At 44.0% G+C, this 72,089-nt stretch overlaps 1 protein-coding gene across 1 annotated transcript; it reads left to right on the top strand.

Annotated features, from left to right (window-relative positions):
• Nucleotides 1–43,713: 43,713 nt before the first annotated feature.
• LOC139540309 (eukaryotic translation initiation factor 4 gamma 2-like) lies at nucleotides 43,714–66,232 on the top strand. Its single transcript, XM_071344048.1, has 21 exons — nucleotides 43,714–43,865; nucleotides 45,029–45,137; nucleotides 52,612–52,677; nucleotides 52,959–53,084; nucleotides 53,359–53,461; nucleotides 53,609–53,740; nucleotides 53,928–53,994; nucleotides 54,104–54,255; nucleotides 54,444–54,554; nucleotides 54,739–54,921; nucleotides 55,454–55,589; nucleotides 55,834–56,009; nucleotides 56,211–56,324; nucleotides 60,175–60,303; nucleotides 60,540–60,644; nucleotides 60,776–60,991; nucleotides 61,129–61,387; nucleotides 61,654–61,858; nucleotides 62,560–62,789; nucleotides 62,967–63,088; nucleotides 64,829–66,232. Exons 8-21 carry the CDS (start codon nucleotides 54,172–54,174, stop codon nucleotides 64,892–64,894), a joined length of 2,136 nt encoding a protein of 711 aa, XP_071200149.1. The 5' UTR covers nucleotides 43,714–43,865; nucleotides 45,029–45,137; nucleotides 52,612–52,677; nucleotides 52,959–53,084; nucleotides 53,359–53,461; nucleotides 53,609–53,740; nucleotides 53,928–53,994; nucleotides 54,104–54,171; the 3' UTR covers nucleotides 64,895–66,232.
• Nucleotides 66,233–72,089: the final 5,857 nt, after the last annotated feature.

Genomic DNA, 72,089 nt, shown 5'->3' with positions numbered 1-72,089 from the left:
GGAACTGTTGCTGTAAAATTACAATACATAATTTTCATTCTGAACTGATTGATCACATCACCCAGATGAATAACAGAACACACACAGGCTTTTTGATAGTGCAACCTGTAACGGCTGTCGTAGTCCGGGAGGAACAGGGCTCTGGAAACGCACTGGAAGCCTGGTGCGTGGTGTCGGCACTGATGGTACTGGGCTGGGGTGGGAAGGTGGCGCCGGATATACCGGACCGTGAAGGAGGACACGCGCTCTTGAGCACCGGGCCTCCCCAACCTTACCAGGTTGAATGGTCCCCGTAGCCCTGCCAGTGCGGCGAGGTGGAATAGCCCGCACTGGGCTATGCAGGCGAACCGGGGACACCACCTGTAAGGCTGGTGCCATGTACGCCGGCCCGAGGAGACGTACTGGAGGCCAGATATGTTGGGCCGGCTTCATGGCACCCGGCTCGATGCCCAACCTAGCCCTACCAGTGCGGCAAGGTGGAATAGCCCGCACTGGGCTAAGCACGCGTACTGGGGACACCGTGCGCTCCACCGCATAACACGGTGTCTGACCAGTACGACGCCCTCTCACTCCACGGTAAGCCCGGGGAGTTGGCTCAGGTATCCTACCCGGCTTCGCCACACTCCCCTTTAGCCTCCCCCCCCCCCCCCCCAATACATTTTTGGGTGAGCCTCTCCCAAAAATGTGCTAGCCGCGTGCTAGCCGCTTCCGTGCTAGCCGCGTACCTTCATACCTCCGGTTCCTCTCTCCGGTTGCCTCTGCTCTCCTCGCTGCCTCCAGCTCCGCTTTGGGGCGGCGACACTCCTCTGTATCTGCCCAGGGTCCTCTCCCGTCTAGGATCTCCTCCCATGTCCATTCCTCTTTTCCCCATTGCTGTTGTTCTTGCCTTCCTTCTCCACTCCGCTTGGTCCTCTTTTGGTGGGTGTTTCTGTAACGGCTGTCGTAGTCGTTCTCCTCCTCAGACGAGGAGGAGCATGGATCGGACCAAGATGCAGAGTAGTTAGTGTTCATTATTTAATGAAAAATCAACAAAACACTTCAAAATACAAAACCAACAAACGTGACAAACCCGAAACAGTCCTGTGTGGCCCAAACACAGTCACAGGAACAAACACCCACAAAAGACAAGTGAAACCCAGGCTGCCTAAGTATGATTCTCAATCAGGGACAACGATTGACAGCTGTCTCTGATTGAGAATCATACCAGGCCGAACACCAAATCCCAACATAGAAAATCAACCATAGACCAACCCATCCAACTCACGCCCTGACCAACTAAAATAAATACAAGACAAAGGAAAACAGGTCAGGAACGTGACAGAACCCCCCCCTTAAGGTGCGAACTCCGGGCGCACCAGTACAAAGTCTAGGGGAGGGTCTGGGTGGGCGTCTGTCCACGGTGGCGGCTCTGGCGCTGGTCGTGGTCCCCACCCCACCATAGTCAACCCCCGCTTCCGTGGCCTCCTCCCAATATCCACCCTCCATGTCAATTCCACTATTCCAAAGGGCAGTAACAGACTGAGGGGTAGCACCTGACCGAGGGGCGGATCCTGGCTGGCTGGCTCTGGCGGATCCTGGCTGGCTGGCTCTGGCGGATCCTGGCTGGCTGGCTCTGGCGGATCCTGGCTGGCTGGCTCTGGCGGATCCTGGCTGGCGGAAGGCTCTGGCGGATCCTGGCTGGCGGAAGGCTCTGGCGGATCCTGGCTGGCGGAAGGCTCTGGCGGATCCTGGCTGGCGGAAGGCTCTGGCGGATCCTGGCTGGCGGAAGGCTCTGGCGGATCCTGGCTGGCGGAAGGCTCTGGCGGATCCTGGTTGGCGGAAGGCTCTGGCGGATCCTGGCTGGCGGAAGGCTCTGGCGGATCCTGGCTGGCGGAAAGCTCTGGCGGATCCTGGCTGGCGGAAGGCTCTGGCGGATCCTGGCTGGCGGAAGGCTCTGGCGGATCCTGGCTGGCGGAAGGCTCTGGCGGATCCTGGCTGGCGGAAGGCTCTGGCGGATCCAGGCTGGCGGAAGGCTCTGTCGGATCCTGGCTGGCGGAAGGCTCTGGCGGATTCTGGTTGGCGGAAGGCTCTGGCGGATTCTGGTTGGCGGCCGGCTTCGGCGGCTCCTGGCTGGCCGGCTCCGGCTGGTCCTGGCTGGACGGCTCCGGCTGGTCCTGGCTGGACGGCTCCGGCTGGTCCTGGCTGGACGGCTCTGGCTGGACGGCTCTGGCTGGACGGCTCTGGCTGGACGGCTCTGGCTGGTCCTGGCTGGACGGCTCTGAAGGCTCGGGACAGACGGGCAGCTCAGGACAGACGGGCAGCTCTGACGGCTCGGGACAGACGGGCAGCGCTGGGCAGGCAGATAGTTCAGACAACGCTGGGCAGGCAGACAGTTCAGGCAGCGCTGAGCAGGCAAGCAGCGCAGGCGGCGTTGGGCAGACGGCCGACTCTGACCTGCACAGTAGGCCTGGTGCGTGGTGCCGGAACTGGAGGCACTGGGCTGGAGACACGCACTCTCCCTGTGGTGCGTGTCTCCAGCCCAGTGCCTCCAGTTCCGGCTCTGGCTGGTCCTGGCTGGACGGCTCTGAAGGCTCGGGACAGACGGGCAGCTCAGGACAGACGGGCAGCTCTGACGGCTCGGGACAGACGGGCAGCGCTGGGCAGGCAGATAGTTCAGACAACACTGGGCAGGTAGACAGTTCAGGCAGCGCTGAGCAGGCAAGCAGCGCAGGCGGCGTTGGGCAGACGGCCGACTCTGACCTGCTGAGGCGCACAGTAGGCCTGGTGCGTGGTGCCGGAACTGGAGGCACTGGGCTGGAGACACGCACCACAGGGAGAGTGCGTGGAGGAGGAACAGGGCTCTGGAAACGCACTGGAAGCCTGGTGCGTGGTGTCGGCACTGATGATACTGGGCTGGGGTGGGAAGGTGGCGCCGGATATACCGGACCGTGAAGGAGGACACGCGCTCTTGAGCACCGGGCCTCCCCAACCTTACCAGGTTGAATGGTCCCCGTAGCCCTGCCAGTGCGGCGAGGTGGAATAGCCCGCACTGGGCTATGCTGGCGAACCGGGGACACCCTCTGTAAGGCTGGTGCCATGTACGTCATGGCACCCGGCTCGATGCCCAACCTAGCCCTACCAGTGCGGCAAGGTGGAATAGCCCGCACTGGGTTAAGCACGCGTACTGGGGACACCGTGCGCTTTACCGCATAACAAGGTGTCTGACCAGTACGACGCCCTCTCACTCCACGGTAAGCCCGGGGAGTTGGCTCAGGTATCCTACCCGGCTTCGCCACACTCCCCTTTAGACCCCCCCAATAAATTTTTGGGTGAGCCTCTCGGGCTTCCAGCCGCTCTGCCTTGCTTTCGCCTCATAATACCTCCGCTCCGCTTTGGGGCGGCGACACTCCTCTGGCTCTGCCCAGGGTCCTTCTCCGTCTAGGATTTCCTCCCATGTCCATTCCTCTTTTCCCCATTGCTGTTGTTCTTGCCGTCCTTCTCCACTCCGCTTGGTCCTTTTATGGTGGGTGTTTCTGTAACGGCTGTCATAGTCGTTCTCCTCCTCAGACGAGGAGGAGCATGGATCGGACCAAGATGCAGAGTAGTTAGTGTTCATTATTTAATGAAAAATCAACAAAACACTTCAAAATACAAAACCAACAAACGTGACAAACCCGAAACAGTCCTGTGTGGCCCAAACACAGTCACAGGAACAAACACCCACAAAACACAAGTGAAACCCAGGCTGCCTAAGTATGATTCTCAATTAGGGACAACGATTGACAGCTGTCTCTGATTGAGAATCATACCAGGCCGAACACCAAATCCCAACATAGAAAATCAACCATAGACCAACCCACCCAACTCACGCCCTGACCAACTAAAATAAATACAAGACAAAGGAAAACAGGTCAGGAACGTGACACAACCCTAATTAACAGTACAGATGAATAATGATCAGGCCTACTGTACATCTTACTGTAGAAATGATTGTTGAAAGAAAGTCTAAGTTGGAACTGTTGCTGTTAAAATACAATACCAGAAAACACACACACAGTCCAGTCCTAATGAGAGCATGTGTATTCTGGCCTCTGTTTTTGACAATGCAACACTGAGGTCATGCTCAGCCTTGAAACTGTTTCTGTACTTGTTTTTTTAAGTATGTCAGAGTTGAGAACCCTGACTCGCATAGGTATGTGGTGCCAAACTGGATCAGAACATCTACTGCTTTCTCAGTCAGGCAGGAGACCGCTTCCTGCTGTAGATGAGCAACCCAGAACTGTGTGAGTGTGTTTGCCTCAAAAAGCATCTTGCTTCAATCAGTTTATTCCAGTTAAGAATAAAACATATTGTATTTTAACAGCAACAGTTCCAAGCTAGTTTTCAACAATAATTTCTACAGTAAGATGTACAGTAGGCCTGATCATTTATTTTTTGTAAATCTTTTTCTCCCCAATTTTGTGGTATCCAATTGGTATTTACAGTCTTGTCTCATCGCTGCAACTCCCAGACTCGGAAAGGCAAAGGTCGAGAGCTGTGCATCCTCTGAAACCCAACCCAACCAAGCCGCACTGCTTCTTGACACAATGCCCACTTAACCTGGAAGCCAGCCGCACCGATGTGTCAGAGGAAACACCGTACACCTGGCGACTGTGTCAGCGTGCGCTGCGCCCTGCCCGCCACAGGAGTCGCTAGTGCACGATGGAACAAGGACATCCCTGCTGGCTAAACCCTCCCCTAACCCGGACGGCAGTGGGCCAATTGTGCGCCGCCCCTTTGGACTCCCATTCGCAGCCGGCTGCGACAGCCTGGACTTGAACCCACTGCAGCACTGCAATGCAGTGCCTTGGCACTCGGGAGGCAGGCCTGATCATTTTTCCTCTTCATCTGTACAGTTACTAGTGTTGCACTATTGTTTGAAAGAGAAACTCACATCTACTACGATGAGAGATAGTACTCCCTTATTTCTGCTTATCATCACTTGTTATAAAATGACAATGCCTTGCTAGCTGACTTACTTTTCCACTGTCGAAGCACTGTTTCCTGAAGTATTTTGCCCTGTTCTGAAAGAACTCCCTGGGTGTACAATCATGCTGTGGATGTTTGGTCAGGACGTGTTGTTTTATTCATTTGTTTGTTATGAGAGACTAAGCACACTTCCCCGCACAAAACACATTGTGGGCTCTCCTCGTTATAAGTTTGTATGAAAGAGAGAGAAACTCTTCGCTGTATATGGGTTTCATGACGATTGAGCTCAGAACTTGTGATTAGCACGAGTCCACGTCACGACAGCGGTGAGTGATGGCGAGTGGGAATAACAAGTCAGCTGCTTGAACGACAGCGCTGAAAAAAGACGAGGTAAACCGCGAAGCACACAGACATCTCCCATTCACACTCGCGCCGCTGCAAAACTGAGCAGAGTGCGCTGCTAAGCAGAGAGCACACTGAACAGAGAGCACAGATGCACTTGGCCAAACCAATTCCAGTAATTAATGAAATAATTATACCTTTACTCTGCCACGTCGCGACCCACCATTAACAGGTCCGCGACAGAAACCCATCATTTAAGAAACGCTGTACTAGACTAAACCTATTGATGTTACATTGAGCTGGGTGAATGGAATATGAATAACAGTCATCCAATATGCTGTGATAGAAATAAGGCCATGCTCATTAAAAACAATATCTTCCCTCAACTTAAATGGCAACAACCGCCACTGACACTCTCTTATTTATAATCCCATCATTCCCTGGGATGATGTCCTGGGAGCACGCCGTCAGATGCTTGGAAGGGGAGGAGAGATTACTGAATAATGATGCAGTATTTGCTCCAAGAAAAGAAAGAAGAGAGGAAGTGTAGCGACAAAAGGGCTGATGTAACGGAGGTTAGAACTCCAAGAAAATGACAATAAGCCCAAAGTGCGCAGTGTTGTAATGTTCCCAAAAAAAGGGCAGATGAGAAAAGATGAGTATATAATTGGTGCAAGGGATAAAACTGCTCCATTACATATAACAGATACAGTATATGCAAAGCAGGTGAATCGGAAAAATTATATACACATTAGAGGTCGACCGATTATGATTTTTCACCGCCGATACCGATTATTAGAGGACCCCAAAAAAACAATACCGATTAATCAGTCGATTTTATTTATATATATATATATTTGTAATAATGACAATTACAACAATACTCAATGAACATTTATTTTAACTCAATATAATACATAAATAAATATTGAAACATGCTCAATTTGGTTTAAATAATGCAAAAACACAGTGTTGGAGAAGAAAGTCAAAGTGCAATGTAAAAAAAGCTAACGTTTAAGTTCCTTGCTCAGAACATGAGAACATATGAAAGCTGGTGGTTCAATATTCCCAGTTATTCAATATTCCAAGTTTAGAAGTTTAAGGTTGTAGTTATAGAAATGATGACGCGTTGACTATTTCTGTCTATACCATTTGTATTTCAAATACCTTGACTATTGGATGTTCTAATAGGCACTTTAGTATTGCCAGTCTAATCTCAGGAGTTGATAGGCTTGAAGTCATAAACAGCTCTGTGATCAAGCATTGCTAAGAGCTGCTGGCAAACTCAGGAAAGTGCTGTTTGAATTGTGACGACCCTCCCACTCTGTCTGCCAAATTCTCTCTCAATGCTCTTGTTTTCCTTAAAAGGATGTCGGTGGGCGGAGCCGGGAGGGTCGTCAGTGAAATGGGACACACCTGGGCTCGGGTGTGTCCCAGGATAAATGCACCTCTTCCCCATTCATTGAGGAGACTCTCTCCATGCAGACAGACAGATTGTGGTTGTGGCTATTTGGTTTGTTTGCATTGGCACCTTTCAACACCCCTCATCACATGTATACACATGACCACTCACTTACACTACTGACTAAACACACCATTGTTAATTGTATTTACTTTACTTCAGTTAATAAATATATTTTGTTATTCTTTATCTCCACGTTGTCTCCCTTTTTGTTACGGGCTTTGAGCCGGTTTGTGACAGAATGAATGCTTACGAGCGTGCTGCCCACCTACTACCGCTCAGTCAGACTGCTCTATCAAATCATAGACTTAATTATAATATAATAAACACAGAAATACGAGCCGTTGGTCATTAATATGATCACATACGGAAACTATCATTTCGAAAACAAAACGTTTATTCTTTCAGTGAAATACGGAACCGTTCAGTATTTTATCAAACGGGCGTTAACCCTAAGTCTAAATATTGCTGTTACATTGCACAACCTTCTATGTTATGTCATAATTATCTAGAATTCTGGCAAATTAGTTCTTAACGAGCCAGGCGGCCCAAACCCTGACTGCGTGCAATGAACACGAGAAGTGACACAATTTCCCTAGTTAATATTGCCTGCGAACATGAATTTCTTTTAACTAAATACGCAGGTTTTTAAAAAATAATAGACTTCTGTGTATTGATTTTAAGAAAGTTATTGATGTTTATGGTTAGGTACATTCGTGCAACGATTGTGCTTTTGTTAAATCATTCCCCGTTTGGCAAAGTAGGCTGTGATTAGATTAACAGGCACTGCATTGATTATATGCAACGCAGGACAAGCTAGTTAACCTAGTAATATCATCAACCATGTGTAGTTAACTAGTGATGTGAAGATAGATTGTTTTTCATAAGATAAGTTTAATGCTAGCTAGCAACTTACCTTGGCTCCTTGCTGCACTCGTGTAACAGGTAGTCAGCCTGCTACGCAGTCTCCTCTTGGAGTGCAATGTAATTGGCCATAATCGCCGTCCAAAAATGCTGATTACCGATTGTTATGACAACTTGAAATCGGCCCTAATTAATCGGTCGACCTCTAATACACATACACTCAAAAACGTTATGCTTAGCTTGCTGTGGCCAAATAATACCAACTGCATATGCCTAAGCTGACTTTCAAGAGAGAGTCTCACATCTCCTCTCCTTCCATTTCCCCCACACTGCTCCCTACTTTGTGGCATTAGCGCAGTGGGAAACCAAATCAGTTTGTGATTTCTTATGTGTTTGGAAGCAGGTCCCTGCTCAGATCGCTGGAGGGCTGCTGCGTTGTGTCGGGACACAGCAAGGCGCAGAACGAACCAACAGAGACGGGGGAGCAGAAAACGGTGACATGAAAATCAGGTGTTGACAAAGGATGTCAAGGGCAATCATCACCGTTCTAAATAAAAACATGGCCCCCACTTGCAGGTATAAGAACAAAAATCTCACAAAGCTGACTTATGGTCCCTGTTATATTTGGTTTATATCAAGTGGCATTTTGGACATGGAAAATCCATCACCACATTTTGTCAAGGATTTTGTTTTTCAGACGTGTTAGCTGAGCGAGAGGGAGAGCAAGAGAGAGAGTTCTGCCCTGTATGTCAACTACAAAAGGGAGCTACTGTAGCTGCTGTACAGAGATAGATGGAGAGAGAAAGAGCAAGAGAGAGAGCGAGAACACCGACCTGAATGTCAACAACAGAAATCGGAACTATCCTACCTTTTCCCCGCTGACACATACACTTCAAATCGAATGATTAATCACAGGAGGAAAGAAGAATACCATTCAGTGTGATGTCAACCGAGGAAAACCCCATCATAGTGGCTAATTACCAACAAGAGCCATTTCTCTGATCGTCTATCATGCAATATTACAATGTTGGCCTATCACAACATTTCCCTATGACTAATCTTGTGTTGTGTGCCATATCTTACAAATAAAAAATTTCTGGTTGCTCCCAGTCTATTCCATACGTTTGCTTATACTAGGTACTGTGGTGACATAACACAAGGAAATACATCATATGGATCTCTCCTTGATAAATTGGGTTGCATTTGATGAAATTTTACAATATTTAGTGCACTACATGGTATGTGCTATTGCTACTATGAACATCTATGTATCCATTAAATAACATTCTTAGAATCTTTGAACGTGTATTCATGTTTTCTTGTGGTTTTTATGGAAAGTTTTTATGTTTAAGTCTGTCATTAGAAGAAGAAAAAAGTGCCTTTCATGTATAAGAAAGAGATTTATTAAAAGGGCCATGGGTTATTGTGTTAGCTTGGCAATTCCTTCAAGGAGAGAATGAAGATGAAGTTTTGATGATGAGGCAGATGTTCATTTTGGTGCAGGATGTTCTTTTGCGGACGTATTGCACTGCAAAATGAGGAATCGACTCTTATCCACATAGATGAATAATAACATAGAAGGAACGACGCCTTTGGAAGATCAAATCAAATGTTCTTGGGTCCATCTCATTTGAATATAAATCAAAGGATGGTGTTGATGTGTTTTCCTCGTCTCTTGTTCCTGTATTGCAAATGGACCCGTTCCTATATTGTATGAGTCTTGGTTGGAGATTCCTATCTCGATATGAGATGCTGCAATCACAAAGATTGGACCAGGTTTGACAGTCACATTTATAATCATGTCAGGCATGTTTAATGTGTCTGATTACATTGCAAACAGTACTCAGACATGATTTCTGATTGGCCTGTGTGTGGGTTGTGTCTGTCTGTACTAGGTTACATCTATATGGTTAGGCCACCAAATTAAGTTGCAGGCATAGACAACAAAGTTATTCTGTGGGAATTTCTGAAATCTTTAGTAACATTCAGAGAATGTCCTAAGAATGGTATATAAACATTGGATAGCTTGCTAGCTACTTCCAGACACAAATGAGAGAACACCCCACTCTGACCATTTTACTCTCGCTAGCAGAGCTGGTTAGGCTGTTTTCATGTTTTCCAGAGCATTGGTGACTAACTGTGCTGCTGGAAAACAATGGAATTAAAAAAATTTGCCAACGTTTACTGACACCAGCCATATTCAACGAGTGTTGAGCATTCGTAAATTCCTTAGTTATTCTGTTGTGGTAAACCGTGGGGTGTTGGGTTGAGCATGCAGAAATTAACACAGAGTCAGGGAGGTATTAGTCCGCAAACACAACTTTACTAGGCCATAAAATAAACATAACAAAGAAAATCACGGAGGTTTGGCTCGGTCCTTCTTCTCAGCTTGGGATCGGTGTCGGTCTCTCCCGGTTCTCTCTTGCGGTGTGCCACAGTGCTCCTTTTATGTGGCCTCCACGGCTGGTTGACACTTCCCCAAATTACCTCGACTTGCCCAGCTCGTGTACTCCCAGCAGAGGGAGCCAAGCAAATGGCTCTGAGATACGAATAATAAGATCATACACGTACCATTAGCTAGCGAGCTAGCTAGCAGTACACTTTAACTTGAAATGAAAACGACTTTGTCAAAATTAGAAACTATCTAATATCTGAAAATGTAGCTAGCTAGACTATCTTACCCATATACATCATGAATGGACGCTTCTCCCTGTCACGGATGCCATGGTTGCCCTTAGTTTGAAGATGTAATCCAGAGACAGGTGTTGTCTCCATCTCCTTAGCTATAATTCTCCTGATTTCAAAACTCAGTCCTCCAGAAAGTGGAGAGCACTTATGCAGTTCTACTAAGCATTAAAAAAAAATGTTAAGTCAAGTTAGACAGGATTACCTACACATACTAACCAGCTCAAATAGACAGAAGGGTGCTATATGGTAGACCAATCCAAACGCATCTCTCTTCATGTCCAGCCCACTCATTATCTCAGCCAGTCTCTTTTTCTGTGGATAAACCAACTAGGCTGGTTATTTAACAATTTAATTCGTATTTACAGATGGCATACAAGTTTGATGTTAAGGCACATGAAAGTTCACATGTTCTAGAAGGCATTTCTGCCAAAAAACGCATTTAGATTTTATAAAAATATTACGTTCAAATTGTTATTGCGTGAAGTATTGGCCCGCGACATTTGCCTAGTTTCCTGAAACTGGTCACAAATGGTTTGTCGAGATTGGTGTGGAAGAACTTGACTAGCCTGCACAGAGCCCTGACCTCAACCATCGAACACCTTTGGGAAAAATTGGAACGCTAACTGCAAGCCAGGCCTAATCAGTGCCTGACCTCACTAATGCTCGTGGCTGAATGGAAGCAAATCGCCGCAGCAATGTACCAACATCTAGTGGAAAGCCTTCCCCTAAGAGTGGATGCTGTTATAACAGCAAAGGGGGTACCAATTCCATATTAATGCCCATGAGTTTAGAATGAGATGTTTGACGAGCAGGTGTCCACAAATGTTTGGTCATGTAGTGTATGTTTCATGATTAACTACTCATGTTGTGATTGTGGTAACGTACAGGAACTGAACTGCTTTTGCTCACCCGACCTAGAATACCTCACGATCAAATGCCGACCGCATTACATCCCAAGAGAATTCTCTTCGGTCATCGTCACAGCCATGTACTGTATATTCCCCCTCAAACCGATACCACAATGGCTCTCAAGGAACTACACTGGACTTTGTGCAAACTGGAAACCCCATATCCTGAGGCCACATTTATTTTAGCTGGTGACTTTCATAAAGCAAATCTTAAGAAAACGCTTCCGAAGTTGCTGCCCCACTCGTGCATCAAAAACTCTAGACCATTGTTACTCTCCCTTACGGGAAACTCCACTTGCACCGCATAATAATAACACCGTCGCAAGCCTACTCATTTGTTAGTGCTGCACTGCTTGTTGTTGGCTTATAAAAGTGTTGAATACAAAGTGTTGACAGGGCAGAGTACAAACTTAAACATGTTTTGTATTACTGCACTGTTGGAGCAAGGAAGATAAGCATCTCGCTACATCTGGAAAATATGTATATACAAAAAAATTTTTTTTATTTTATTTGAACATGTTCATTGAAAAGAGGATGTGTGTTTCTTTGTGGTTCTGACTAAATCAGTGTCAGCAAGTCATATGTCCGGGACTAAACTAAATCATACTAGCAGGGAACAACAGAGGTTGAGAAACACTGTAGTGGAACCCAGTGTAAGTGGGCAAATACCAACCGAGACAACTTTGCGAACTACACTACAACGTTAGTTATCTTTGAAATACTTGATTCAATGTCTCACAAATCACATGGGTGGCAGGTATCCTCAAGGTTAGAGCAGCTTATTTTTGGATGCAATGTTCCGACATTCACAGAAGTAGCAACAGCATAACACAATTCTCATCAAAACCGGAAAATGTAGGCTACATTAGTAGTCGCTCGGGCTGTGGTGGTCACAAAAGTTTGTCAGGATTTTGAGGCAGTGCACACTCCTGTGTTGAGCTGTTAACAAAGAAATAGGTAGTCCTGTATGCTTAATTTAGAGTTGTTAATCTAACTTTACTAGTTCTATAAACATTGGGCAATATGAATAGATCTTTCATACATTGTAAGGTAGCATGATGCGACTCTAATGATGATTTGAAAAAGTAGCTTGAAAGGCATGAGCTCTGTTTTTTTTTTGCGCAGGCTCTACACACTTAGTCACTTAATCACAATTTGAGAAGCAATTACCTGGCGGCATCCCCTTTGTGTGGCCATAATGCACCCTAGAAAATTCCATGCCTTTTGCAGCCCTTCTCCCTGAGTGCTGCCTGGTGCAAGCACTTCTCACTCACACGCATTAGCTGATCTGATCTTTCCCGCAGGCTACAAGTGAAGCACTTCTCACTCACACCGCATTAGCTGATCTGATCTTTCCCGCAGGCTACAAGTGAAGCACTTCTCACTCACACCGCATTAGCTGATCTGATCTTTCCCGCAGGCTACAAGTGAAGCACTTCTCACTCACACCGCATTAGCTGATCTGATCTTTCCCGCAGGCTACAAGTGAAGACAGAGACATCAGGGACCCAACTGCGTGCATTCTTATCCAATTCCGAGATGCATAAGATATTGGAAGAACTGTGAACATTTACCTTTTGTCAGCCAACAAGATGAGTAGGCCTAACGAACAGCAAAAGCACCAGTCTATGTCAATCTACTATCCCCCATAGTGCAAAAGTTGACCTATTATATTCTGTGCGAGAAATAAAATTCCAAACATAGTCTGGGACAGTATTGGGATGCGATAGATCCCAAATTAATACAACCATTAATACAACCACTAGCATCAAAAGTGACCACAAATGTGATTATGCATGTAATGCTATTATTATAAAGGTGCATTTTTATGGTGAAAATGATCTTCCCCAAACTCGAAACTCATGCGCTGCTTATGTATACCAGTTAGGCTCTACACCCCTTGTGAAGTGGATGAATGTGCTTAATTTTAAGAAGTTATTTGGAACTTTAGTTGTGATACAAACCTATCAAAACATATAGCCCTATGGGCTAGGCTAAATGGGGTGTGTGACTATGATTTAAAAAAATGGCATTGTTTCTTGCCTTAAACTGGGTATCATTCACAAGTGATAAACTAATATTGTCACTCATCAGACTATTATTGATTTAATCTTGTCTTTACGTATACTAACTAATATGTGTGAAATTCGTTTTGATTTAGAATGGACCATTATCATTCACCTGTCTCGAAACAGAGGCAGGGGAAAAAATTGCATGTCATGTCTGCATTTAAACAGCGAATGGAGGACGCTTTTCATGTGATTCATTTTCATGCCAGCCAGGTAGGCTATACTCTGTTGAAAAGAGAAGCAATGACTTAATATTTGCTTAATATTAGGAAAGTTGAGAAATAAATATAGAAGGCCTAGTTGATGGGATCCTCCTGTTTTTGTTATTTTGCTCACATCATTTCATAGCCTATAGAAATGTTGCGCAACATGAGGTCATGGTCACTCAGGAGGTGTTTGATTAGAGTTTTGATTACATTTGCATTGATGTCAGAGTGATTAGAGGGACAATAGGGTGCTGAGTACCAGGCAGTTAGCAAGTCTGGTAGGCTACTAATGACCATCAGCAGCATCAGAGCTTGGAGAAGACTAATTACCGTGACTAAACAGTCACGTGGAGTTTGACTGCCTTCATGACTCGTGATCGCAGGTGTGGCGGTAATAAGGTTACCGCAACAGACGTAGTCATAGTGCTAACTGAGGAAAGGGTAACTTAACACAAGCGGTCATATTTAGCGAACTCTCGGCTGACAGAAACCATAATATGAATTAACTCATTGCAATTACCAGCGTCATGAGGAAGTCACCTGGAATGCATTTCAATTAACAGGTGTGCCTTGTTAAAATGTATTTTCTTAATGTGTTTGAGCCAATCAGTTGTGTTGTGACAAGGTAGGGGAGGTATACAGAAGATAGTCCATATTAGGGCAAGAACAGCTCAAATTAGCAAAAAGAAACGACTGTAACGTTCCTGACCTGTTTTATGTTGTTTTTGTATGTGTATATGGTCAGGGCGTGAGTTTTGGGTGGGCAGTCTATGTTTTCTGTTTCTATGTTGGTTTTGGTTGCCTGGTATGGCTCTTAATTAGAGGCAGGTGTTTTGCGTTTTCCTCTAATTAAGAGTCATATTTAGGTAGGGTGTTCTCACTGTTTGTTTGTGGGTGATTGTCTCCTGTGTCGTCGATGTATGTACCATACGGGACTGTTTGGTTGTTCGTTCGTTTTGATGTAGTCTGTTCCTGTCCGTGAGTTTTACGTTTTAGTTATGTAAGTTCATGTTCAGGTTTTCGTCTACGTCGTTTTCTTGTTTTGTAATTTTGTAAGTGTTTTGTTTTCGTGTGCCGTCGTGTCAAATAAAGAGATGGCATATTTCCCTAATGCTGCGTATTGGTCCACTGATCCTTCTCTCCTCTCCTCATCTGAGGAAGAGGAGGACAACAGCCCTTACAGAATAACACCACCAACCTAGGACCAAGCGGCAAGGGAATGCTCAACAGAGCAACCAGGACTTCTGGACTTGGGAGGAGATCCTGGACGGTAGAGGACCCTGGGCTCAGCCAGGGGAATATCGCCGTCCCAAGGCGGAGTTGGAAGCAGCGAAGGCTGAGAGGCGCTGGTATGAGGAGGCAGCGCGGCGACGCGGTTGGGAGCCCGTGAGTCAGACCCAAAAATTTCTTGGGGGGGCACACGAGGAGTGTGGCAAAGCCGGGTAGGATACCTGAGCCAACTCCCCGTGCTTACCGTGGAGGTAGAAGGCGTAGTACTGGTAAGACACCGTGTTATGCGGTAAAGCGCACGGTGTCCCCAGTACGCGTGCTTAGCCCAGTGCGGGCTATTCCACCTTGCCGCACTGGGAGGGCTAAGTTGGGCATCGAGCTGGATGTCATGAAGCCGGCCCAACGCATCTGGCCACCAGTGCGTCTCCTCGGGCCGGCATACATGGCACCAGCCTTACGAATGGTGTCCCCGGTTTGCCAGTATAGCCCAGTGCGGGCTATTCCACCTCGCCGCACTGGCAGGGCTACGGGCACCATTCAACCTGGTAAGGTTGGGCAGGCTCGGTGCTCAAGAGCACGTGTCCTCCTTCACGGTCCGGTATACCCGGTGCCACCTCCATGTACCAGTCCTCCGGTGGCAGCCCCCCGTACCAGGCTGTCTCTCCGGGTTCTCTCTCCAGCTGTTTCCTCCTCTCCAGCGCAGCCAGTGCCTAGACTACGCACCAGGCTGTCTCTCCTTCTCCTCCCTACAGAGCCGTCCTGCCATGACCAGCCAGAGCCGTCCTGCCATGACCAGCCAGAGCCGTCCTGCCATGACCAGCCAGAGCAGTCCTGCCATGACCAGCCAGAGCCGTCCTGCCATGACCTGCCAGAGCCGTCCAGCCAGGACCTGCCAGAGCCGTCCAGCCAGGACCTGCCAGAGCCGTCCAGCCAGGACCTGCCAGAGCCGTCCAGCCAGGACCTGCCAGAGCCGTCCAGCCAGGACCTGCCAGAGTCCGTCCAGCCAGGACCTGCCAGAGTCCCTCAGCCAGGACCTGCCAGAGTCCCTCAGCCAGGACCTGCCAGAGTCCCTCAGCCAGGACCTGCCAGAGTCCCTCAGCCAGGACCTGCCAGAGTCCCTCAGCCAGGACCTGCCAGAGTCCCTCAGCCAGGACCTGCCAGAGTCCCTCAGCCAGGACCTGCCAGAGTCCCTCAGCCAGGACCTGCCAGAGTCCCTCAGCCAGGACCTGCCAGAGTCCCTCAGCCAGGATCTGCCAGAGTCCCTCAGCCAGGATCTGCCAGAGTCCCTCAGCCAGGATCTGCCAGAGTCCCTCAGCCAGGATCTGCCAGAGTCCCTCAGCCAGGATCTGCCAGAGTCCCTCAGCCAGGATCTGCCAGAGTCTCTCAGCCGGGACCTGCCGCCCCTTATCCCGGTGCTGCCCCTTGTCCCGGTGCTGCCCCTTATCCCGGTGCTGCCCCTTATCCCGGTGCTGCCCCTTGTCCCGGTGCTGCCCCTTGTCCCGGTGCTGCCCCTTGTCCCGGTGCTGCCCCTTGTCCCGGTGCTGCCCCTTGTCCCGGTGCTGCCCCTTGTCCCGGTGCTGCCCCTTGTCCCGGTGCTGCCCCTTGTCCCGGTGCTGCCCCTTGTCCCGGTGCTGCCCCTTGTCCCGGTGCTGCCCCTTGTCCCGGTGCTGCCCCTTGTCCCGGTGCTGCCCCTTGTCCCGGTGCTGCCCCTTGTCCCGGTGCTGCCCCTTGTCCCGGTGCTGCCCCTTCTCCCGGTGCTGCCCCTTATCCCGGTGTTGGCTGTTCATTTAGGGGATGTTAGTTTGAGGGTGGTCATTGGGAGGGGAAGACAGAAGCGGGGAGTGACTATGGTGGTGTGGGGACAGCGTCCAGAGCCTGAGCCACCACCGTGGTCAACTGCCCACCCAGACCCTCCCCTGGACTTTGTGCTGGTGCGCCCGGCGTTCGCACCTTGAGGGGGGGGTTCTGTAACGTTCCTGACCTGTTTTATGTTGTTTTTGTATGTGTATATGGTCAGGGCGTGAGTTTTGGGTGGGCAGTCTATGTTTTCTGTTTCTATGTTGGTTTTGGTTGCCTGGTATGGCTCTTAATTAGAGGCAGGTGTTTTGCGTTTTCCTCTAATTAAGAGTCATATTTAGGTAGGGTGTTCTCACTGTTTGTTTGTGGGTGATTGTCTCCTGTGTCGTCGATGTATGTACCATACGGGACTGTTTGGTTGTTCGTTCGTTTTGATGTAGTCTGTTCCTGTCCGTGAGTTTTACGTTTTAGTTATGTAAGTTCATGTTCAGGTTTTCGTCTACGTCGTTTTCTTGTTTTGTAATTTTGTAAGTGTTTTGTTTTCGTGTGCCGTCGTGTCAAATAAAGAGATGGCATATTTCCCTAATGCTGCGTATTGGTCCACTGATCCTTCTCTCCTCTCCTCATCTGAGGAAGAGGAGGACAACAGCCCTTACAACGACAGTCCATCATTACTTTAAGACATGAAGGTCAGTCAATGCGGAAAATTTCTAAAACTTTGAAAGTTTCTTCAAATGCAGTCTCAAAAACCATCAAGCGCTATGATATGAAACTGGCTCTCATGAGGACCTCTGCTGCAGAGGATAAGTTCAGTAGAGTTACCAGCCTCAGAAATTGCAGCCCAAATAAATGCTTCACAGAGTTCAAGTAACAGACATATCTCAACATCAACTGTTCAGAGGAGACTGCATGAATCAGGCTTTCATGGTCGAATTGCTGCAAATAAGCCACTTCTAAAGGACACAAATGATAAGAGACTTGGTTAGGCCAAGAAACACGAGCGATGGACATTAAACAGGTGGAAATTTGTCTTTTCGTCTGACGAGTTCAAATTTGAGAATTTTGGTTCCAACCGCCATGTCTTTGTGAGACGCAGAGTAGGTGAACGGATGATCTCCACGTGTGGCTCCCACAGTGAAGCATGAGGGAGGAGGTGTGATTGTGCTTTGCTGGTGACAATGTCAGTGATTTAGAATTCAAGGCATACTTAACCAGTATGGCTACCACAGCATTCTGCAGTGATACACTATCCCATCTGGTTTGCGCTAAGTGGAACTATCATTTGTCTTTCACAAGAACAATGACCCAACACACCTTCAGGCTGTGTAAGGGCTATTTGACCAAGGAGGAGAGTGATGGAGAGCTGCATCAGATGACCTGGTCTCCACAATCATGGTTTGTGATAAGTTGGACCGCAGAGTGAAGGAAAAGCAGCCAGCAAGTGCTCAGCATATGTGGGAACTCCTTCAAGACTGTTGGAAAAGCAGTCCAGGTGAAGCTGGTTGAGAGAATGCCCTTGGGACATATCTAGTGAGAATCCTGGGACATATCTAGTGGGCTTAGCTGCTGAGAAGAATGCCCTTGGCATCCCTAAAGCGAATGTATGGACTGTGCTCTACCAGCCACTGTTCGTGCCTGCAGACTGCCCCAGGGTTTTTCAGGTAGATGTTCTTAAACCCATCCCTTGACCCAGGTCAAATTGTCCCACCTTGGAACCTATGGCTTTTCGCCTGTCGCTTTCCCCAGAAAGGCGTCCCCGTTGTTGCTTAGTATGCGTGTTGCGTATCTACTTGGATCGAATAATTGGGCAATCACCCTTGAAAGATTTGATTTATCAGGATCCACATTAGCCGATGCCAATGGCGACAGCTAGTCTTACTGGGGTCCGACACATAACGAAAAATACATTACAGACAAAATACTTTACAATTCATAAACATTTAAAAACATTAACATGTAGTGTATGTATCTATCAGTTACACATACAGTACATACACACAACAAGTAGGTCACATGGGGGAGAGGTGTTGTGCCGTGAGGTGTTGCTTTCTGTGTTTTTTTAAAACCAGGGTTGCTGTTCACTTGCGCTATATAAGATGGAAGGGTGGGTCCTTCTCTCTTCAACGGTATCCTGCCAAATCATAAGGGCTATTATATTGCTTTATAATGGCAAGGGTGACAGCTAAACTATAATTAAGTATCAAAAATAAAAAATACATGCATTAATCATTTCAAATTCCTTATATTAGGCAAACCAGACTGCACGATTGTATTTTTTACTCCCAACACTCAGACATTATTGACAAATTAAGCAGATCAGAGGCAGTAGGAATGTTCTCTTGATAAGTGCATGAATTGGACCATTTTACTGTCCTGCTAAGCATTCAAAATGTAATGAGTACTTTTGGGTGTCAGGGAAAATGTATGGAGTAAAACGTAAATTATTGTTTTTAGAAATATAGTGGAGTAAAAGTTGTAGAAAATATACATTTTAAAGTATCGTAAACTGTGGAACATTTTAAAGGACATTGGCTCAAAAATTCCCCATCAGGTAACATCCTGTAGTATTGGCCTGGATATTGATGATGTTTTATGCTATGACCAGCAAAAGTTTGCAAATGATTTTAACAAATGTTTTACCACTATAGCTTCATCTCTGGTTAAGAAGTCACCCACCTGCTCTGGACACTATGGCCAGTCTTTCATTAGCAACTTTTAGCAAAGCAAAGGTGAGCTGGACATGGTGACAGAGTACAAAGTTTCCAATCTACTATGCTTAATGAGCACAAACAAAGCAACTGGGCTGGATAACCTTCCTGTAAGATTCATAAAGTATTGTGCTTGTGTCACTGCTAAAGTGATAACTTATATTGGAAACCTTTCTATTAGTAGTGGTACATCTCCCAAGGATCTCAAAACAGCCCGGGTGGTTCCACTCCACAAGAAGAGCATTAAAACAAATGTAGGAAAGTACAGGCCTGTGTCAATTTTCAGCACCTTATCCAAAATTGTTGAGAGATTAGTTTTTAATCAACTTGTGGGATACCTTATCGTAACACTAGATATTTTAACGTTAAAGTTAAGAAACTGCTTGCCTCAAACTTGATTCAGTGTCATTTTGATTATGCCTGCTCTGCTTGGAATAGTGGGCTATCAGTGTAGTGTAAAGCTAGTGTAATGTCTTGTAAAATCCCAAGAGTTAACAGTACTGCAAGGAGCATGTTTTTCCATACAGGCATTTGTCTATGGAAAAGCCTTCCCTTAGAGATCCAGCAAAGAAAAAGTAGGCAAAATTGTTCATTTGGACAAGGTTTTCTAAGTAAGAGAAACCACTCCACTGCCACTTGTGCCCCCTACTGCTGGTCAGGTGTATTTATTTGAAGGATCGGTATGATGTGCAATTAATTGGTTGATTTTTAAGGTTAGGGAGAAATGCAGTGTGAATAGTGACACTTTTTAGGATGTCAATATAAATTAATGTATTTATGGTTGTTTGTAATTTTGTCCTGTCTTTTAATCATTATATGTGTTATTGTTTTTACCATCGAGGACCACTTTGGAAAAATACTTTTTAATTAATACTTCCAAGTGATATCCTCTGGGCCCACATTGTGCATTTTGTTGTATATGTCTGTTGCCCCCCAAAAAATCAATAAATTCAAGCAACATCTCAAGACATGAGTCAGGAAGTTAGCTTGGTCACAAATGGGTCTTCCAAATGGACAATGACCCCAAGCATACTTCCAAAGTTGTGGCAAAATGGCTTAAGGACAACAAAGTCAAGGCATTGGAGTGGCCATCACAAAGCCCTGACCTAAATCCTATAGAAAATTTGTGGGCAAAACTGAAAAAGCGGGTGCGAGCTAGGTGGCCTACAAACCTGACTCGGTTACACCAGATCTGTCAGAAGGAATGGGCCAAAATTCACCCAACTTATTGTGGGAAGCTTGTGGAAGGCTACCCGAAATGTTTTACCCAAGTTAAACAATTTAAAGGCAATGCTACCAAATACTAATTGAGTGTATGTAAACTTCGGACCCACAGGGAATGTGATGAAATAAATAAAAGCTGAAATAAATCATTCTCTCTAGTATTATTCTGACATTTCACATTCTTAAAATAAAGTTGTGATCCTAACTTTTTTACTCTGATTAAATGTCAGGAATTGTGAAAAACTGAGTTTAAATGTATTTGGCTAAGGTGTATGTAAATTTCCGACTTCAACTGTACATTAGAAGTGCCCATCCAGAAGACATCCAAGGTCATTGGTAAAATTGTCAAATCATGTTATATCTACTGTGGATTGGACTGATCATGTCAACATCATACTTACAAAATCTTAGCTAGCAGTCATCGTCATGAATCAAGTCGACAATCTACTGGCAAATCCTTTTTAATCCTTGTCATATGAAGAGAAATAACGAAGAGACATTTTACATAAAACGTATTGGTGCTCAGCTGCTATTCAGTGGAGTGGGTGTGTGGTCCCAATTCAAGGTTTAAGGTTCTCTTTTCCAATCTTAAACATTCAACATGGGCCATGCTGTCAATCCAGCATGATTTCTGCCACGCCCAAAACAACTTAACTCAGAACTGGGAAATCTGACTTCAGTTAGTTCAAGACAACCTGGAACTCAGGAAAAAACGAGCTCTGACTGGGAAAATACATTTTGAATGGTCATCCAACTCGGAATTGTAAGTCGGGAACTCGGGCTTCTTTCTAGAGCTTCGACCTGAAAATCACTGACGGCATCATGATTCAACCTTGTTTTTTTCAGAGTTTCCCAGTTGTCTTGATAGCACCATAAATCCAGAGACTTCCAGACTTTGATGACGTTTGATTACAAAATTTGTCCACGAAAGATCACGTCGCCACATTCCTGTTCAAGTGGGCACAGCACAACAGTGTGAGTCAAAAAATGTCTTGTATGCTGCTGCATAAATGATATAATATACCAGGGAGATATGTATACATGTCGCTAAGAAAGTAATACTAAGTGTATGTTGTGTAGTAAGCTTTTAGTAGCCCATGTGCCTCACCCTAATAATTTGTTCTATTTTCCCCTCTTAATTTTGCCTACTGTTCTGACTTGGTGGTGCATACGTAGCCTATAACCTGTTTTAGAGAGATATAATAATTGAATATTGTAAGAGCTTTCATTGTCTGCTTATATGCCCCCTTTATTTATCCTACGGTTCTGACTTGGTGTACAGGGAGAACACTGCAAGAACGGCCCATATTGTAGCAGTGGTAAGGTGTTGGGACTGCTGTTGGGACAGCTTTATTTAGGCCCTAACAGTTTGTGGGCACCGTTTGTCACCATTATAGTGCAATTAATGTATTGTTTAGTGTTATGTAGTGGCTTTGTTGGCATGCATCCCAAATATTTTTTGTTTTGTTTGCCCTACCAAGATTTACATGCTAAAATCGCCACTGGTGCCATGGCTGTGTCAAGGTCGATTGTAAGTTAAACTTAGGCATCACACTACTCATAAAGCAATACTTAAGACACATTTTTACTGGCAGTCATTAGCGACCGTATCCAATGAATCCGGCCGCTAACAATTGGATCCAATGAACTGAGCAGGCTGGGCTGGCATGCTTATAGCCTTGCTAGGACTATCTACATATGAGCATGAATTTATAATATTGTGCTGTTATTATTTTTATTTTTTCTGACTGTTTTCCATGTTATTTGGTTAGTTCTCTTAAAAATCACCCTCATAGATATGTAATAGACCTACGGGGCTTTGCATTTATTAGTGAAGTGTGGTAGTATTGAATTATGTTATCATGGGACTGCCCATATTTCTCTCTGGCCTACGCCAATTGGCGGGCGGCCAAGGGTTTGCCTTAGGACGCAAAGCTGCGTCATGAGTCAGGGAGATGGTCTGATGGTCTTAGTGACAACAGACCTAGATATGGGGGGAGGTTTTAGTGGGTGGAATATTAGGAAAATTGGAGGTTTACAAAGTTGCAGCTACAGTCTGCTTCAGTGCAAATATTGTATAGCTATATGGGCACTTAATCATCGTGGTGCTTTTTAATGGTACGTTTACAAACATTGGTTGTGTTAAGTAGAATTGAAACTTGCGTATCTTTATGGTAAGTGGGGAAATAAGTGTAGCCAGTTACAATTGTAATGGCTTAGCAGATCATAAAAAATAAGATACATTTGTACCTGGCTAAAAGAGAAATAAAATAATATCTATTGTTTTCAGGAACAAATATAGATGAGGTTGGGTGGAAAAGGACTGGGGGGAGAAATATATTTTTGTAATGGGCAAAGAAACTCAAAAGGGGTGATTATACTAATTAATAAAACATTTGATTTGATTGTGCTAACAGATTGTCAGGACCCGGTGCGAGAAACAGTCACTAAATCGGCAGAACCCAGAAGATGAGGCAGACACAGCAGTACTAGAGATGGTGGTTTAATAAAAAATAGATAACTTCCAAAATACAAAGAAAATCCACAAAGTGGTAAAAACAGCAAGGGAAAAAACAAACCTAAAAGACTAATCCAAAATACAAAAGAACAAAACCAGAGAACCTCTGGAAAATCCAACAAGAGAAAAATATATGTTCACAACAAGGCTTGGGCTGGGGCTGGGTGCTAACATACAAACACTGAGCAAGGAACTAAGGAACACACAGGGATTAAATACTAACAAGGGAACGACATACAGGTGCAAACAATAATAGAGCAAGGGAAAAACAAAAGGTACAAAAAAGGTGCAATGGGGACATCTAGTGACAAAAAAACAGAACAGTCCTGGCCAAAACCTGACACAGATCCTCAAGGAAGATGGCTTCTTTTAAATATGCTATTGGACCAAAAACAGATCTTGCTAATTAATCTATATGGGCCAAATAATGACGATCCACACTTCTTCGAAAATATATATAATAATCTATTGAGCTCACCAGCAAAAAATGAATCTATTATTATGGTGGTAGGTTATAATATGGGTTTAAGTACTGCAATGCATCGTAAAATGAATCACACTACAAACTATCCCCCTCAAGCACTTAAGGAGATCATGAATATCATGGATACATTAGAACTAGTGGATACATGGAGGCTGAAAAACCCTGAACTAGTGAGATATATGTGAAGGAGTGTAACGGCTGTCAATGTCGTTCTCCTCCTCAGACGAGGAGGAGCATGGATCGGACCAAGATGCGGAGTAGGAGGTATTCATGATTTTAATGACAAACCAACAAACACTAACAAATTAACAAAACAACAAACGTGACTAACCTGCAACAGTCCTGTGTGGCCCAAACGCTAACACAGGAAACAAACACCCACAAAACACCAGTGAAACCCTGGCTGCCTTAGTATGACTCTCAATCAGAGACAAACGATACACACCTGTCTCTAATTGAGAATCATACCAGGCCGAACACAAAAACCCAACATAGAAATAGAAAACATAGACTGCCCACCCAACACTCACGCCCTGACCAATAAAGACATACAAAACAAGAGAAAACAGGTCAGGAACGTGACATAACCCCCCCCTTAAGGTGCGAACTCCGGGCGCACCAGCACAAAGTCTAGGGGAGGGTCTGGGTGGGCATCTGACCACGGTGGTGGCTCAGGCTCTGGGCGAGGTCCCCACCCCACCATAGTCACTCCCCGCTTCCGTATCCCCTTCCCAATGACCACCCTCCAACTCAACCCACCTAAATGAAGGGGCAGCATCGGGATAAGGGCCAGCACCGGGATAAGGGGCAGCAGCTCCGGGATAAGGGGCAGCAGCTCCGGGATAAGGGGCAGCAGCTCCGGGATAAGGGGCAGCAGCTCCGGGATAAGGGGCAGCAGCTCCGGGATAAGGGGCAGCAGCTCACGACTGGAGGGCAGCTCACGACTGGAGGGCAGCTCACGACCGGAGGGCAGCTCACGACCGGAGGGCAGCTCACGACCGGAGGGCAGCTCACGACCGGAGGGCAGCTCACGACCGGAGGGCAGCTCACGACCGGAGGGCAGCTCACGACCGTAGGGCAGCTCACGACTGTCTGGCGTCTCTGGCAGCTCCTGACTGGCTGGCGTCTCTGGCAGCTCCTGACTGGCTGGCGGCTCTGGCAGCTCCTGACGGCTCTGGCAGCTCCTGACTGGCTGGCGGCTCTGGCAGCTCCTGACTGGCTGGCGGCTCTGGCAGCTCCTGACTGGCTGGCGGCTCTGGCAGCTCCTGACTGGCTGGCGGCTCTGGCAGCTCCTGACTGGCTGGCGGCTCTGGCAGCTCCTGACTGGCTGGCGGCTCTGGCAGCTCCTGACTGGCTGGCGGCTCTGGCAGCTCCTGACTGGCTGGCGGCTCTGGCAGCTCCTGACTGACGGACGGCTCTGGCAGCTCCTGACTGACGGGCGGCTCTAACGGCTCGGGACAGACGGGCGGCTCTAACGGCGCTGGGCAGACGGATGGCTCAGACGGCGCTGGGCAGACGGATGGCTCAGACGGCGCTGGGCAGACGGATGGCTCAGACGGCGCTGGGCAGACGGATGGCTCAGACGGCGCTGGGCAGACGGATGGCTCAGACGGCGCTGGGCAGACGGATGGCTCAGACGGCGCTGGGCAGACGGATGGCTCAGACGGCGCTGGGCAGACGGATGGCTCAGACGGCGCTGGGCAGACGGATGGCTCAGACGGCGCTGGGCAGACGGATGGCTCAGACGGCGCTGGGCAGACGGATGGCTCAGACGGCGCTGGGCAGACGGATGGCTCAGACGGCGCTGGGCAGACGGATGGCTCAGACGGCGCTGGGCAGACGGATGGCTCAGACGGCGCTGGGCAGACGGATGGCTCAGACGGCGTTGGGCAGACGGATGGCTCAGACGGCGTTGGGCAGACGGATGGCTCAGACGGCGTTGGGCAGACGGATGGCTCAGACGGCGTTGGGCAGACGGATGGCTCAGACGGCGTTGGGCAGACGGATGGCTCAGACGGCGTTGGGCAGACGGATGGCTCAGACGGCGTTGGGCAGACAGATGGCTCAGACGGCGTTGGGCAGACAGATGGCTCAGACGGCGTTGGGCTTCCGGGCAGTTCAGGCACCGCTGGGCAGACGGCAGACTCTGGCCGGCTGAGACGCACAATAGGCCTGATGCGTGGTGCCGGAACTGGAGGTACCGGGCTGAGGGCACGCACCTCAGGGCGAGTGCGGGGAGGAGGAACAGGGCTCTGGAGATGCACTGGAAGCCTGGTGCGTGGTGTAGGCACTGGTGGTACTGGGCTGGGGCGGGAAGGTGGCGCCGGATATGCCGGACCGTGAAGGAGGACACGCGCTCTTGAGCACCGAGCCTCTCCAGCCTTACCAGGTTGAATGGTCCCCGTAGCCCTGCCAGTGCGGCGAGGTGGAATAGCCCGCACTGGGCTATGCAGGCGAACCGGGGACACCACCTGTAAGGCTGGTGCCATGTACGCCGGCCCGAGGAGACGTACTGGAGGCCAGATACGTTGGGCCGGCTTCATGACATCCGGCTCGATGCCCAACCTAGCCCTCCCAGTGCGGCAAGGTGGAATAGCCCGCACTGGGCTAAGCACGCGTACTGGGGACACCGTGCGCTTTACCGCATAACACGGTGTCTGACCAGTACGACGCCCTCTCACTCCACGGTAAGCCCGGGGAGTTGGCTCAGGTAACCAACCCGGCTTCGCCACACTCCCCTTTAGCCCCCCCCAAGAAATTTTTGGGTGAGCCTCTCGGGCTTCCAGCCTCTCTTACGTGCTGCCTCCTCATACCAGCGCTCCTGGGCTGTGGCTGCCTCCTCCTCCTCCCGAGAGCGGCGATTCTCTCCCACCTTAGCCCAGGGTCCTTCTCCGTTGAGTATTTGCTCCCATGTCCATTCCTCTTCTCTCCATTGCTTTTGTTCTTGCCGTCCTTCTCCAATCCGCTTGGTCCTGGTTTGGTGGGTGTTTCTGTTACGGCTGTCAATGTCGTTCTCCTCCTCAGACGAGGAGGAGCATGGATCGGACCAAGATGCGGAGTAGGAGGTATTCATGATTTTAATGACAAACCAACAAACACTAACAAATTAACAAAACAACAAACGTGACTAACCTGCAACAGTCCTGTGTGGCCCAAACGCTAACACAGGAAACAAACACCCACAAAACACCAGTGAAACCCTGGCTGCCTTAGTATGACTCTCAATCAGAGACAAACGATACACACCTGTCTCTAATTGAGAATCATACCAGGCCGAACACAAAAACCCAACATAGAAATAGAAAACATAGACTGCCCACCCAACACTCACGCCCTGACCAATAAAGACATACAAAACAAGAGAAAACAGGTCAGGAACGTGACAAGGAGACTTAATCAAGCTGGCCGTCTTGATTACTTCTCGGTCTCATTCTTGCTGGCATCAAAAGTTTTTAAAAGTATTAATAGGAGACCGAATGCGATCAGACCATCTTATTGTCCTCCATATAACTCATACAGAATTTCCACGTTGTAGGAGATATTGAAAAGTTAATCAAAGCCTATTGGATAACAATTTGTTCTTCACTAAGACAAAATAATGAATAATTGACTTTTTTCTGCACATAGGTACAGCAGATTCCTTTATTGGATGGGACACATTTAAATGTACTTTTAGAGGTCATTCAATACAATACTCATCATTAAAACTAAAGCAGTTTAGGTCAAAAGAGATTAGACTAATAAAGAAAATAACTCTACTATAGAGACACAAAATAGTTTAGAGGAAAAACAAAACGAATTGTAGTTACTTATTCAAGAACGATCAAGTGTAATGTATTACAAAAATAAAATTAATTGGATGGAAAATGTTGAAAAATTCCCCACATTTTTCATGAATCTTCAACATAGAAATGCTACCAGAAAGAATTGACAGAAACTCGTTACAAATGATGGAGTCATCCATGATTCACCAAATTTTATTTTGAAAAAGGAAGCTAAATCTTTTCAGAATGTTTTCTCTGCAGTCTCCTCCATTTCCAATGAATGATGTAAACTCTAAGGATTTCTTTCCTAATAATAATAATAATAATGTAAAATTAACAATTTACAGAAACTACCTGTGTGAAGGCCAACATACAGAAGAGGAACTTTTTGGAAAAACACAAGGGCTTGATGGTATACTAGTAGAGATATATCAGACCTTTTTTGATGCACTCAAAGATCCATTATTAGCATGTTTTAATTACTCCTTTAAAAATGGTACACTTTCAGATTCTCAACAAGAAGGTCTGATATTCATTACTGCTAAAACAGGACCCAGGTGGTAAGTATAAAGATCCAGTCCATTTAAAAAACTGGAGGCTTCTTACACTTCAATGTTGTGATGCAAAAATCCTTGAGAAATGCATAACATAGAGAAAAAAAAGTTTGGGCAGATATTGTTCATCCTGATGAGACAGTTTTTTTTACATGGACAAAAAATTGGAGATAATATACGACAATTACTTGAAACAACTGAACATTATGAAACATCAAAGATACCAAGCATGGTCTTCATAGCAGATTTGGAAAAGGTGTTTGATGAAGTATGACTAGAATTTATAAATAAATGCTTGCATGAACTTTAATTTCAGTGAATCTCTTAAACAATGGGTTAAAGTTATGTACAGCAACCCCAAATGTAAAAGAGTAAATAAAGGTTACTTCTCAGAAAGTATTGAGCTTTTAAGAGGAGTAAATAAAGGCTGTCCGTTGACTCCATATCTGTTATTATGGCCATTGAAATGTTAGCTATTAAAATTAGATCCAACAAGAACATCAAGGGGTTAGAAATCCTGTGGATAAAAACAAAAGTGTCAATGTATGCCGATGACTCAAGTTGTTTCTTAAATCTGCAATCTGGATCCCTGCACAGTCTCATTGAAGATCACTTTTCTAGCCTCTCTGTACTAAATCCTAAATATGACAAGTGTACCATATTACGCCACCATTCAAAAGTTTGGGGTCACTTAGAAATGTTCTTGTTTTTGAAAGAAAAGCAAATGTTGTGTTCATTAAGATAACATCAAATTGATTAGAAATGCAGTGTAGACATTGTTCATGTGGTAAATTACTATTGTAGCTGGAAACGGTAGATTTGTTTAAAGGAATATCTACATAGGTGTACAGACGCCCATTATCAGCAACCATCATTCCTGTGTTCCATTGGTACGTTGTGTTAGCTTATCCAAGTTTATCATTTTAAAAGGCTAATTGATCATTAGAAAACCCTTTTGCAATTATGATAGCACAGCTGAAAAGTGTTGGTCTGATTAAAGAAGCAATAAAACTGACTTTCTTTAGACTAGTTGAGTATCTGGAGCATCAGCATTTGTGGGTTCGATTACAGGCTCAAAATGTCCAGAAACAAATAACTTTCTTCTGAAACTCATCAGTCTATTCTTGTTCTGAGAAATGAAGGCTATTCCACGCGATAAATTGCAAAGAAACTGAAGATCTCGTACAACGCTGTGTACTACTCCCTTCACAGAACAGCGCAAACTGGCCCTAACCAGAATAGAAATAGGAGTGGGAGGTCCCGGTGCACAACTGAGCAAGAGGACAAGTACATTAGTGTCTAATTTGAGAAACACATGCCTCACAAGTCCTTAACTGGCAGCTTCATTAAATGGTACCCGCAAAACACCAGTCTCATAGTCAACAGTGAAGAGGTGACTCTGGGATGCTGGCCTTCTAGGCAGAGTTCCTCTGTCCAGTGTCTGTGTTCTTTTGCCCATCTTCTTTTTATTGGCCAGTCTGAGATATGGCTTTTTCTTTGCAACTCTGCCTAGAAGGCCAACATCCCGGAGTCGCCTCTTCACTGTTGATGTTGAGACTGCTGTTTTGCAGGTACTATTTAATGAGATACACATTTTTAAATTGGCTGATAGGAATTGGCATAAATAGAAAAATAGAGGTTGCAAAATAAATGGGAAGAGGTTTTCAATGTACCGATTCCATGGCACATGGTTTATGAACTGGTACAAAAAACAGCACTGGACTCAACACTTCAAGTTTTGACATTTTAATTATTGTACCATTGCCACCAACAGAATGCTATATATATGGGGCATACAGCAATCTCAGTTCCTTAGATTTTGCTGCAAAGAGACAGAATCCCTAGACCATTTATTCTGGTAATTCCCCTATGTAACTTGTTTCTGGTCACAGGTTCAGGAATGGTTAAAAAATCACAACACTTACTTAAAATGAACCTTACAAATAGCAGTGTTAAGTGATTTGGAAAGCCATAGTCAGTCAATAAATAAAATAATAATACTTGTAGGAAAGGTTTTCATCTCTAGCTCACAATCTGTGGATACTATACGGTTAGAAAGGTTAAAAATGTATGTAAAACATCAAAGCACAATTGAAAAATACATGGCACATGGACACCAAACGAGGGTGTGATGGGCTGATGGGTGGGATTAAAGAGCTTATGTTTGGTTATGTGTTATTGTTATGTGATTGCTTTATATAAAGTACCATGTTTGTAAAATGTGTATGCAAAATGTGTATATAAATTGTATATGTAAAATGTATGTATATGCAGCAGAAAAGCTATAAAAAAATGAAAAGATGTGTCCACAGAAGTGAGGGGTGGTGGATGGGTTAATAAAAAAACATACTCACTGTCTTGAATTGAATTTGATTGAATGATCCCCATTTTAAATTACACGGTAGTTTGAAATAAGCACTTCTTTCAGTCTCTCTTTTGGGCAGGTGCAGTGATGTACACAAGTGACGTAACCTGGAGTCCAAGTCGAGTCCCAAGTCCCTGGTGTTCGAGTCCAAGTCAGAGTCCAGTCACGAGTCCCTTGGTAGTACTAAAAGCGGCTGTCCAATAATTTTTTAAGATAAATGTTATTACAGTGTTGTATATTTGTAAGGCTAAATAGATAACACAGCTACCTAACATTTGCTGCTATCGCTGTGAAGTTTTGAAGAGGGCACAAAAACGCATTATTGGCATGGGCCCTCAGATCCTCAAAAAGTTCTACAGCTGCACCATTGAGAGCATCTTGACTGGCTGCATCACCGCTTGGTGTGGCAACTGCTTGGCATCCGACCACAAGGCGTAGTGCATACGACCCAGTAAATCTCTGGGGCCGAGCTCCCTGCCATCCAGGACTTCTATACCAGGCGGTGTCAGACGAAGGCCCTAAAACTCCAGCCACCCAAGTCATAAACTGTTCTCTCTGCTACCTCTCTGTAAACGATGCCGATGCTCCAAGTGTGGAACCAACAGATCCCTGAACAGCTTCTACCCGAAGCTAGTTTGTTAAGTAGTTAACCAAATAGCTACTTGGACTATTTGCATCTACTGTTTTTGCACTAACTTTTTTGACTTGTCACATATGCTGCTGCTACTGTTTATTATCTATCCTGTTGCCTAGTCACTTTATTCCTAGTTATATGTACATATCTACCTCAATTACCTCATACCCCTGTACATCGACTAGGTACTGGTACCCAGTGTATATAGTATTTTTCGATTTTATTTCTCTCTGCATTGTTGTGAGTAAGCAAGCATTTCACTGTTAGTCTACACCTGTTGTTTATGAAGCATGTGACAAATACAATCTGATTTGATTGAATATCACTTTTCTTAATAATATATCAAGACTCTAAACTTGTCCAACATGAAATCAATAACTCTGTGATTACTGATTACCATCATTACGAGAAATGCAGCTATCCTGGCAGCACGCCTCTTTATTAAATCCAAACTACTCGTACTGAAACAACATCGATTGCTGCCACGCTCTGCATAATTCAGCCCCATAAAGCAATAAAAAGATTAGCCGCTGGGGAAAAAGTCAACAGGAGAGAGTAAAAGTTGCAAATCATCACTTCGTACACTCCTTTCTGCAGTCGCGTCTCTGTAGCTCGTCATGAGGACGATGCCCTGTTTCCACATACGGCAGAAATATCAATATGGATTTATGAGTCTCCCTGAAGAAAGGTCCTCAGCTAATTAAACATATAATCCCTTCATACTTTAAAAACAGGGGTTTGCCCAGCTAACAATTCTGGAGAGAAAGAATGTTTTTATAATGTTACCTGCAATGTTCCTCTAATGTTTGAGTGTCCAGTTTTCTGTTAGTTAGGGAAACATTCTATGCAGGGAGGAGCGGGGTAAGTTGAGACATTTTTTACATTCAGCATCACTCAGTCAAGGGAAATATAGTATTCTTTCTAACAAAGATATCTACATATATTTGAGGATGTTGTGTATCTCTGGAAATAATCCGAATTCAATTCAAATTGTATTTGTCACGTGCTTCGTAAACAACAGGTGTAGACTAAGAATGAAATGCTTACTCACAGGCCCTTCCCAACAATGCAGCGAGAAAGAAAATAGAGAAATAATAGAAGAGTAAAATACATAATAATAAAAGTAATAAGATATACACAGTGAGTAACGATAATTTGGCTGAGGGGGAAGAGGCATTGTCGTGCCTTCTTCACAACTGTGTTGGTGTGTGTGGACCATGTGATGCGATCCTTAGTGATGTGATCCTTAGTGATGTGGACACCGAGGTACATAAAACTCACTACCAGCTGGAGCTACAGCCCCGTCGATGTGAATGGGGGCGTGCTCGGCCCTCCGTTTCCTGTAGTCCACGAACAGCTCCTTTGTTTTGCTGACGTTGAGGGAGAGGTTGTTGTCCTGGCACCACACTGATCGGGTCTTTGACCTCCTTCCTATAAGCTGTCTCATCATCGTTGGTGATCAGGCCTACCACCATCGTGTCGGTGGCAAACTTTAAGTAAGTATCCACCCAAAACCCCTGATTCCTATAATTTTTTATGTTAAATAACACTAATATGTGAGAACAATATTTTTTTGTTAACAAATGTTTCATTTTGTCGTTATAATAAGGTTGGTAGCAACATCGTTGTAGAAATAATGCGATCACTGGCTAGTCAGATTAACATAATAGTTTATTAAAACGTTTACATGCTTTGCAAGAATAACGATTTCCCTAATAATCCTGTTTACATGCACACATCTGAAATCAGATGAATAATTGCAGAAAATCGCCAATCAAAATAAACGTTCTACCCTATTTTTGGGAAGTACACTGAACAAAAATATAAACACAATATGCATCAATTTTAAAGATTTTATTGGGTTACAGTTCATATACGGAAATCAGTCAATTTAAATAAATTCATTAGGCCATAATCTATGGATTTCACATGACTGGGAATAGAGACATGCATCTGTTGGTCACAGATACCTTAAAAAAATGGTAAGGGCTTGGATCAGAAAACCAGACAGTATCTCGTGTGACCATCATTTGCCTCATGCAGCACGACACATCTCCTTCGCATGGAGTTGATCAGGCTGTTGATTGTGGCCTGTGGAATGTTGTCTCACTCCTCTTCAATGGCTGTGCAAAGTTGCTGGATATTGGCGGGAACTGGAACACGCTGTCGTACACGTCCATCCAAAGCATCCCAAATGCAGGCCATGGAAGAACTGGGACATTTTCATTTTCCAGGAATTGTGTACAGATCCCTGTGACATGGAGGCATGCATTATCATGCTGCAACATGAGGTGATGATAGTGGATGAATGGCACGACAATGGGCCTCAGGATCTCATCATGGTATCTCTGTGCATTCAAATTGCAATAGTGTTTGTTGTCCGTAGCTTATGCCTACCCATACCATAACCCCACCTCCACCATTGGGCACTCTGTTGACATCAGCAAACTGCTCACCCACACGACGCCATCTGCCCGGTACAGTTGAAACCGGGATTCTTCTGTGAAGAGCACACTTCTCCAGCGTGCCAGTGGCCATCGAAGGTGAGCATTTGCCCACTGAAGTCGGTTACGACGCCGAACTGCAGTAAGGTCAAGACCCTGGTGAAGACAACGAGCACGCAGATTAGCTTCCCTGAGATGGTTTCTGACAGTTTGTGAAGAAAGTCTTTGCTTGTGCAAACCCACAGTTTCTTCAGCTGTCCGGGTGGCTGTCTCAGACGATCCTGCAGGTGAAGAAGCCGGATGTGGAGGTCTTGGGCTGGCTTGGTTACACATGGTCTACGTTGGAGGTGGCTTATAGTAGAGAAATGGACATTCAATTTTATGGCAACAGCTCTGGTGTTGAGACATCAGTGGCATTGTGTTGTATGACAAAACGGTATATTTTAGTGGCCTTTTATTGTCCCCAGCACAAGGTGCACCTGTGTAATGATCATGCTGTTTAATCAGCTTCTTGATATGCCACAACTGTCAGGTGGATGGATTATTTTGGCAAAGGAGAAATGCTCAGCTCAGGACCAACACTTTACATGTTGTGTTAATATTTTTGTTGAGTATATGATTCTGAGTTCGGACATATAAAGTCTGTATGTGAAAACTACTTTGAAGACGAATACATTCAGTTGTTCCGAACTCACTTCACTCGCGCTAAAGAGGGAGGCTTGCACTCCCGGTGCTGGCACATGCACAGATCAAATACACCATTGGAATGCCGATTAAGGTGTTTACGTCCTGATTATTTGAAAGATTGCTCAGAAAACCAGGTGTTTTTAACCGGCATATGCTCACTTTGATTTTGACCTGACGCCGATTAAGATAAGCAGAGTAAGGTTTTTACATGACTACTGCTTAATATTATTAATAAATCCCAGAGAGTCTGTTGATGCAATCTAACTAACTTAAAAAAACAAATTCTAACAACAACTTATTCGTAATAAAAACACTATCATCAACTGTCATCTTACATATGAGGAACCACATAACTCATGTGTACAGGTTTGGATAGATTTTAGCCATTTTTTCTATTTAAATTTAAACCTACAATAATCAGTTGCAGTTTCTCAATTCCATGGGAATTGCATTCCAGTATATTGTAGCTCTAACAGAGAAGGCCGATTGACTAAATTTACTGTGTCGAAAAGGGACAATGCAATCCCCTCTAGTTACTGCCCTTGTTATCCTGGAGGTGCTTTCCTTGAGCATGATATGCCGGCATAGGGGTGGAGGGGCAAGACCATGCAGGATCTTAGAGACAAGGCTTGCATCTACATAATGCTTAAAGCTATTAATTCTGAATAAATTATGTTTGTGAATGATGTGACAATGATTGTAACTGTTTGGTTTGTTATCAAAAATCTGAAGTGATTCAGAGTGATTCAATTGGTTTCAGAATAGTAGCTCCTGCTTGTGACAAGCTTGTGAGGCAATATCTCAGATGTGAGAAGATCATAGCATACATACTACGTATATAGTTTGGCGGCCTCCAGAGGAAGGTAAGTTCTTATAAACCTAAGTTTGGATAATCCAAACTTCTTCACGTGTCTTAAATGATAGGTTGGAGTCCAAAAGGACCCCGGGATACTTAAAGTTAGACACAACTTTCAGATTCTCCCCATTAACAAGAACAGCTCTTTTATTTTTGAGGTCACTCTCCTTTCAATGGTTTTCATTGGGAATCCAGATTTCTAAGGGACTTTCTTGCAGTTCCTATCGCTTCCACTGGATGTCAACAGTCTTTAGAAATTGGTTGAGGTTTTTCCTTTGAGAAATGAAGAAGTAGCACTGTTCAGAACGAGGGTAGAGAGAAGTGTACTCTTTGTTAGAGGCGCGTGACCTGAAAGCTCGCTACACTTTGTTTTCCTCCGGTATTGAACACAGTATATCCCGTCTTAAATTGTATTTATTTATGTAAAAAAATACCTAGAGTTGTATTACGAAAGTAGTTTGAAATGTTTTGACAAAGATTACAGGTAATATTTTGTAGTCATGTTGCGCGAGTTTTAACCAGTGTTTTTCTGGATCAAACGCGCCAAATAAATTGACATTTTGGATATATATCGACGGAATTAATCGAACAAAAGGACCATTTGTGATGTTTATGGGACATATTGGAGTGCCAACAGAAGAAGCTTGTCAAAGGTAAGGCATGATTTATATCTTTATTTCTGCGTTTTGTGTCGCGACTGGAGGGTTGAAATATGATTGTCTGTGTTTGTTTTCTGGGGTGCTGTCCTCAGATAATAGCATTGTTTGCTTTCACCGTAAAGCCTTTTTGAAATCTGACACGTTGGCTGGATTCACAACAAGTGTAGCTTTCATTTGGTATATTGAATATGTGATTTCATGAACGTTTAATTTTTATAGTAATTTATTTGAATTTGGCGCTCTGCATTTTCACTGGATGTTGGCCAGGTGGGACGCACATATCCCAGAGAGGTTAAAAATAAAATACGGAAATATCACATTTACAAAAGTATTCGGACACTTTACTCAGAACTTTGTTGAAACACCATTGGCAGCGATTACAGACTCAAGTCTCATTGGGTGTGGCGCTACAAACTTGGCACACCTGTATTTGGGGAGTTTCCCCCATTCTTCTCTGCAGATCCTCTCGAGCTGTCAGGTGCGATGGGGAGCGTCGCTGCACAGCTATTTTAAGGTCTCTCCAAAGATGTTTGAATGGGTTCAAGTCCGGGCTGTGGATGGGCCACTCAAGGACATTCAGAGACTTGTCCTGAAGCCACTCCTGCATTGTCTTGGCTGGGTGCTTAGCATTGTTGTCCTGTTGGAAAGTGAACCTTAGCCCCAGTCTGACGTCCTGAATGCTCTGGAGCAGGTTTTCATCAAGGATCTCTCTGTACTTTGTTCCGTTCATCTTTCCCTCAATCCTGACTAGTCTCCCAGTCCTTGCCGCTGAAAAACATCCCCACAGCATGATGCTGCCACCCCTATGCTTCTCCAGACGTGACGCTTGGCATTCAGGCCAAAGAGTTCAATTTTGGTTTCATCAGACCAGAGAATCTTGTTTCTCATAGTCTGAGAGTCCTTTAGGTGCCTTTTGGCAAACTCCAAACGGGCTGTGATGTGCCTTTTACTGAGGATTGGCTTCCGTCTCTCCACTGTACCATGAAGGCCTGATTGGTGGAGTGCTGCAGAGATAGTTGTCCTTCTGGAAGGGTTTCCTATCTCCACAGAGGAACTCTGGAGCTCTGTCAGAGTGACCATCGGGTTCTTTGTCACCTCCCTGACCAAGGCCTTTCTCCCACGATTGCTCAATTTGGCCAGGCGGCCAGCTCTAGGAAGAGTCTTGGTGGTTCCAAACTTCTTCCATTTAAGAATGATGGAGGCCAATGTGTTCTTGGGAACCTTCAATGCTACAGAAATGTTTTGGTACCATTCCCTAGATCTGTGTCTCAACACAATCCTGTCTCAGAGCTCTACGGACAATTCCTTCGACCTCATAGCTTAGTTTTTGCTCTGACATGCACTGTCAACTGTGGGACCTTATATAGACATTTCAAATCATGTCCAATCATTGAATTTACCGCAGGTGGACTCCCGTCAAGTTGTAATAACATCTCAAGGATGATCAATGGAAACAGGATGCACCTGAGCTCAATTTGAGTCTCATAGCAAAGGGTCTAAATATTTATGTAAATAAGGTATTTAGTTTTTTTTATTAATTTAATCTATTTTAGAATAAGGCTGTATTATAACAAAATGTGGAAAAAGTGAAGGGGTCTGAAATCTTTCTGAATGCACAATACATGAATTCTAAATTTCATCAAAACTGTTACCCCTACAAATGTATTCAGTCCCAAAGGTGGCAAGTCTAATGATCACTTTATGGACACTGTGGTATTGTTCTTATCCAACACATAGACATTGAGCTAGGTCAGGACAAGACATTTTATTTTTTCCTCACGCTAATGACCCTTTAAAAAAAATCCAATATGTGGTTCTCCGTAACAGACGCATGATGATTTGTGAATTTTAATCAACATTGGTGTCATATTGGCTTAGATATGATGGTAGGGAGATTTTAATAGCTTAGCTTCAACCAAAGCCTGCTACTGTAACGCCAATAATATTCTGAGAACATGGTAACCACGTTCTAGGTAAGTTCTGTTTGACATTAAGGGAATGGTCTATTGGAAACAGTCCTTGCACGTCACTGGAACATACATTCCTATGAAAACGTTAGGTATTACTACTGAAACCTTTAAGGCAGGGGTGTCAAAGTCAAATGGACGGAGGGCCAAATAAAAAATTTAGCTACAAGCCGAGGGCCGGACTGTTCGAATGTTCATTGAAAAATTTTTAAATGACGCATATAGTCTAGTGAACCTAATTGAACCTACTGAAAACCTAACAAATATATTCCAATATGATCAGATAAATAAAGCAATATTTTCTTATGGCTCTGTCAGTAATCTTTAATTTTCAACAGACACAAAAGACAAATTTCCTTTATATAAAAATCCCCATAACATGAACATTAAATGAAAGAAACCGGTATTCAAGGCACCATCAGTAGCCTATATTTTCTATTTTAGCAAAAGTGGGCTAAATTTACTTCAAAGAAAAAAACAATAATAGCAATTTTCTATCATCCACTCAACTGAAATATTTTTAAAATATAATTGGATTGAAATACAATAAAATAAAGTGCAAAAATCTATTAATCAAAAACAACACTTTGTTTAAGGAGAAGTAACATGCAGTGAAAACAAATATTAAACTTTAACTTTTAAACTTGAACTGAGTAAAAACTCTAAATATGTGATTGCACAGTAATGTTCACTTGTTTGAGGTTGAGGGTGATACTTGGTGGTGTCCCATCTTTTCCACAAGTTCATCAATGTTCGGGGTAAGGCTCTGAGCTGAGGAAATCCTCAGAATTGAGTGGAGGTGTTCAGCAGTAAGTCGACTTCTGTGTGATGTTTTGTTCAGGTTCATCAAAGAAAACAGTTGTTCACACAGGTATGTGCTGCCAAACATAGACAACGTTTGAGCAGCCTGGATGCGCAGCTGGGGCATTGTGTCGGGGAGGAAACGGGCGAACTCCGCAGCACCCACTGCCGCATATTTTGCCCTCAGTGCATCATTGCATTGGAGGTCAATCAACTCCATTTGGAGGTTTGGTGGTGAGCTTTCCACGTCAACAGCAAATGGGTTACCGAGCAGTTCCAACCTGCTTTTTTGTGCTTCAAAGTCAGCAAATCGGCGTCGAAAGTCAGCGGCAAGCATACCTATTTTATCAGCCAACTGTGCGCTCGGGAACGCACTGGTAGAGAGCTTCTCTTTCATGGTCTGGCAGCTGGGAAAGTGGCTCAAATTTTCTTTCCGCATCTGCGTCTCCCACAGAGTCAGTTTGGTTTTAAATGCCTTCACTGTACTGTACATATCAGAGATGACATGATCCCGACCCTGCAGCTGCAAGTTCATTGCATTCAGATGACTCGTAATGTCACACAGAAAAGCCATTTCACACAGAAACATTTCGTCTCGGAGTTGTGTTGTGTCTTTCCCTTTGCTGTCCAAGAACAGACAAATCTCCTCACGAAGCTCGAAACATCTTTGAAGCACCTTTCCCTGGCTTAGCCATCGCACCTCTGTGTGATAAGGCAAATCACCATGCTCCGTTTCTAACTCCGTCAGAAATGCCTTGAACTGGCGGTGATTCAAACCTTTGGCTCTGATAAAGTTAACTGTGCGCGTGATGATGCTCATTACATGCTCCATTTTCAAGGCTTTACCGCACAACGCTTCCTGGTGTATGATACAATGATAAGCTGTCAGCTCACCTGTCGCGTTTTCCTCTTGCATCTTTTCCCGTATCTTCGCCACCAGTCCGCTCCTGTGTCCACACATCGCAGGTGCTCCGTCGGTTGTCAAACCCACGAGTTTTTCCCAAGGCAGCTCCATCTCATTTACACATCTTGACACCTCTTCATACAAATCATGCCCCGTAGTTGTGCCATGCATAGGACGTAAAGCCAAAAACTCCTCTGTCACGCTTAGGCTGGAGTCCACTCCGCGGATGAAAATTGACAACTGGGCAATGTCAGAAATGTCGGTGCTCTCATCCACAGCCAAGGAATATGCAATGAAATCTTTTCCCTTTTTCACAAGCTGCTCTTTTAGATTGATGGACAACTGGTCTACTCTCTCGGCAATGGTGTTTCTGCTCAGACTCACATTTAAAAAGAGTTGCCTTTTTTCTGGGCAAACTTCGTCACAAACTTTAATCATGCAGTTTTTGATGAAATCCCCCTCCGTAAATGGCCGGGCTGATTTAGCGATCTCTTCTGCCAAAATAAAACTGGCCTTGACAGCAGCCTGGCCTTGTGATTTGGCTTTTTTGAACAGAGCCTGTCGAGATTTGAGGCCTCGTTTTAATTCCTCTGCCTTTTGTAGCCTTTGTTCCATGTCCATATTCTTGTTTTTGTCCGCGTGTTTCGTTTCATAATGTCGTCTCAGATTATACTCTTTCAGTACCGCCACACTTTCTCCACACAGAAGACACACAGGTTTTCCAGCTACCTCCGTGAACATATACTCCGACTCCCACCTTGTTTGAAACCCCCGGTTCTCAGTGTCCACCTTCCGTTTTGCCATTTTTGATGGGTATCTGAAAGTTAATTTTACTGTGATGCTGACGACTGCTGTGCCAATAAATATTGAAATGAAGCAGCCTACTGCTCGGTGCGTCACCGTTGCATTGTGGGAAATGTAGTATTGGTGCGTGTAAAAGATCTGCGGGCTGCCGGCTTGCTGCGGTCTGCGGGCCGGTTCTAATAATAAATCAAGATCATCCCAGGGGCCGTAAAAAACCTTCTCGCGGGCCGGATGTGGCCCGCGGGCCTTGACTCTGACATATGTGCTTTAAGGGAATGTGCTTTAAAGTTGTGGGAACGTTTGTTGTTAGCTGGGTTCTACCCATTAGGGTACATCTCCATCACTTTTAACATTTGGGTTGTTATTATGAAGTATTTAGCGATATCCTACATAGTTCTTGTGTACTTTTATGATTTCATGTCTATTGACTCTGACGTTTTCAAGAAGGATCCCTGAAATGACTAATACAATAAATTAGAGTTGTCATTCTCAGCCTGAACCCAATGGAGCCCAATTCTGTGAATTGATTCGGGCTGGGCGGGTTTCGGGCTTGTTATTCTGTGTTAAGAAACAAAAACTGTGCGTGTCTGCGCAACTTTTACTACGGATCTCTCTCAGCAACAGCTGAGGATTCCAATATTGACTGGGCCAGAGAAATTTGAAGCCAAGATGCGATACGAATACGCTGGAGTGCACTCGCGAGAATGTTAATCTACAAGACCACGACAGGCAGCTTTGCCAAATTTAAAGGCATGAATGATTTATATGCTGTGTAATGACATGAATCAATTATATTGAAGTATGTTACGTTTAGATAAAACAGGATACGCTCTCACAGGTCAATGGTGGATAGATTATTCACTGCCTTGCAAAAGCCCAGAAATGTAAACATCTTGGAATGACCTAGTCAAAGCCCAGACCTCAGGTTGTAAGGCAACAAAATAGGAAAAATGCCAAGAGGGTGAATACTTGCGCAAGCCACTGTATGAAGCTACTATAACCTGAACATGAGTCAAGAGCAAAATAATACACTTGATTTAGGCAACATTTTATTTAAAAGAACAAAAAAAAATTATGATAAGAACAAATTCTTATTTACATTGACAGCCTACCAAAAGACAAAACGCCTCCTGCGGGGACAGGGGCTGGGATAAAAAATAAAATATAAACATTATTGGGCACAGACAACAGCATAAAGAGCAAGAAGGTAGAAACTACAATACATCACACAACGCAGCTACAACTGTCAATGAATAAGTCTTTGAATGAAGACATAAAACTGTCCAGTTTGAGTGTTTGTTGCAGCTCATTCCAGTCGATAGCCGCAGCAAACTGAAAAGACGAGCGAATCAGGGATGTGTGTGCTTTGGGGACCTTTGACAGAATGTGGCTGGCAGAATGGGTGTTGTATGTGGAAGATGAGGGCTGCAGTAGATATCTCAGATAGGGGGGAGTGAGGCCTAAGAGGGGTTGAGTCTTGGATCGAGCCTTGGGGTACACCCTTGGTGACAGGCAGTGGTTGAGACAGCAGATGTTCTGATTTTATACACTGCACTCTTTGAGAGAGGTAGTTAGCAAACCAGGACAACGATCCCTCAGAGACACCAATACTCCTTAGTCGACCCACAAGAATGGAATAGTCTACCGTATCAAAAGCTTTGGCCAAGTCAATAAAAACAGCAGCACAGCATTGCTTAGAATCAAGGGCAATGGTGTCATCATTGAGGACCTTTAAGGTTGCAGTGACACATCCATAACTTCTTATGGCTGCAGGGGCAGTATTGAGTAGCTTGGATGAAAGGTGCACAGAGGTGCCCAGAGTAAACGGCCTGCTCCTCAGTCATAGTTGCTAATATATGCATATTAGATAGAAAACACTCTGAAGTTTCTAAAACTGTTTGAATTATGTCTGTGAGTATAACAGAACTCATATGGCAGGCAAAGACCTGAGAAGTTCCACTTCCTGTTTGGATTTTTTCTGAGGCTGCTAGATTTCAACCAAGCTCCCAATGAAATTACAGCGAGATATGGATGAGTTTTCACTTCCTACGGCTTCCACTAGATGTCAACAGTCAATAGAACTTTGTCTGATGACTCTAATGTGAAGGAGGGCCGAAGGAGACAGGAATGAGTAATCACTGCCATGAGGTGACCACGCATTGAACACGCACGTTCACGTGAGAGGGAGCTCCATTCCATCGCTCAACAGAAGTCAATGTAATTCTCTGGTTGGAACGTTATTCAAGATGTATGTTAACAACATTCTTAAGATTGATTCAATACAAGTTTTAGAAACTTCAGAGTTTTTTCTATCCAAATCTACTAATAATATGCATATCTTATATTCTGGGGATGAGTAGAAGGAAGTTGAAATTGGGCACGCTATTTATCCAAAAGTGAAAATGCTGCCCCCTACCCCAAAGAAGTTAACAGCAGAGCTGCTGGCAAAACGCACGAAAGTGCTGTTTGAATGAATGCTTACGAGCCTGCTGGTGCCCACCATCGCTTAGTCAGACTGCTCTATCAAATCATAGACTTAATTATAACATAATAACACACAGAAATACGAGCCTTAGGTCATTAATATGGTCGAATCCGGAAACTATCATCTCGAAAACAAAACATTTATTCTTTCAGTGAAATACGGAACCGTTCCGTATTTGGATATATTGTGGATATATTGAAGCAACATCTCAAGACATCAGTCAGGAAGTTAAAGCTTGGTCGCAAATGGGTCTTCCAAATGGACAATGAACCCATGCATACTTCCAAAGTTGTGGCAAAATGGCTTAAGGACAACAAAGTCAGTGGCCATCACAAAGCCCTGACCTCAATCCTATAGAAAATGTGTGGGCAGAACTGAAAAAGCGTGTGCGAGCAAGGAGGCCTACAAAACTGACTCAGTTACACCAGCTCTGTCAGGAGGAAGGGGCCAAAATTCACCCAACTTATTGTGGGAAGCTTGTGGAAGGCTACCCCAAACGTTTGACCCAAGTTAAACACTTTAAAGGCAATGCTACCAAATACAAATTGAATGTATGTAAACTTCTGACCCACTGGGAATGTGATGAAAGAAATAAAAGCTGAAATCATTCTCCACTATTATCCTGACATTTCACATTCTTAAAATAAAGTGGTGACTCTAACTGACCTAAGACCCAATTTTTACTTGGATTAAATGTCAAGAATTGTGAAAAACTGAGTTTAAATGTATTTGGCTAAGGTGTATGTAAACTTCTGACTTCAACTGTATATAGAATCATGTATTGGGAAGTTATGTTTCTAAAAATGTTCTATAAGAGCGTATATTCCCTTTATCAAATAAATATATTTCAAATATATTTCTCTAACAATTTAGGGAAGAATAAAGACTTGGTTTTAACAAAAATATGTTTTTGTGTGGGGAGAAGCTGTGGACATAAACGTTTCCAGGCTAAAAGGGCTTGTTCGTGAAATTTAGACTGTTTGATGGGTCATTTTACTGGAGAATAGTTGCACACTCCACAACATTTGAATAACGTGACATTTCAAGAATGACGTAGATAGGCTACTTTTTAGTCTAATGTCACATTCAAAACAACTGGGATCTCAGAAATTCCGACTTCTGACTTCAATCGGTTCAAGACAACTGGGAACTCGAAAAAATAAAGGTCGAACCATAACGACAGTGATCCTAATGGTCGGCAAATCTGAGCTCTAGAAAGAAGCCACAGTTCCCGAGTTTGTGCTGTTTTTTTTTCTCCGAGTTCTGTTGTTTTGGACGCACTGACGTCGGAAATTTCCGAGATCCCAGTTGTCTTGAACGCACCATTATTCTCCAGCACGAAGCAGTAGACAGTGTACGTCTAGCTAGCTAGCTACTTTTCGTACCTGATATCGCTGGCTGCCTCACGCTTCCAAATTTGCTTTTATTTTCAAGATTTTACATTTCTTCTTTGGTGGCCACCCAACCAATAAATCTGAAGTTCTTCTAGTGAAGGTAAGTTTGCAATTCCTTACAAATTCGCATAATTTTCTCCAAAATGGCTGCCCGATGCAAGCTAGCTAGTCTCGCCAGCTGATTAACGTTACTGCATAAAATGGCGTCGTGATGGAATAACATGGTCATGTTTTAATGCTGCCATGCGGTTACCGGCGTTTTGTCGACAAATATTCTAACATTACGAACATCTTTGTTATAAACAAATTAATGACATGACCAGCAGTTGAACACAATATACAGAACATGACACTTCCTACTAGCTAACTAACTCGCGGCTACGTTCAATGTATGTTGGGTAGTTAACGTTTGAGTTAGCATGAACTATTGTTAGTTAGCTAGCTAATATCACAAATTTCTGATATCACGTTACCAAAACCGAGGACATACCTATTTTATAATTTTTCAACATAATATAGCCACCTGGCAGATGTGGCATATCAAGAAGCTGATTAAACACCATAATCATTACACAAGTACACCTTGTGCTGGGGACAAAAGGCCACTAAAATGTGCAGTTTAGTCACACAACACAATGCCACAGATGTCTCAAGTTTTGAAGGAGTGCAATTGGCATGCTGACTGCAGGAATGTCCACCATATCTGCTGCCATAAAATTGAACATAGATGTCTCTACCATAAGCCGCCTCCAATGTCGTTTTAGAAAATGAGGCACTATGTCCAACCGACCTCAAAACCGCAGACTGCTTGTATGGCATGTGGGCGTACAGAATGCCCCATGGTGGCGGTGGGGTTATGGTATGGGCAGGTATAAGCTTCAGACAACAAACACAATTGCATTTTATCGATGGCAATTTGAATGTATAGAAATACCGTAACGAATCATGAGGCCCATTTTAATTTTCTATTTGTGACCAACAGATGCATCTCTTTTCCCAGTAATTTTTAATCCATAGATTAGGGCCAAATTAATTTATTGCAGTTGACAGATTTCCTCATATGAACTGTAACTCAGTAAAATCAAGGAAATTGTTGCATGTTGCGTTATATATATTTTTTTGTTCCGTATAATTGAAGTTAGCTACCTAGTCGTTGCACTTGACGAAGTCAGCATTCGAATCCATCTTAGAATAGATCGTCATTTTTGGTAACTAATGAAACTCATGATACTAATGTATGATCCATATCTTTCTCTCCTACAGCACTGTTTTCCCCACCCCTCCCTGTTAATATTATTCTTTTAAAGATTCATCTTTGTCAAGCCGCCAAAGTGGAGAGTGTGATTGCAGTAGGGGGTGCTTCTCGTTTCAGGTATGTTCTTCCCTCAATAGGAATCCTTTTAGATATTGAGGGGACAGTTCCAAACACACACACTGGGTTTTCATCAAGCAGCATCCTCTTTGCTGTGTCACTTGTACCTCATACCCCACCCGTCATGGATCAGTATGCTGCTTTTCTGAAAATCAGGTCCCTGACTTCTTATAATGTCTGATATTGTTGCTATTACAACACAGTACAGCAATCCAACAGCATAGTCTCACAGGCATTAATATGGAGTTGGTCCCCCACTTTGCTGCTGTAACAGCCTCCACTCTGCTGGGTAGGCTTTCCATTAGATGTTGGAACATTGCTGCAGGGATTTACTTCCATTCATCCACAAGAGCATCAGTGAGATAGGGCACTGATGTTGGTCCATTCATCCCAAAAATGTTTTAGGGGTTGAGGTCAGGGCTCTGTGCATGCCAGTCAAGGTCTTCCTCACCGATCTCGACAAACCGTTTATGTATGGACCTTGATTTGTGCACTGGCGCATTGTCATGCTGAAATAGCAAAGGGCCTTCCCCAAACTGTTGCCAAAATTGGAAGCACAGAATCGTATAGAATGTCATTGTATGCTGAACCATTAAGATTTCTGTTCACAGGAGTTAAGGGGCATAGCCCAAACCATGGAATCCAGCCCCATACCATTATTCCTCCTCCACCAAACTTTACAGTTGGCACTATGCCTTGGGGCAGATAGCGTTCTCCTGGCATCCACCAAACCCAGGTCTGTCCATCGGGCTGCCAGATGGTGAAGCGTGATTCGTCACTCGAGTCCAATGGCGGCAAGCTTTACACCACTCTAGCTGATGCTTGGCGTTGTGCATGGTGTTCTTAGGCTTGTGTGCGCCTGGTCGGCCATGGAAACCCATTTCATGACGCTCCTGAGGAACAGTTCTTGTGCTGAAGTTGCTTCCAGAGGCAGTTTGGAACTCGGTGGTGAGTGTTGCATCCGAGGATAAACGCACACGGCGGTCCCTTTCTGTGAGCTTGTGTGGCCTACCATTTTGCGGCTGAGCCGTTCATGCTCCTAGACGTTTCCACTTCACAATAACAACACTTACACGGAACCCAAACCGGCTGCGCCCGTGCGACATCGTGCAAAAATGTATTTTGTCCCCCTACACCAAACACGATCACGACACGCAGGTTAAAATATCAAAACAAACTCTGAACCAATGACATTCGTTTAGGGACAGGTCGAAAAGCATTAAACATTTATGGCAATTTAGCTAGTTTGCTTACACTTGCTAGCTAATTTGTACTATTTTGCTAGCTTGCTGTTGCTAGCTAATTTGTCCTGGGATATAAACATTAGGTTGTTATTTTACCTGAAATGCACAAGGTCCTCTACTCCGACAATTAATCCACACATAAAACTGTCAACCGAATCGATTCTAGTCATCTCTCCTCCTTCCAGGCTTTTTCATCTTTGAATTTATATGGTGATTGTCATCTACGCTTTCATAGTATTACCACGACAACCGGCAACACAGTTTGTCTTTCAATCACCCACGTGGGTATAACCAATGAGGAGATGGCACGTGGGTACCTGCTTCTGTAAGCCAATGAGGAGATGGGAGAGGCGGGACTTGCAGCGCGATCTGCGTCAGAAATAGGAATGGCTTCTATTTTAGCCCTTGGCAACGCAGACGCTCGCGAGCAGTGTGGATGCAATAATTGAATAGCATAGATTCCTACATTTATTTTGCAATGCTCACGCACGCGATGCGATCATTGTAGTCAGGGTATTAGAGTTGACCGGGGCAGCTCTAGCAGGGCAGAAATTGGACGAACAGACTTGTTGGGAAGGTGGCTTCCTGTGACGGTGCCACATTAAGTCGTTGACCTCTTCAGTAGGGTCATTATACTGCCAAAGTTTGTCTATGGAGATTGCAAATCAAACTTTATTCGTCACATGCGCCGAATACAACAAGTGTAGGCCTTGCCGTGAAATGCTTACTTAAAAGCCCTTAACCAACAGTGCAGTTCAAGAAGAGGTTCGTCTATTTGGCAAATCTTTTCTTAAGTAAAAAAATAACAATAAAAAGTAACACAATAACAGGGCTATATACAGGGGGTACCGGTACCGAGTCAGTGTGCGGGGGTACAGGTTAGTCGAGGTAATTTGTGCATGTAGGTAGGGGTGAAGTGACTATGCATAGATAATATAAACAGCGAGTAGCAGCAGTGTACAAACGGGGGGGTCAATGTAAATAGTCCTGTGGCGATTTTATTAATTGTTCAGCAGTCTTATGGCTTGGGGGTAGATGCTGTTGAGCAGCCTTTTGGTCCTAGCTTTGGCACTCCGGTACCGTGAGAAAACAGCTGAAAATGTTTAGGGCCTTCCTCTGACACGCCTATTAAATAGGTCCTTGATGGCAGGAAGCTTGGCCCCAGTGATGTACTGGGCTGTACGCACTACACTCTGTAGTGCCTTGCGGGCAGATGCTGTCAGTTGCCATACCAGGCGACGATGCAACCGGTCAGGATGCTCTCGATGGTGCAGCTGTAGAACCTTTTGAGGATCTGTGGAAAATGCCAAATATTTTCAGTCTCCTGAGGGGGAAAAGGTTTTGTCGTCCCCTCTTCACGGCCGTCTTGGTATGTTTTGACCATGATAGTTAATTGGTAATGTGAACACCAAGGAACTTGAAACTTTCGACCCGCTCCACTACAGCCCCGTCGATGTCAATGGGGGCCTGTTCGGCCCGCCTTTTCCAGTAGTCCACGATCAGCACCTTTGTCTTGCTCACATTGAGGGAGAGGTTGTTGCCCTGGCACCACACTGCCAGTTCTCTGATTTCCTCCCTATAGGCCGTTTCGTCGTTGTCAGCAAACTTAATGATGGTGTTGGAGTCGTGTTTGGCCACACAGTCATTGGTGAACAGGGAGTACAGGAGGGGACTAAGTACACACCCCTGAGGGGCTCCAGTGTTAAGGATCAGCGTGGCAGACATGTTGTTGCCTACTCTTAACACCTGGGGCGGCCCGACAGGAAGTCCAGGATCTAATTGCAGAGGGAGGTGTTTTGTCCCAGAGTCCTTAGCTTAGTGATGAGCTTCGTGGGTGCTATGGTGTTGAACGCTGAGCTGTAGTCAATGAACAGCATTCTCACATAGGTGTTCCTCTTCTCCAGGTGGGAAAGGGCAGTGTGGATTGAGATTGCGTCATCTGTGGATCTGTTGGGGATGTATGTGAATTGGAGTGGGTCTAGGATGTCCGGGAGGATGCTGTTGATGTGAGCCATGACCAGCCTTTCAAAGCACTTCATGGCTACCAATGTGAGTGCTACGGGGTGGTAATCATTTAGGCAGGTTACCTTCGCTTCCTTAGGCACAGGGACTATGGTGGTCTGCTTGAAATATGTCGGTATTACAGACTCAGTCAGGGAGAGGTTTAAATTGTCAGTGAAGACACTTGCCAGTTGGTCCGCGCATGCTTTGAGTACACGTCTGGTAATCCATCTGGCCCAGTGGCTTTGTGAATGTTGACCTGTTTTAAGGTTTTGTTCAAATTGGCTACCGAGATTGTTATCACACAGTCATCCAGAACAGCTGGTGTTCTTGTGCATGCTTCAGTGTTGCTTGTCTTGAAGTGAGCATAAATGGCATTTAGCTCGTCTGGTAGGCTTGTGTAACTGGGCAGCTCGCGTCTGAGTTTCCCCTTTTAATCCGTAATAGTTTTCAAGCCCTGCCACATCCGATGAGCGTCATAGCCGGTGTAGTAGGATTCAATCCTAATCCTGTATTGACACTTTGCTTGTTGATGGTTTGTCTGAGGGCATAGCGGTATTTCTTATAAGCATCCGGATTAGTCTCCCGCTCTAACCTTTAGCTCGATGCGGATGTTGCCTGTAATCCATGGCTTCTGGTTGGGATATGTATGTAAGGTCACTGTGGGGACGACGTCGTCGATGCACTTATTGATGAAGCCGATGACTAAGGTGGTATACTCCTCAATGCCATTGGATGAATCCCGGAACATATTCCAGTCTGTGCTAGCAAAGCAGTCCTTTAGTGTAGCATCCGTCATCTGACCACTTCCGTATTGAGCGAGTCACTGGAACTTCCAGGAATCAGGAGGATATAATTGTGGTTAGATTTGCCAAATGGAGGGCGGGGGAGAGCTTTGTATGCATCTCTGTGTGTGGAGTAAAGGTGGTGTAGGATTCTTTTTTTCTCTGGTTGCACATGTGATGCTGGTAAAAATGTGTTAAAACTGATTTAAGTTTGCTTGCATTACAGTCCCCGGCCACTAGGAGCTCCTCTTCTGGGTGAGCATTTTCTTCATTGCGTATGGCCTTACAGAGTTGGTTGAGAGCAGTCTTAGTGCCAGCTTCGTGCTGTTGTGGTAAATAGACGGCTACGAATAATATAGATGAGAACTCTCTTGGTAGATAGTGTGGTATACAGCTTATCATAAGGTACTCTACCTCAGGCGAGCAATATCTCGAGACTTCTTTAATATTAGACATCGCGCACCAGCTGTTATTTACAAATAGACGCACACCCCCACCCCTCGTCTTACCAGACATAGCTTCTCTGTTCTACCGATGCATGGAAAATCCCGCCAGCTCTATATTATCCGTAACGTCTCGGTGAAACATAAGATGTTACAGTTTTTAATATCCCGGTGTTAGGATGATCTTAATCGTAGATCATCAATTTCTATTTTCCAATAAGTGAACGTTAGAGGGAGTTTACTCAAAGGCAGCCCCATCTGCGGCCTCTTTTCCTGCGTCTTTTCTTCAAGCAAATTACGGGTTCTGTTCTGGGCCTTTTCCAGTGAAACCAGTATATCCTTCTCGTCCAGAAGTTATTTTCGGTCATGAGTGACAGTAGCAGCAACATTATGTACAAAATAAGTTATGCAAAAAAAACTTTACAAAATAGCACAATTGGTTGGGAGAATGTAAAACGTCAGCCATGTTCTTCGGCGCCATCTTTTGCAGTGTGCTCGATTTTTATACACCTGTCCGCAACAATAGCCAAATCCACTAATTTGAAGGGGTGTCCATGTACTTCTGTGTATATAGTGTATCTACGAAACTAGGACATGTCACTTGACATTGATGTTATCCAGAGGCTTTAGGGTCAGGTCAGGATGCAGTCAAACCACATTCACATTGAAAGCCGTGGCTCAAAAAATTGCTACGGCTGACACTTTATAACATAAAATAGAATCAACTCTGATTTGGCCAAATATGGAGAATATTTGTGTTCAATGGGCCCTTTGTTAAGAATGGTGCAATGGTATGTGGGTGGGTGCCACTTTAATGTCCTGAGCACCAACAATGTACCAGGCACCATTGATTTAGTAAGGGGTTTTAGCTACAGTATTAGGTTTGGTAAATGTACTGCTGCAATGAGTAGGCCTACTCCTACTCTGAATGTGCAATGTTTTTCTTCCTCTATATTTTGGAGATGGTAATCAGCAATGTTTATCAATAAAGATTTCAGCGGTCACTTTTTCACCTGCCACTACCATTTCGGATGTACTGATTTCTAATTTTGCACCAGAGCCTGAGTTTTTTGGATAACGGTGAAACCAGGGATGGCAAGACTTAATTTCCACCGTTGTTTCACAGTCAATATTGCAATGAATTGTTATGACATGGGAACATTTATTTGGACTCACTTCCTTAGCCACCCAGGAGTAGATTGACATCCAAAGAATATAATCTGCCTAATTTAATAATTAGTAATAACGTATGTACTTGCTTTCCATGAAGATTTAGACCGTGGATATTATGCAACACGAATGGCTTCAGCAAAGCAAAAACAAGGAAAAGTGGGTTACTCTTTATGCTCCAGATGTTGAATGTGAATAACTGCCATTGTTCTGGTCCACAGTGGCGATATCACTATGGTGATGGTAACACGGTCCGATGTCAGTCCATTGTGATTTGTCATGTCTTTATGGCTGATAGGCCTTTTTTATAATGAACAAAAATATAAACGCAACATATAAGGTGTTGGTTTCATGAGCTGAAATAAAAGATCCCCGAAATTGTCCATACGCTCAAAGCATATTTCTCTCAAATGTTGTGCACAAATTTGTTTACTTCTCTGTTGATGAGCATTTATCCTTTGCCAAGATAATCCATCCACCTGATCGGTGTGTCATATCAAGAAGCGGATTAAACAGCATGATCATTACACAAGTGCGCCTTGTACTGGGGACAAAAGGCCAGTCAATGTGCCGTTTTGTCAAACAACACAATGCCACAGATGCCTCATGGTTTGAGGGAGTGTGCAATTGGCATGTTGATTGCAGGAATGTCCACCAAGGCTGTTGCCAGAGACTTGAATGTTAATATCTCTAGCATAAGCTGCCTCCAACGTTTTAAAACTTTCCGCACAACTGCAGGCCACGTGTAACCACGCCAGCCCAGGACCTCCACATCCGGCTTCTTCACCTGCGGGATCATCTGAGACCAGCTACCAGGACAGCTGATGATACTGTGTCTCCATGGATGAATCCCGGTTTCAACTGTTCCGGGCAGACATGGCACCGTGTGGGCCAACGTTTTGATGATGTCAACGTTGTGAACAGAGTGCCCCATGGTGGGGTTATGGTATGGGCAGGCATAAGCTACGGACAAGGAACCCATTGCATTTTATCGATGGCAATTTGAATGCACAGAGATACCGTGACGGGATCCTGAGGCACATTTGCCACCATCGCCACTTTTTTCAGCATGATAATGCACAGCCCCAATGTCACAAGAATCTGGACACAATTCCTGGAAGCTGAAAATGTCCCAGTTCTACCATGGCCTGCATACTCACTAGACATGTCACTCATTGAGCATGTTTGGGATGCTCTGGATCAACGTGGACGACAGTTCCCGCCAATATCCAGCATCTTCGCACAGCCATTGAAGAGGAGTGGGACAACATTCCACGGGCCACAATCAACAGCCTGATCAACTCTGCGAAGTAGATGTCGCGCTGCATGAGGCAAATGGTGGTCACTAGATACTGACAGGTTTTCTGATTCACGCCCCTACCTTTTTTTTTTTATATATATATATCTGTGACCACAGATGCATATATATATTCACAATCATGTGAAATCCATAGATTAGTGCCTAATTTATTTCAATTAACTGATGTCCTTATATGAACTGTAAATCTTGTTTATTTTTGTTCAGTGTATATCCAGATTTGTCTTGACAGTAACTTTAGCTTGAAGTAGGCTATAGTCCTAGATGAATAGATGCCAACAGAGCCTTGTATGCAAATTATAAGGCTCTGGGTAACAATGTGTTGACTAATCTTGTGGAACCAACCATATGTTGCTTAAATCAATCAACACTTTTTAGCTCTAACTTACAGGACATGAATGACCTATGGAGGGGAGTGTGAAACTGTGATCAACTCTTTCAATTAGTTAAACATGTACAATTCCTATGCAATGCTCTTGCATATTCAAAGTTGTTCTCCGTTTACCCTAACAGTGCTTCTTCGGGGGGAGGTGTTGGTAGGGGTGCACCTCAGCACTATCCCAAGACTGTCGGCAACAGGTAGGCCTTCCACACAGGCATGATTCCCAGAAATCGTCCTAAGGGATCCACAAATAATAAATACTGTGAACCGGAGCCATCTGCCCTGTTTCAGCTAAAAGGCATTTTTTGTATGTGAACTGTATTTGAGTGGAATTGATGCTCTAGAATGATAAACGTCATCCTCAGTGTATTTGTTCTCCAGCATTGCAGATGTGATTTGCTGTCACCTGTATGTAGTACTGGTGGTGTATGATCACTTAGTGCCGTAGCTAAACAAAGTCTCCTTTCTGTTACTCCAGCGAGTTCCTGGGGAAAACCCCCGGGCACAGCGCTCCGAAATGGGTTCCTTCACGAAGCACTAGACGAGATGCCAACTCCAGCAACGAAAAAGAGCGACACGATGCAATCTTCAGGAAAGTGAGAGGGTAAGTGTCAAGAAACACAATTTGGCCACAAATTGGTTTAAGCTTTATTTCCTCAAATGTTCTCAATGTGTTTGGTTTTATGCTCTGTGCCCTTGCCGCCTGCATGAGCACATGCTCCTCTGTCAGATGTTTACAAGAGCAGACCACTGTAACTTTATATGGCTAACAAGCAAAGCTTGTTGATTTCCCAACCCCTCTTGATTATGCATGTACCCCTGACTTGACATTTCCCTGTTCTCTGTCCTCTCTCCCCACACTTCCTTTTCCTCTTTAGCATACTCAACAAGCTCACGCCTGAGAAGTTTGACAAGCTATGCCTTGAGCTCCTGAATGTGGGCGTAGATACAAAACTCGTCCTTAAAGCGATCATCTTGCTGGTAAGTAATCCTCTTATTTCTTTCCCTGTTAACCGTGTCTGCTCTTTGCAAATGTAATCTATAATTTCCTGGCATCCTCCATGTATAACTGATGCTTTAATGGATTAAAAAATATATATATTTTCCTCTCTCCTCCCTCCCATCTAGATTGTAGACAAAGCCCTAGAAGAGCCGAAGTATAGCTCACTCTATGCGCAGCTATGTCTGCGTTTGGCAGAGGACGCACCAAACTTTGATGGCCCTTCGCCCGAGATCCAAACATCCCAAAAGCAGAGCACTGTAAGCATCAAGTTTAGATAGTTTTCATTTTCTACAGGGTTATGTCTTTTAATCTGGTTGTATGGTAATCTGTATGTGCTGTACGATAGTGTAGAACCAACTCTGGTCTTCTCTTTATGTCCCAAGTGCCTGTATAGAATGTCACTGGTTCTGATGTTCAATCTCAAATGTTTTCCTGATTTTGCAGACCTTCAGGAGACTTCTAATTTCCAAGCTTCAAGATGAATTTGAAAACCGCAGCAGAAATGTTGAAAGTGAGTACTACTACTCCCCTACACAGCTCTTTTGGGACAAGGCCCACCACAAGTCCGCTCCTTGACTCCCTATTGTACTTGTACTAACTTGATGTTCTCCTTCTACCAGTCTATGACAAACATGACAACCCTCTTACTTCTGAGGAGGAGGAGCAGCGTGCCATTGCCAAGATCAAGATGCTTGGCAACATTAAATTCATCTCGGAACTTGGCAAACTCGACCTCATCCATGAATCTATCCTTCATAAGTGCATCAAAACAGTATGTTCAACCATTTCAGTGTAGTTCTTTTGGATTTAGTTTTGTATAACTTTTTATCGTTGTTTGCAACTTAAGATACAACTTTGTCTAGTTGAGTTCTGCTTTGCAATCTTCATAGTTTTCACTTTTCTACTGGCACAGGTCCCTAATATGCCACTTGTATAACACCATCATCCCCCTCTCCCTAGCTTTTGGAAAAGAAGAAGAGAGTCCAACTCAAGGATATGGGGGAGGATCTGGAGTGCCTCTGTCAGATAATGAGAACAGTGGGGCCTAGACTCGACCATGAAAAAGCTAAGGTACATTCTCTTGTTCCTAGCAGTCTTGTCTGCTGTCATCCCTACGGCCTGCATTTCTTTCTCTGTCAAGATACCACTGTTCATCTCTCCCCCAGTTTGAAATGTATCAGTACTTTGGCCAAATACGCCAGCTGTTTGAGAATGTGTCCATCTCCTAACACCACTGTCCATCTCTGCCCTACAGTCTTTAATGGACCAGTACTTTGGCCGTATGTTATCCTTAATGAACAACAAGGAATTGCCCGCCAGGATCCGCTTCCTGCTGCAGGACACGGTAGAGCTGCGAGACAACAACTGGGTCCCCCGCAAAGCTTTCATCGACAACGGACCAAAGACCATCAACCAGATCCGTCAGGAGGCAGTGAAAGTGAGTCAGTGGAGAGAACTGGAATTATGGCCTGTTTATCTCATCCTTTCTCTTTGCCGCATCCTCAAAAGGAGGAGAGACCTTGGACCTTCTCATCCAATACAGTTGAGAATGAGGCGAGGACATGAGGAATTGAGGAAAGACCAATTGAGAACGAGCCTGTGTATATCACCATCTAAGTCAAAGTAGCATCTTTGAACCTGTGATGCCCTACCTGTGGCTTCTTAGGCCAAGCTTATTGGTACAGCAACCCTATGCTTGTTTATAACTGGAGCTTCCTGACAACCCCTCCAGGTCTCTATTTTTTTCTTCTCCAAAGCAACTCTCACTTATTACACAACAGAGAAAATGCCTTCACACATCTACTAATGGAAGCATGTGATTATTCAGGAGTTGCTCAGTGTATCTAAGAGTGATGAGTGGCAGAGAATGCACATGGCTATATAACTACAACATCAAGAACCAACAAATAGGATGTATTTTTAGGGCCCTTTTGAGCACTATTCACTGGAGTGTGTTTTTGTCTCCCCAGGATTTGGGTGTTTTCATCCCAGCGACCATGGCTCAGGGAATGAGGATGGACTTCTTCCTGGAAGGCCCTTTTATGCCAAACCGGATGAAAATGGAGACTCTCGGGGGATTGGCTGACATGTTTGGACAAATGCCAGGTAGGCATGGGCGTAGGTTTGTCCATCTGCCTGTCTAGGTCTCGTCCATTAACCACTTGTCTGCCAGCATGTTTGAGGGGTTCATTTATCACAAAATGAGTAGTTATTTGGGAAGTAACACGATTTTGGTGGCCAGTGTTTCTACCCAGTCTGACTAATACAGTCTACTTCAAACACGCTCTGTGACTTAGAAAATGTGACAGCCAGATGTAAATTTTCACTCCTCTCTAACCTGTCTCCTCAGGTGGTGGGATAGGGACGGGCCCGGGGGTCATTCAGGACAGGTTCTCTCCCACTCTGGGACGTCATCGCTCCAACCCGCTCTTCAACGTCAACGGACATAACGGCCACAACACTGCCCCCCAACCACAGTCTCCGTTCGAAATTGGAGCCAACAAATCTTTTATCAAGTCCAACCAGGTAAATAACTGGATTTGATTTGATTCAATGCAATTTTACATTTTTAATAACGGGAGCATTTTGGCCATTAATCGTTTAGTAAACTTGCAGCATGTGTGCGCAACAGAGATGAGCTGTCCTTTCTTCCTGCTTGTGGAAAGGAAACGTGTCTCTTCCCGCCAGCGCCACCAATTTATGTTTCTTGTCTGGTCTGTTTTAAAGGTTCAGAATCAGCATTTCCAGAACCAGAACCACCAGAGCCAGCAACAGCAGGTCCAGTCCAACAAGGACATGCCTCCACGTTTCAGCAAGAAGGGACAACTCAACCTAGAAGAGGTACATTAACCCACTCCCCACCAGTCTGGACACTAGTGCTGAGCGATTAGTGCTTTTTGAGATTTGTTTGACTGAACAAAAAATAATCACAATTTCGGGTTTCAATAATAAAAAATAAAAACACATTAACTGCGCTATGCATTGAATGAGATGAATGCTGTAACACAGAATAAAACAATTAATACAAGTCCCATGATGGTAGTAACTGCCCATGGCTGTTTATCACTTACTAACCATCAGTTATTCACATTAATTTAATAAAATATTTCGGTCATTGTGTATAATCTCTATAGAGCTGCTACCTATGTTGTCTGACAAAATCACAATTTTAGTAGGTCTTCAAAGTAAAAGTAAAAAAAAAAAATATGCTTTTGTGAATGCTGAATACCAATACCTCACGAAGCAACTGCTTTCTATTTATCCCCTTTTGATTGCGCGTTCTTCTCTCTTACATAGCAGGCGTAAAAGAAACACAGACCGGACAAATCAAATCAAATGTATTTATGTAGCCCTTCTTACATCAGCTGATATATCAAAGTACTGTGCAGAAACCCAGCCTAAAACCCCAAACAGCAAGCAATGCAGGTGTAGAAGCATGGCTAGGAAAAACTCCCTAGAAAGGCCAAAACCTAGGAAGAAACCAGGCTATGAGGGGTTGCCAGTCCTCTTCTGGCTGTGCCGGGTGGAGATTATAACAGAACATGGCCAAGATGTTCAAATGTTCATAAATGACCAGCATGGTCAAATAATAATAATCACAGTAGTTGCCGAGGGTGCAACAAGTCAGCACCTCAGGAGTAAATGTCAGTTGGCTTTTCATAGCCGATCATTAAGAGTATCTCTACCGCTCCTGCTGTCTCTAGAGAGTTGAAAACAGCAGGTCTGGAACAGGTAGCATGTCCGGTGAACAGGTCAGGGTTCCATAGCCGCAGGCAGAACAGTTGAAACTGGAGCAGCAGTATGGCCAGGTGGACTGGGGACAGCAAGGAGTCATCATGCCAGGTAGTCCTGAGGCATGGTCCTAGGGCTCAGGTCCTCCGAGAGAAAGAAAGAAAGAATTAGAGAGAGCATACTTAAATTCACACAGGACACCGGATAAGACAGGAGAAATACTCCAGATATAACAGACTGACTCTAGCCCCCCGACACATAAACTACTGCAGCATAAATACTGGAGGCTGAGACAGGAGGGGTCAGGAGACACTGGCCCCATCCGATGAAGTACTACATTCGACAGTTCGGGCATGATCTGATTTATCTATAGAGAAACTGCAGTGCACCTTGCATTGAGCTCACAAAACAAACAAAAAACTGAACGAAATGGAATTCAAAATAATTGAACCGACCTCTGTCAATTAGTTGTTTTAAACACTGAAAAATAAACTGACTAAGTCTGCAGTGTATCACCCATTGGGCTATAAAAGAGAAGCGAGAGGATCTTCTTGTATGGTCGTTATATAGTGTTGTATGTTTCTCATATTAAAATTGATGACTGAGCACAGAATGCATCCCTACACACAGAATATCAGAGTTCAGAGCGTGATGTCAGATATGTCACATCAGAATGAGTGCTTCATCCAATATCATGCCTGACAACTGTGAGCGGCCAGCCACATCCTCTAACCAGCCATTAGCATACTCTGCTGCTTCTCTCCATTTGTTCTTTCTGTGCATTTCCCATCAGTTTTAAAATGTTATTTAGCCGTGATGGTGAGCTGGGGTTTGCAGACCGCGATGTGGTTTCTTACATTTGTTTAATTATTGGAGCGGCACTCAGCGCGAGCCAAGTGGATACGCATTTTTTTCATTTCGCCGGTAAGAACAGGCAAGCCAGTCTGACTAGGCTGAGTGCCACTGCCATAGAGGAAAAGGGGAGTCATGCTTGCACATATGCATATTACTGAAAAGCTCAAGTTTCTAGCCCAAACCACCAACTACCTTTTCCCCCAAACATTCTGATTGGTTTCATCCTTCCAACTAAAAGTCCCGATTTGACATATCTCTTTACATTAGTATTTTGGGCAAAACATTTTTTTTATCCAAATTTGAGTAAAGTCATGTCGGAAAGCGACATCGAGAAGAACACGAGTGAAGCCACTGTCCACAAAAGATGGTGAAGATCCAAGTCATACAAAGTCCTCATTGTTGAAAAATATATTTTGTCACTGAATAAAGACAACTTATCATCAGACCATATCCTGTATCAGCTAAAAATCTAGTATAGCCCATTTTACACCCCTGCTGGCTTACCCCTAGACAGTTTGTTTTGCATATCCTGGTGCACTTATTAGCCTGCTATCTTTTTTTTCTTTTTTATCTGCTAGCAACATGGCATTACAACTCTTTGGACACTTTAGTACCTACTTACCTGATTCGCCTTCATCACCGAGGTATAATAAGAACGCACCGAAACCACCAGCATGCTGTTCCTTTCTTGACATCAAAGCTGCAATGTGTTTAGTAGTTTACACTTTTCCACAAAGACAGTTTTATATGGAAAATAATCAGTCTACGTTGTCAGATTTGTGGAAATTATATTGTGCAACCTTCACTTTGACCATTCATTTTATGAAGCATGTCTTACCTTCAAAGTAGCCTAGCCAAAATACAACCATAGAAATGTTGAGGGAATTATTTTATTAACACTTAATATGCCATTGAAACCAGAATTTCTCATGTTCTACTGGTTTTCGAATCAATGTTCCTTTTCTTGTCCAGCAGCCAAAGGCATAATCTTAGTCATATTGCAGTAGTAACCCATGCTAGTTGACGCATCTTTAGATCTCCACTTTATTTCTAACAAATATTTTCATCTGTCACATAACCGCTCGGCGTGCTGTGCACTTTTGAGAAGTGTTTTCCTCATACAGCCATGTGCGCATTGTTGAGTTTATAATATTTAGACATATGACTTTATAAACGGTTTAAGCTAAAGGGTTTGATTTGTTGCATCAGCCTCACTTGCTTTTTATGTGCAGTGGTCCCAGAACTGTTCCAGATTCTGTTTTAAACCGTGAACATATTTTTTTTATGGTCACGGACGACCGGACGCCCTTAATTTCAAGCCCAGGAGGGAATTCATTGTATTAAGCCATAAAAAGTATTTGGTTGTAATTGTAATGTTGCACTATTTTATATGCTACATTTTTGTCTGATTCTCTCTGGTAAAAAAAATATAGTAATGCATTTAATTTTGTAAAGTGGTTCCTTGCATCATACAATGATGTTAAAATGGTGTTACAAGTCTCTTGATCTTTTGGACAACTAAAAAAATCTGTCCTACTTGTCCAAAGGACAAGTGGCAAAAAAACAGTTAATGTCAAGTCTTGCCTTTTCTATTATACAGTAAAAAGTATGAAGTTACATTTAATGTCTTGTATTGAGTAGAGGTGTGAATATCAGGGACACTGTTTTTGTGTAGCACGTGTGCAGAACGTATAGAAAAGGGTAACAGGCATCCTGGGGAGGGGTGGCCGGGGCAAATCCTGTGGTGTGACGATACTTCTCGGTATCGTGATACTTGACATGGTATCACATCGTTATTAAAATGTTCACGTGTTTCCATTCGAACGATTTTTTTTGTCACCTTTTTTTGGGCCCTCACCAGTTTGCATCCCTGTATGATTATGCCCTGTGACGATAAAAATTCTGGGGGGGAAAAACCTACTGCCAGTCTTGTCTCCTACTTCCTGCTCTCCTATGCTACACCTCTTCTCTCTACAACTGGTATCTGGTTGGTTGACTGATTATGAGATATGAGGGCATGATATTCTGCTGTTCTCAGAATATCTTTCTTTCCAAGACACCATGCTAACCATTCTGCTACTGTTACCCCCCCCCCGTGTTGTAGATCAGCCTGAGACCAGCTCAGTCGTTCCTCCTGAATAAGAACCAGGTTCCCAAGCTGCAGCCCCAAATCCCCACCATGATCCCCCCCAGTGCCCAGCCCCCCCGCACCAACACCCCTCCTTTGGGACAGGTAAGGGATCAGCAGAGCACACCCCACTTCACCTTTTTAACCCCCCAACCAGGGTTGGGGTCGATTCCATTTAAATTCTGGAAGAAAACTGACATTCAAATTCTTCCCATTGCTGTTCAATGAAGAAAATTTGAATGTCAGTTAACTTCTTAAAATGGAATTGACCCCAACTCTGATTCCAACTGGGCGTTTGTTGTTCCAGTGTAGTTCACCTAGTCTTCCCCCTTCTCCCCCAGTCTCCACAGCTCGGCCTCAAAAGCAACCCTCCTCCCATTCATGAGAAACCTCATAAGATCAGCAAGAAACCACCGCCGGCTAGGGAGGAGCTGCTGAAAATGACCGTAGGCAACCATTTAGTACCGATGTGACTGAATTCTGGTTTCACTACTCTTTGTTATCAAAATATATATTATTGGCACCGATACACCATGCAACACTAAACAAGGCTCACTTTTCACTCTCCCCCCTTTAGGAGACTGTTGTAACGGAATACCTGAACAGCAAAAACATTGATGATGCTGTGAACGGTGTCAGAGAGATGAAGGCTCCCAAGCACTTCCTGCCGGAGATGCTGAGTAAGATCATTGTGGTGTCGCTGGACCGGTCAGATGAGGATAAGGAGCATGCCAGCACCCTCATACACACGTTACGCACAGAAGGCCTCGTTACCGGGGATAACTTCATGCAGGTATGTGTTTCTTCCACGCAATGTTTTTGACATTCATGTCAAATACTTTTGATGCGCTTGGTAAAGCTTTGTTTTCATCTCACTAATGTCTTTGTCCTAACTTTATTTGTCTCTCTCCCTCCATCCTCGCTTCCAAGGCTTTCCTCAACGTGCTTGACCAGTGCCCTAAGATCGAGGTGGACGTGCCGCTTGTGAAGTCCTACCTGGCCCAGTTTGCAGCCCTGGCCCTCATATCTGAGCTGGTGAGCGTGTCTGAGCTGGCCCACCCTCTGGAGAATGGAACCCACTTCCCCCTCTTCCTGCTCTGTCTGCAGCAGACTGCCAAGCTCACGGACAAGGAGTGGCTCACTGACCTCTTCCAACAGAGCAAGGTCAACATGCAGAAGATGCTACCTGGTAGGTTGACAACCCTCTCTCTCCACAGACTCCCTCTAAAGGCGCTTTAGTGACTGAAATGGAAGGATTTCACTGTGATGTTAAATTTGTCATGTGATGACATCTCATAATCATTAGACTAAAGGCACTTGATATCACGGATGACCAACGAAAGAGACTAATGATTACAATATCTGAACAGTATCAGCAGAGACTGCAGCACATTCATCTTCCATGTCAGTGATGCTATGGCTAATCTGACCTGTCTGTCCGTTCTGGTCCTCCAGAGATTGACCAGAACAAGGACCGCATGTTGGAGATCCTGGAGGGTAAGGGCCTGAGCTTCCTGTTCCCCCTGTTGAAGCTTGAGAAGGACCTGCTGCTGCAGATCAAGGCAGACCCCTCACCGCAGGCCATCTACAAGTGGATCAAAGACAACATCTCCCCCAAGCTCCACACCGATAAGGGTTTTGTCAACATCCTCATGACCAGGTAGGTACTGAACCTCCAGGATGGAGACCACTTTTTGTAATTTTTTTTGTCACTCCTTTTTCTCCAATTTCGTGATATCCCGTTTGGTAGTTAGTCTTGTCCCATTGCTGCAACTCCCGTACGGATTCAGGAGAGGCGAAGGTCGAGAGCAATGCTTCTTGACACTCTGCTTGCTTAAACTGTAAGCCAGCCGTACCAATGTGTCGGAGGAAACACCGTACAGCTGGCGAGCCGAAGTCAGCGTGCATGCGCCCGGCCGCCAGAGCGCGATGGGACAAGAACATTACTGCTGGCCTAACCCAGACGACGCTGGGCCAATTATGCACCGCCTCATGGATCTCCCGGTCTCGGTCGGCTGCTTCACAGCCCGGGTTCGGACCTGGATCTGTAGCGATGCAGTGCCTTAGACCTCTGCGCCACTCGGGAGGCCCGGAGATTACTTTTGAAATCTTATTTAGACTGCTTATGGTTGAATAAAGGTATTCATTCAAGGCTTGAGACCAATATGACAGTCTAGACTGTACTTGTCACAATATAGAATCACCCTTTCAGTCTATTTTTGCACAATATTTCATGCACACCGGGGTGAGTGAAGACACAAACTAATGGGATGTGTAAAATACACTTTTGGGAGCATTCATTAGTGTATCCATTTTACAATGCTCTTACTGTTGCTACCCACACTTCGCCTCTCCTTCCAGTTTCTTGCAGTACATCTCAGGGGAGCTGTGTTGTGTGGAGGAGGAGGAGGAGGGCAGTGGTGGAGAGGAGCAGGCGGCGGGGCCCTCCAAAGAGCAGCTGGACCAAGAGAAGCAGCTGCTGCTGGCCTTCAAACCCGTCATGCAGAAGTTCCTACACGACCAGCCCCAGCTGCAGGTCTCAGCCCTGTACGCCCTGCAGGTGCACTGCCACGCCAGCCACTTTCCCAAAGGTAGTTTTACTGCCCCACGCCACTTGCCAGGCTGTCATTGAAACTAATAATTTGGTGGAAACCTATTAACTTTTGCATCTATTTGATAGAAGAATATCCTACTCGCATGTCCAAAAACTATGTCGACTTCATTGCTACTGTGTGTAGTTGTTTTAGTGTTGTGTGTGTTTATTTCAGGTATGCTGCTGCGCTACTATGTCCACTTCTACGACATGGAGATCATTGAAGAAGAAGCCTTCCTTGCATGGAAAGAAGATATTACCCAAGAATTCCCTGGAAAGGGAAAAGCTTTATTCCAGGTATTTTTTGTTGAGAAATCTGTCACAGTTGACCAACTGGTACCTTATACACTTAAACATGTGTACCCAGTCCTTTATTCTTTTGTGAGTAAATCATGACAATTGTGCTTGCAACCACAACAGGGTTGCGCTCAGTATGTGGAAAGCATTTGGAAACTGAGTGGTAGCCTCCTACCTGACTTGTTCAATAACAACACATATTTTTGCTTAAAACCTGTCTCACTCCCCCGTTCCGCTAGCGGAACTCCTCCCACATTCCACTGAAAAGGCAGAGCGCGAAATTCAAAATCTATTTAAAAAAAAATATTTAACTTTCACACATTAACAAGTCCAATACAGCATATGAAAGGTACACATCTTGTGAATCAAGCCAACATGTCCGATTTTTAAAATGTTTTACAGGGAAGACAAAATATGTAAATCTATTAGCTAACCACGTTAGCAAAAGACACCACTTTTCTAACTACATCAGTTTTTTACTCCATCACCAGCTATCACTAATTCGACCAAATAAAGATATATATAGCCACTAACCAAGAAACAACTTCATAAGATGACAGTCTGATAACATATTTATTGTATAGCATATGTTTTTTTTGAAAAATTTGCATATTTATGGTATAAATCATAAATTACATTTCAGCTACAATCAGAAATTGCACCGAAAGCAGCCATAACATTTACAGACACCAACGTCAAATACCTAATTACTCCTCATAAAACATTTCTGAGAAATACATACTGTGCAGCAATTGAAAAACAGGATTCTTGTGATTCCAGACAATATTTCTGATTTATTAAATGTTTTACAGCGAAAACAAAATGTAGCGCTATATTAGCATAGCCACAATAGCCAGACACACTTGGGCGCGCACGACCAGTTGACATGCACGACAGATATATGAAATAACATTATAAATTGGGTCTTACTTTTGCTGATCTTTCATCAGAATGTTGATCAAGGTGTCCTTTGTCCAGATGAGTCGTTGTTTGGATTCAGAATGGCAACTTTCCCTCTTCATTTAGCATAGGTACTGGTCGACTGGCACGGATCTGTCCAACGTTAAAAAAAAAGTCAGAGAACGGAACACGGCAAAACTCCCGAAAAAAATTCAAATAATCTGATTAAACTATATTGAAAAAACATACATTACGATGATATGGTCACATTTATCAAATAAAATCCGAGCAGGAGATTGTTGACGTCCGAAACGGCAGCAAAACAGAACGCAATCTTACTTCCAAGTCGCGCGCTTCAGAGTTCCGGAAGTGGACGGTCACGTCAAAGAAATTTTATTCCACCTCAGAACAAGATGAACACAAAATGTCTTCTCTCACATCCTCTTGAGACCCAGAGGAAGGCGTATGAAGTGTACGTAGGGTCATACGTATCATGACCATGTATAGGCATAACGTTGAAGAGAGCATAGATTTCTGACATTCTACTTCCTGGTCAGGGAAAGTGCTGCCAAATGACTTCTGTTCCACTCAGAGAAAAAATTCAAACGTTTTTAGAAACTAGAGGTTGTTTTCTATCCAATAGTAATAATAATATGCATATTGTACGAGCAAGAATTGAGTACGAGGCCGTTTAAATTGCATACGATTTTTCCCAAAGTGAAAACAGCACCCCCTGGTCCTCATCAGGTTAACATTCTGCCCTATTTAACATGACCCTGTATAACACTCTCCCCTGTTAGGTCAACCAGTTGCTAACCCTCTACCTCTCTCCCCTGTTAGGTCAACCAGTGGCTAACCTGGCTGGAAACAGCTGAGGAAGAGGAGTCAGAAGAAGAGGCTGACTGAGAAACCAACCAGAACTGTCAGGCACCATAGAGAGTAGAGAAACATACCTTGACATACAGTACAGCTATCTATCTATTACCACCCTAATCTCCCCTTTAACTAACCACTGCCAGAGACTGCTTTTGTCCTGCAATAATTAGCCAAGCATGTTATCATGGCATAGTAGATAACCATCGAGCTCTGTATAGGCACTGAAGCCTCCCCTGTATTATAGACTGAGAAATACGTTCCCTTTCACCTTTATTTTAACGGTTGATTTGTTTTGGGTCCCTGTCCTGTTTCTGCAATATGAATTTAATGTAGCCTATGGACTGTCTCAAACCACATCTGTACTTTCTTTGTTTTGCTCCTACTGTAACCACGTAGTTAGTTTTGCCACATTAACTGAATGACAAGTATTGCATTAACACTATTTGATATGATTTGTTATCCCCTTTGAAGAAAATGTTTATTTGACACCTGTTTTAGCCTTAGGGTTTGCAAAAAATATGTCTAATCTAGAGAGTAAGTCAACAGAACCATGGTCTTTGTGTGCTTGGTCAACTGAAGCTTGTCTGAAATCTTTGTTTTAAACCAAAGATCTCTTCGAATGCCCTGTTGCTGATAAGGAGCATGTTGCATTTTGTTTATGGGAATTCTATTCTTCCCACGCAAGGCTGTAGTGGTTGCAATACTCATTCTTCAATTGTTACATAAAATCATAAACTGTAAGTTAATCATTGATGTGCTGCCGTAACGTTTCAAATGTTGCCTTTGTTTTTACCTCTTAGATGGGCTTCGTGTTTCATGTTGGGATACAGAATATCCTTTTTTTAGAGAAATGCCTATACAAGAAAGCCCAGCCCAATGCAGAAATGTTGATATAAATATCCTGGTCTACTAACACAATACAACCCCTGGATTGGACTGCCAATGAAGCTCGATCTGGTTTACTAGTGTGAAGGTCACAAAAGTCACCTTTTTTTAATTAATTGGATAACTTCTTACCTCCGCATCCCTTTTGCCTGTAACGTTTGTCAAAGGTGCGGGTACAGGAATATATTTTCCCCAGCATATTGAGTTTGTACCGATATGTTTAAGTGAATTTTATACTGTCTTTTAATTGGCGAATAAAAGCAATCTAATTTTGATCGTCCCCTTGTATAGCGCATAAAGGCTTACCATACTGAACTTAAATCTGAATGAAATCTTCACTTTGCCCAACAAGATTAGCCAATGTGCTCACAAACCATGTGTATGTAGAAAGCAATGGATTTTGATCATGTTGTATTCAAGTGATGAGTATTGTGCACTGATATTGCATAACCGTCAATAAAGTCCAATACTTGAGCACTGACACTTTTGTTGTCCTTTGCACTATTTTAATTCAAACTATTACACTTCACGAAAGTTGACTTCACATTTTTCCCTTTATAAAAAGAAAGGGATAACAAACAAAACCTTGTTGCAATATATCATTAGATGAAGTGGGTTGTAACTCGTCAGTGTTGAACGCAGTCATTCCTCATCTGTTGGATCCAGAAATATTCCAGTTTTCCTGCTTCTCTGTGGGTGCCCGGCCTCGTTTCCCCCCCATGCCAGGAGACAGGTCCTTTCCCACTCACGGGGGCAGATACTCTTGGGAAAAGGAAGCAGTCACAAAAGTGTGAACATTTAGTACTGTACATCAGCATATTCCATGTAAACTGAACCTGACTTGGAACAAAAATATATCAAGGGATGGAAAAACAACTTCACTGGGAATCTAGAATGGGAAAAAATGGTCTAGGCATCCTATGAGTGCCAAATTTGATAATGTGCTTGGTTACCTGGATGAGCTCCTGTCAGCATCCTCAGCCCCAGGCTCTCGTGTGGAGATTAAGACGGGGTCCCCTTCCTGAGAGAGGTAGAATAACCTTTGTACAAACCTCATCGATTGACCAAGTGATGTTCAAAATGGTGCCGACAGCTGCCTCGCTTCTAGTCCTTAGGAAACTTTGCAGTATTTTGTTTTTTTATGTATTATTTCTTAAGTGTTATTACATACCGCCGGGAAGAACTATTAGATCAGAGCGGCGTCAACTTACCAGCACTACGACCAGGAATACGACTTTCCCGAACCGGGTCCTTTGTCCGAACTACCCAGGGCATTTGAGCTGATTCCAGAGGCTGACACAAAACAATGTTGCCAGAGAAGACGTAGACGGAGCGGTCTTCTGGTCAGACTTCGAAGGAGCGCACACCACCCACCGCTTCCGAGTATATTACTCGCTAATGTCCACAAGCATTTTGCTACACTCGCAATAACATCTGCATGTGACCAATAACATTTGATTTGATCCTGTCAAATGGTAGTTTACACCTTCTCACCATTATGTTCAGTCAACAGTTAGATGGCGCTATTGTCTGTCATCATTCTGATCACATCTCAGCTACCTGAGAAAAGTAGGATCATTGCTGATACATTGGGTGCTGCAGAAGGGGTCGGAGTCTGGCTCACTGCTTTGTTCTGCTTCTGAGACTTGAGGTCCTCCTTAGCGCTGAAGATGTCTGCCAGCACCTGTTTCTCCCTCCAGTTGAGACACTTAGTTGTGCCCTCCTGCCTCTGCCAAGCGCTTCTCCAGGTCAGCTTCCTGCTTCATCTGGCTGGCCTCTGTTCCTCCGCCACCAATGCCCTTGGTCTGGAACTCATCTTCCTAAGGAAAGACATCACAGTGGATAGTCTCATTCACAAACTGTGTGGTCTGAAGACTATAGCTGAGCCTGGAATGTCATGTAAGGTTGTGTCCATATTACAATTTCTCAATTGCTTAGACACAATTCCTGGACCAACTCATAATTTTCTCAAATCTTCACACACAATTGTAAAAACTCTCACCCAACGATACAAACATCTAACTTCTGGTTCCCAATTCAAACTTTGCCCTCCGACAACACACACAAGCTGTCAAAAACACAGACTACATGACTGTTTGTTACACACTAGAGGGATTAATTCAAAGCACTGCTACCAAAATGTTTAGAATAGGTTTTCAGATAAATCATTTGTAACTTGGTAAAATCACAGCACTGACTATCCAGATGACCCTTTCAGGAACACCCTGGCGAGAGAAATTCAAAACAGTACTGTAAAAATACCTCTTACATTAGCGGATAAGGAAATACTACTATATGTGCTGTTTTGGTCAAAAACCTGACCATTGAAATGTCATACTGACAAAACATGTAAGGAAGAGTCCATGCACAGTAAAATACCCAATTTCCAAAAGCTGTATTTCCAAATGCAGCAAATGTACAGGTTACTCAGCATCAGTGTTCTCATAATCTCGTCTCAGGTCTGGGTCAGGCCATAATATCTCATCAACGTCACACATTGTTTGCTCTTGCCAGGCAGCATGGGAAAAATGCCTTTGTGTGACTTCGAAAACCCTGGAGAGACTTCACAGACACCACCACAGGCATCCACCATTGCCTCCAGGAGGTTTTGCTGTGCGTAGGGGTTGCGGTCATACACTCTTCACCACCATGCTGAGAAAATTTTCCTCAATCGGATTCAGAAATGGGGAATATGCTGGCAAAAATTAATAATAGTGAACCTGGGGTGGTCATTGAACCAGGCACGAACCAGAGCAGCCCGATGAAAACTCACATTGTCCCAAATGACAACATATTGTGCTTGCTCTGGTTGCCCTGGCTCCCCTTCCTGTTGAAGAGTGTTATTGTGCAGATGATCTAGAAATTGAAGGAGTTGTGCCGTGTTGTATGGACCCACTTTGACATGGCGTTGGAGGACGCCACGATTGCTGCACATAAGGTGACGTTGCCTCCCCTTTGGCCAGGAACTTATATGATGGCACAGTATGATGTCATGACCAATGATTTTGCGCCCCCTTTTGCGCTTTTTTTGTTAGGTTGAACCCTGCCTCGTCGATGAAGATGTACTCCTGTGGGTCAGCCATGGCATCCAGCTCAAAGATTCTCTACAGAAGTAAAAAAAAAAACACACATTTTAATGTACTACAAATACAGTACTATAGTGTACTACTGTACTGGAATGAAAGATTGTGTACTGCAGTTACTGTAACACATTACTATACAGTACTGTATTGATATGCTGGAGAGATGGGCCATACTCTACAAACTGTAAGAATTCTGTACAGTACAGCACATATTACCTGAACATATTGGAACCGTTGCTCCTTAACTGTTTGAATTCCTTTCAAAAGGTACACGGTACAGCTGCTTTGTCCTTATGTGGTTCTTCTGAACGATCCGGTCAATGGTGGAAATGCCGATGCTGTCAATTCCTTGGAAGACTACCTGGTCTTTAACTATTTGGGTTTGAATTTCCCTCAAACGGATGGCATTATTGGCAATCCCCATATTCACCAGGGCAGTCTCCTGCTCAGCTGTGAGAAGTCTCCGCCTAACTCCAATAGATGGCCTCCTCTCAGTTCTGCAAAAATTATGGTCATCCATTACCATGGTAAAACCTACACTGAGAAAAAAAGTGGAGATTCAGTCTATATGCACTACAACATTACATGTACCACAGTAACAAGGCAAATGACATGTTTTCCCTTCTGAAAGTACGGACAATGGATGCAACCGTGTAACGCCTTAGGTTGGGTTGCACTAGCTGTCCAACTTCTCTCATAGTCCTCCCATGTATGAGCACATGATGAACTAAGGCGGCACGAATTTCATCTGAGATTACTTGTCTTTGTTGTTGTCGTCCTTTTCCTCTCTGTTGTCTTGCAACTTTGGCATTGTTAGGATCCATTGTACCAAAGCACATGGACATGCCTCCTAGCGGCAGGGGCAGGGGCGGCAGGTAGTGGTTAGAGCGTTGGACTAGTAACTGAAAGGTTGCAAGATCGAATCCCGAGCTGACGAGGTAAAAATCTGTTGTTCTGCCCCTGAATAAGGCAGTTAACCCACTGTTCCTAGGCCGTCATTGAAAATAAGAATTTGTTCTTAACTGACTTGCCTAGTTAAATAAAGGTAAAATTTAAAAAATCTAAACTTGATCCTGCTATTCTGAATAGTGTGTTAACAATTTTGAGGTTTAGTGTTTGCACCTGGAGAAAGGTGTGCTCTTTGAGTTTAGGTTGTGATGAATTGAGTTAATTATATTAAGAGCATGTGCTTGCTGAATGAATATATAGTGCAATGAATGATGTATTTGGCCACTTTTGTGTAAAGTTTTGCAGAAAGAGTTTTGAATATTGAAATGTGTGGAAACAGGTGAATAGTGTTTACGGTATTGGGATATATGTGTGTTTTTGGTAATGACGTAAGGGTATGAGTTTTTGTGCTACAGGAACCAGTTTTTCTGTTTAAGAAATCGAGAAAAACTGTAGTACAGCCAGTCTTGCCAGAATTTGTGTCAGTCTTTTCAGGCGTTGTAATATGGAGATAGAGTAGTGCCAATATTATTGGAAATAGAGTACAAGTCACAAATGTGTACCATAATCCATACACAAACCTCACGAACACGTATATTTTTGTTAAAAATGCAAAATAATTTGTAAATATGGATAAAGATTTGTGAGTAAATGTTCTCACATTTGAAAAGAAACATCGCAATGTGTAGACAAAAGCGCTGACAAACATTTTTCCAAAGTTTAGGTAGGTATCCAATAATTTCAACACAACACTTTAGTGTTAAACTGTCGAATCAGCATTTGTGTATTTGTGTATCAATCTGTATGATCTGTGTATCATATCGCCATCAAATATTGACGATTATCAACACAGTGTCAGGGGTTCAACCACATTTGTCATCATCATTCCAGTTGTCATAACTCATGAAGCAGCCATAGTCCACACACACCCATATCACTGGTTCAGTCATATTTGTTATGTACTAGATAGGTAAGTGAATTCACACAGATGTTTTATGTATTGGTGTCTATTAGTAGGTGAGAGAACTATGTCAGTGTTAGTATTCCCTAGTTAACATAAGCTCTGAGTGATGGCTGAATTTAGACTGCTTCTACTTTAGCCTACAGCCCAGTCCCAAATCAACCACTAGCATCTAAACCCTGTGCTCTAATCTGAGAGGATTACATAGGTGTTGTCGTGACGTTAGTACCATTAATGTGATGACGATTATTTTATCAAATCAATTAACTATGTTTAATTATTATGATGATTAAGTTAATCATGTAACAATTAACTCATTAGCAATCTTGGGGAACCATGGAAAAAGTTTGTTTAGTGAGTTACCGTTTCCCGAATTAACTCTACAGATATAAATATATCGTTATACCAGTCAACCATTATTTATCATTATTACCTCATTAGTCTCATTCTGAACGTCGTTGACTTCAAATCTGCACCAACCCTAGTCTCCATGATGAATCAGCGATACAAAAATTGCCTTAATCAGTAAATAAATAATTAACTAAATAATCACACAGAATTACATAAACACACACAGGATAGATTATACATTGGTTACTAACATGATGCAATGAAAAGTCCCTAGTGGACTAACCCGATATGACGGCTTGGTTACACAATGAAAGGGGGTGGGGAACGAAAGAGCGGTAGGAGGAGAGACAAAGGAATTCAACTATCGTACATACAGTTGAATAATACGCTCATCGTAAATGTGGATATTTAGCACCCTAACAACCGCTCATTCGGATTTAGAAATGCAAAGTACATATTTACGCTTGTATGTCTTTGTCATCGCTCTCTGGTGAAATCGCCCGATCAGTCTGTGGAGAGTAAAAGTCTCTGGTTGTCCACCAGAGATCACCATATCCTTTGTAGTTGTAGTAGGTTGGTCTCGGAGTATCTGTTACAACGGCTCTTCCAGAGGTGTACCACGTGGTGTTCAGCAGTCCTTGTCCTTCGCTCTGTTTGTTTAGAATAGATACCCTAGAGATACCTATAGAGGTGAGAGGATATTGTTATTTGTCTCTTGTCTTCAGTTGAGTTTCCTAGGCTAACAGTGCATAACCAGCTGCAGGCTGAATGTGCCTGTGCAGTCTTCTTCGAGAGAGTTTCAGAGGGTCTCTACATTTTCTGGTCTGGTAGAGATTTTCTTCTCTGTTGAAAGTTTGAGAGTTTCTAACCATTTTGTACATTTCATCTCACGCTGTCAGTCACGCTGGTCTGATGTACATTTAGTTACGAGTCCTTTGATAAACAATTGGGGAAAAAGGGCATTCTCTCCTTTTGTCATAAAGGAGTGTGCTCACGT

This window comes from Salvelinus alpinus, chromosome 15, assembly GCF_045679555.1.
Source record: "Salvelinus alpinus chromosome 15, SLU_Salpinus.1, whole genome shotgun sequence".
Classification (NCBI taxonomy): domain Eukaryota; kingdom Metazoa; phylum Chordata; class Actinopteri; order Salmoniformes; family Salmonidae; genus Salvelinus; species Salvelinus alpinus.
This window is presented reverse-complemented; position numbering and strand designations above follow the sequence as displayed.

Excerpts from the sequence above, each read along its gene's own strand:
- LOC139540309 (XM_071344048.1), top strand. The coding sequence starts at position 54,172 with ATGCTTGGCAACATTAAATTCATCTCGGAACTTGGCAAACTCGACCTC. Across the intron at positions 54,256-54,443 it reads TTCATAAGTGCATCAAAACA|CTTTTGGAAAAGAAGAAGAG; the intron begins GTATGTTCAACC and ends CCCTCTCCCTAG. Across the intron at positions 63,089-64,828 it reads AGGGAAAAGCTTTATTCCAG|GTCAACCAGTGGCTAACCTG; the intron begins GTATTTTTTGTT and ends CTCCCCTGTTAG.